This window comes from Helianthus annuus, chromosome 17 (genome assembly GCF_002127325.2).
Source record: "Helianthus annuus cultivar XRQ/B chromosome 17, HanXRQr2.0-SUNRISE, whole genome shotgun sequence".
Taxonomy (NCBI): Eukaryota; Viridiplantae; Streptophyta; class Magnoliopsida; order Asterales; family Asteraceae; genus Helianthus; species Helianthus annuus.
The window spans coordinates 149,364,863-149,436,951 of record NC_035449.2 but is presented as its reverse complement, the minus strand read 5'-3'; the positions used below and the strand labels follow the sequence as shown (position 1 = coordinate 149,436,951).

General features: G+C 36.8%; 2 protein-coding genes across 2 annotated transcripts; both read left to right on the top strand.

Moving 5' to 3' along the window:
• Nucleotides 1–33,619: 33,619 nt before the first annotated feature.
• LOC110907467 lies at nt 33,620–35,336 on the top strand. Its single transcript, XM_022152469.1, has 2 exons — nt 33,620–35,038; nt 35,142–35,336. The coding sequence occupies exons 1-2, from the start codon at nt 33,620–33,622 to the stop codon at nt 35,334–35,336; spliced, it is 1,614 nt and encodes a 537-aa protein (XP_022008161.1).
• Nucleotides 35,337–37,408: 2,072 nt separating this feature from the next.
• On the top strand, nt 37,409–37,948 carry LOC110907608. The gene has a single exon (XM_022152587.1). The coding sequence runs from the start codon at nt 37,409–37,411 to the stop codon at nt 37,946–37,948; it is 540 nt and encodes a 179-aa protein (XP_022008279.1).
• Nucleotides 37,949–72,089: the final 34,141 nt, after the last annotated feature.

The following is a 72,089-nucleotide window of genomic DNA, read 5'->3' as shown; positions in this document are numbered from 1 at the left end:
TAGTTAATTAAGTCGTACGGATACCTGGTTTAGTGAGGGTTGTCACATATTTCAATTTATCACTCTCCGAAAAGTCACAAAACGCCTTTTCAAGCCCACGTTCATTTTTCGGTTTCTCATAATCTTTCTCTAATGAACACCATGCATCAAACTTATAAGCTTGCACCCAGTTCTCAAACCGATTTTGCCATCCTTTAAAATCTTCAATGTACATCAGCTTTGGCGGTTTCTGATAAGTTCCTGTATCATTCTCATTGTACACTGTTTTGGCAGCTGTAACTGGTGCAACTGGTGTAGCAAATGCATTGTAGAACTCCTCTTCCATGATTCAGAAATAGGTCACAAAGTCAACACTGTTCAAAGACAACAAGATTCACATGAAATATGAGTTCAAAAGAAATTACTATTGGTGCGAAATAAGCAGATTCAAACGAAATCAGCTTTCAAACAAAAATACTATTTCAAGTGAAATAACCACTTTGGTGCGAAATAACTGATTTCATGTGAAATAGCACACTTTCAAACGAAATCTTTGATTTCGTGCGAAATTATAAAACGAAATGCCAATTTGGTGCAAAATTATCTAATTTCGTATGAAACTCTCAAACGAAATTACAATCTGATGCGAAATTAACTACTTCAAACGAAATTAGGTAATTTCGTTTGAAATCAAGCAGGTAATTCCATACGAAATAGTGCTGACGTCATCATATTCGAGCTGAGTTTCACGCGAAATTACGAATTTTATCAATTTTAGATCGAATTTAAGTCCAATTCTTTCAACGATTCATTAAAACACTGTTTCGCATGATATGTATGAAATTCAAGCCATTTTGACCGTGAAATTTGTTAATTTTGAGAAAGAACGTGTAGAAAACAGATTTTCAAGCTGAAATTGGTAAGTACTCTTCCTCCTGAGCTCTGATACCACTTGTAGGATCGTTGTGGGACCCAAACGAGTCTATCAGAAGAGTTCTAATCAATTCAAGAGGCAGAAACTAATGAATTGACTTGTAAAACAGCTTGATTCACTTCTAATTGTCTTGTTTTATTAATTTGACACGATTACAGATCAAACGACACGTCGGCAGCACTTCAGTACCGGAATTATGAAAGTTACAAATGATTTCGCTCCTAGGGTATATATAGGGGTTGTAATTTCGCATGGAATTACATTAGGTAATTTCGTGCGAAATTACCACATGTAATTTCGTGTGAAATTACCACATGTAATTTCGTGCGAAATTACCTAATGTAATTTCATGCGAAATTACTTCATCACACTTAAACCCTATTTTCTCGTACAACGTGCCCTGATCTAACAATTCTAATACAAGACTCGATACAAGATGAAGTCGACAGACGTATGCACCAACAAATCAACTAGTTGATAATTTAAAGTTAACTATTATAAGTTGTATCCTTTGGGTTCGATACTTGGTTCTTACATAAACTTTACTACAAACGATAGGTACGCTTGTCCAGTGGCGGACCTAGGATTTTTTTCTAATGGGGTCCAAATTTTTCGGTGATCATGGTTTTAACAACCTAGCGTTAAAATTCTCATTAGAAAACATAAAATAAAAATACGATTTCATTTGAAACGAAAAAGAAAACATTGCAAATTTTTAAAGTTCAAAATTCATAACATACAATTTTCGATCCTTGCATCATTAGCCCTAGAATTCAACTTTAAGAATCTAAGTCACAAATTCTATATTGAAATTAATAGAATCATAGCATTACAATGATACAAAGATTGACATGTTATGATAATTTCCAAACTTTATATGCATAGTAATAAATCTTTAAACAACTAGACAACTAAAAAAGTTATAAAACTAAAAAAATAGGTTTACATGTGTGTTTTGTTTGTTTAGGATGTAAGGAAAGTAGAAACCATTAATCTATTTGTTTAGGAAGGAAAGTTGGAAACAACAGTTTCAAATAAAAAAAACGAGTTGTACAAGCTTCGAACTGTGACTTCTTGTGAGAAAACAAGGATATTTGCCACTACAACAGCTTCACTCTTTATGTTATGGTGTCCACCTAATTAATTTTATGGGGTCCTTCAAAAATTTAATATATCAGATCTACTAATTTTTTATAAAACATTGGGGTCTGGGGACCCCGACCCACTCTATATGGGTCCGCCCCTGCGCTTGTCTATTGTGTGTGTCTAGTTTAAGTAATATTCATTTCTTATAAATTTAAAACTAGGTGAACGTGTCTAAAAGTTATTAAGTTAACCCACCTAATACATGTTAAGAGTTATTAAATTAACTAGACCAATACGCTATGCCACTACACATTACTTCCACCCATTACACATCCCCATGGCATTCATCATCTCTTTCAATGTGCGGTTCTTTCATTCTGCTACGCTATTTGATTGTGGAGAATAGGGAGGAGTACACTGATGTATTATGCCATGTTTTGATTATAAGTCAGCAAAAGGTACAAGATATTCACCTACTTGATCGCTTCTCACAACTTTTATCTTCTTTTAAGTTGATTCTCAACTTCGTTTTTGTGCAAGATAAATTTTTTCTGTTTTTAATAGCTAAACTTGCATACCATGGGGATTGAACCTATGACCTCCTACAATCCTATACCTTATCTAACTCACCGAAACCATTGGGCTATTCCGAATGGGTATAAATTTTTCTATTGCTTCATTTTTACTTTTAAGTAAATATATATAATAATATTTAATACAATCATCAATAAACGTGATAAAGTACTTATTTCTTCCTCGTGTGGGAACCGCGTTTAAATCACACACATCAGTATGAATTAAATCAAGGGGTTCAATTATTCTTTCAAGTGATTTACACGATGATCTTGTAATTTTAGATTTAACACATGGCTCACATTTGTAACTGGACTCAATATTGAATATTGGTATACTTATTTAATTTAATCAAACATCATTATGTATTAAAATATACATGTCCTACTCTACCATGCCAAACATTAGAATACTCAATCATGTAAGTAGAAGTAGTAGTTTCATTCATTGCATTGTTGTTCTTGAAAACCATTACATTTGTTTTAAACATACCACTAAGGGCATAACCCTTTCCAACAAATATTCCACGTGTAGATAAAACAAATTTGTCTAATGCAAATACTAGAAGAAAACCAAACTTATTGAGCATCCATCCCAAAATAAATTCTTGCGTATCTCTTGGACATAGAGAGCCCTTCTCAATGTGAGTTCCTTTCAAGAATTCATCTTTAAGATCAAAGTGTATTCATCCTTGATATTGGAGCTGCCATTGTCCCCTATGTAAAGTTTTTCTTCACCCATAAGATTCCTTGAGGGTTGAGAAAAGAGCCTTATCTCCACAAACATGGCGGGTTAAATCCGTGTCAATATACCATCCTTATGGATTTTCACTCACCACGTTGACTTCTTCAATCAAAGTCGCTTATTCGGTTATCATTGCAATTAGAGGCATGCTATCCTCGTCAACCATGTGTGCACGCTCACACTTTGGCTTCTTGTATTGGCTAGCACGGTGCCTCGTCTCATTACAGTTTTAACAAGTACCTTGGAAAGGAATAGGCTTCTTTTTCACAACCCCCTTTTTCGGTTCAAGGTTGTTAACCTCTGCTTTCCCCTTGTTATCCTTTTCCCACCTTTGCCCTTTGTTGCCTTTATAGTATTCTCCAATTTCCACCATGTTTGCTTTAGCTGAAGCTTGCAAAATGGTTCCTTTTTAGGTTAGGTTGTTGTCTTCTTCTATTCAAAGACAGACCATAAGTTCCTCAACGACCATTTCCATTCGCTTATGCTTGTGGTAGTTCTTGAATTCCACCCAAGAAGGAGGTAACTTCTCAATCATGGTTGCCACTTGAAATGTCTTGCTAAGCGCCATGGTTTTTGCGTGGTTGTCATGGAGTATAGTCTATAACTCTTGGACTTGGTTCATAAAAGCCTTGTAATCAATCATTTTGTAGTCCATGAAACGGGCCACAACAAATTTCTTTGTTCCAGCATCCTTCATTTTGTACTTTTTGTCCAAAGACTCCCGTAACTCTTTGGAAGTTTTGACAATATATTACATTTTATACAATGCATCCACAAGGACGTTTAACACATAACCTCAACATATGAAATTCGAATGCTCCTAAGCATTTACCGCGCTCAAAGCTTGAGCGTCGGTTTCCCGTTCCGCAACTTAGGGAGCAGTTTCAGTCGAACCTCGCAAGGTTCATGGTGGTCAAGTAGAAAAACATTTTCTGTTGCCACCTTTTAAAGTTCGAACCCGAGAACTTCTCGGGCTGTTCAGCATGATTGGCTACAGTGGTTTCTCCCACTGTGTTGGCAAGGGTTCCAACCACAACGTTAGTGTTGTTGTTGTTGGTGTTGACGTTGTTATTGTTTTAGTCAACGTTCTGAAAAATTAAAATTGTCCAAGTTAATAATCCGGCTGAAATTTATAATAATTCTGTTAATAAATATGCTGAGTTATTATTCTTTTTATAATATAACAGAAAATAACTTTACATTATGCGAACAAAAATAAATGCCCAAATGGTTTTGCAAACTGATTTGAAAATAAAAAACAACCCGCATGTTAGGTCTAATGCGAATAAACCAAGGCGTGCAAAAGGAAAACCAAACTGTGAGGCTTCTAAATCTAACTTTGAAGACTTGAACAATAGGTTTTTAGGATCTATGGACATCTTTAATGTAAACAGATTCTGTTTTGACAAAGTTTCTTCTTTGAATCAAAACATAAAAAAGACCGTTTTTAAAACACGAACGGGTGATAACAAAACAAATTTGAGATCACAAACAAAATGGTTTTGAAGATTACACGAACGATGTTTTAAAATTTTGCTTTAAGATTGTAGGAATCTGTTCGTGTATAAATAAATATAAACATTCTTATTAAACAATTACAATATAGAAATAAAGGAAAACAGTAAATTACAATACTTTTAGAATCGAAAAGAAGCAGAAAAGAAGAACAGAAAACTAAACATTAGAGTTCTTGGTTAAGGATCGTGTTAGACGCCGGTCCCTTAAAACAAATTTCAAGTCTCCCATGATAACTCATTTGTTTCCAGGATACAATAGGTCAAGCAGTTGCACTGCCAGAGTAGACAAAAATCCAAAGGTGTACCTTGTAGATGATGATCGAAAAAGATTTAGAGAGTGTATGTTGTAGGCTTCTGTGCATCTGCAAACTAAGCCCTCTGCATGGTTTTATTGTAGAAGGAGATGAAACACTTTTGACCGAAATAAAATATTTTCAATGCCTTTGATTCTGTCTTTGAATTCAATTTTGTAACTATTTGACTGATCAGTTACAAGTTGCAGACTTGAAACAACTCTACTACTGAAAATTGAAAGCGAGTAGTAAGGTCTACTGGTTCGCACCACCCAGTTGCGCTATGTGCCTCACTAACATGCCATGTGCGTGCCATCTAGAAACCACCAGGCAAGCAAGCCACGTCATCTATGGACATCTGAGCAGCCACTTGGTATTCACCACCTCTATACTGGATATAACAACCCTCCTAAAATTATTAGAACATCCCTACACATCCTAAAATACACCCCGCATACGAAAAACGGCCCTGAAATACCTTTATTTTAACAAAATATCAAGAAAAACAAGAAATACAGGTCGCTCACGGGGCGCGACGCCCTTGGCAATATCTGTCGCGGGGCGCGACAGCTTGGCCACCAGGCCGCCCCCTGAGCCGCCACGTGTCCGTATCGTGTCAAGCCTAGTGGTCAAGTCAGCAAAGCTAGGGCCTACCCTAGAGTCTCTCACGGGGCGCGAAGACCTTGTCTTCGTCTTTCGCGGGGCGCGAGAAAGGGTCGATCAGACCCTATAAATAGAGGGGATCGGCTTCAGTTGAGAATTCGTTCACAATCGATCTCTCTCTCTAAAATTTTGAATAGCTAATGTAATTCCTAGGTATTATACCCCTAATTAGCGAAGCTCTGCCTCGTTGTAAGTGTTATAACCCCTGGTTACGTATTAGATACGCTGCCCAATTGATCTAGTGCTCTGTAACGCCTGTCTAGGTTCTGCCTGACTCAGTCGTTGGAGTTCTGTCTCGGGGATGGAATAACTAATGTAAATTTGGGTTATTATACTAACGCTTGTTCATTGTTTAATTTATTAGATTATAATTAGGAAGTCACAGGGAAAATACCTAAAATAGCAATGTGAGTGATTCCTCTTTTCACAAAGTGTTTTTACAAAACCTCAATTGTTTTAATTTATATTTGACAGTGATTGAGTATTTGTAATTCTACAATTATCGTCGGTATGTTGGGGTTTTGTATACAAAACTTTTTACTACATTGTGAGTAGTGACATTACCACAAGTCAGGATTGGCAGTACCGTGGGTGGTAATTAAAGTAGATGTAAACAAATGTAATTGTTGGATTGCCCTCAATACTGTAAAATGATAAAACCTGTTTTGATTAAACTGGGAATCACTTGCCAGTATTTCTTGCTGATAAAATGTTTTTAAACTCGTTTCTGGTAACAACATGTGGAAGCCAAATAGAAGCCAGCTGGAGAGCACTAAAGGCTTCGAAAAGTGGCTATAAAAGTTACCTAAATAAAGAAGAAGTTTTATTTTAATAAATTAGGGTTTAACCCTATAAACATGTTTGTAATGAAAACTTGGGTTTATCCCAATTTATTTATTATTATAATATTGTGGTGTTTACTCTGATAAACTATTTCCTAACTATGGTCATGATGAAATTTCCGCTGCCAAATAAATAAACACCGATACCACCAGCTCTGAGCAGGCCGCGGCCGCCCGCCTTCCGGGGCAGGGGTCGGGGGTTGCGACAGAAGGTGGTATCAGAGCTACAACCACTGATTTCAGCCAGAGAAGTGTTCTACTGACACCAAAAATTTTATGTATTATGTTAGGAAATAATCTACGTGATTACGTTCATATTTGTACATTATTGTTTTGTGTTATTTGACAATTTGTTAGTTTGCAGTATGAGTGATCAAGGACCATCGGACGCCTATCGTCAATTGTCTAGTCCTCTTAGAGATGAAGGAACTTCTTCCCGGCCTACTCCTTCGAGGTACTCAACTGATACAGAAGTGGGGATTTTCATATTTAAGACGCAATCCGAAGAACCAATCCCTACCAAAAAGAAAGGATGGTTCAGTCAGGGGGCACACGAACGTAGGAAGAGAATGAGGAAGTTGCAGCAGCAACGGGCTTTAGCAGCAACAAATAGGGAGATAAATGCCCAGACCCAGGATATAATCAATAGGCGATTCGCCAATTTTCACATATTAGCTATCATAGCCGCAGACCCAAACTTAGAGCAAATCATTGCACCACAGCCACTACCACTGTTTCCAACTCAACCCATTGAAATAGAAACTAACCTAGGAGACCAGCTTCCCATACCCGCCTTCGACCCAAACGAAATCCCTAGAGTTCCAGCACCCAATCCCTTAGCTTACGATCCATGGACTGACAACCCCAGGGATTATCGAGAACTCTACCCACAAGAGGAACCCACACCAAACCCATTAGCACCATACCCAAACCTTGACCCTCTAGATCCATACTGGGATGCCGATCAGTATGTTCGGGAAATACTAGAAAACCATACCCATATGGAGAACCCGTACCACCATACCCTGACCCGATACCAGCACCACCACCCATGAGTACCGAAAACTTGCAGGAACTCCGCACGTTTGGTGAGGAGTTATTAGATGAAGGTGAAAGAATAAGGAAAATAGGGGAAATGCTCGTTTGGAAGTACGATGAGCGAAACATGCAATACTGGATGAACCCTTAGTAATATATATATATATATATATATATATATATATATATATATATATATATAGTGTGAGGTTCATTGGGGAACACTAAAAAATGGGGAATAGTGGGGAACCGACTCAAACGAACTCCGATTGGACTCATTTTAGCGGCGTTGGAACCGTCTCGTCGAACCCTAACTAGGATCTCTTAACCCTAAACCCTAAATCATAACCCCTAAACTCTAAATATATTAGGGTTTTGCTTTTAGGGTTTAGCTTTAGGGTTTAGCTATAGGGTTTAGCTTTAGGTTTAGCTTTTAAGGTTTAGCTTTTAGGGTTTATAGTTTAGATTTTACGGTTTAGCTTAGGTTTTAGCCTTATTTTTTTGCTTTAGGGTTTAGAGTCTAGGAGTTAGGATTTAGGGTTTAGGGTTAAGAGATCTTAGTTAGGTATCGACGAGCCAGTTCCAACGCTGCTGGAATGAGTCCAATCGGAGTTCGTTTGAGTCGGTTCCCCGTTGTTCCCCACTTTTTTAGTGTTCCCCAATGAACCTTCCCCTATATATATATATACACATATATATATATATACATATATATATATATACATATATATATATATAGGCTAATTATAATGAGAAAACTCACTCCAGTTGACTAAACCCTGAAAACTCTAACATGTGGCTAGGATTGATCCACATTTAAATTTATATTGAAAGGAGTAAGGGCATGATGGTCTTTTTCTATCTTACATTTTTGACATTATGGTGATGGTTGGTGATGTGTCTGCACACACAGACTTCTCATAGTTCCTTCTTCTTGTCATCTTTTTAATTAATGTATGTTGTACTTGTTTAGACTTCTCAAGTTAGCCTTTTCTCTCACATCTTCCTCTCACCACCACTTTAAAAAAAAAAAAAAAACCAATCAGACCTCATTCATTTCAGTTAAGACTACCTCTCACCTCATTCATCTCTCTCCTCTACCAAAAAACCCACCACCACTTTGTTCAGATCAAAGAAATTCAGAACAAACCCACCACCCATGGAGAAGCTTTTGTGCTAACATCCCCTTAACCTTCATCACCCTCACACTTCTCTACCTCATCCCACACACTTCTATCTCTCTCTTTCTCTCTCTCTCTCTCTCTAGATAATCATTTTCCAGATCTAAGATCTGAAACAAAAAAAATTCTTTTTCTTATCAAAATCCTTCATAATCAACCACCAAAAATCCAGATGCTCTGAAAAAAAAAGATGATCCGAATAAAGAAAAGATGCTCCAGATGCTCCAGTTGAAGATGCCCCAGATGCTTCGGGAAGATGCTACCAGATCCAAAAAATGCTCCAAATCCGGTTGAAGATGTTTGATGATGTTTCAGATAACGGTTCGATGTTGAAGATGATCCAAAAGATGTTTGATGTTAAACATGATGTTCCAGATCTATAAGATCCTCCAGATCCATAAGTATGTTTGTGTTTTTTGTAGATCTTCATTTTTTTGTGTTTTGTAGAACTTCACTTTTTTGTAACTTTCAGATTTGATTTTTTTTTTTTTTTTGTGTTCCAGATCTAAAAGGTCATCCAGATTTGCAATTTTCAGATTTGAAATTTTTTGTTTTTTGTAGATCTTCATTTTGTTGTGTTTTGTAGATTTGTAACTTTTTTTTTTTATTTTCTTGTTTAAGAAGATTAATATTATTAAGTTCTTGTTTTCTAGATATGTTATTTTTTCATTACTGATTTTATGGTTAAATCTAAAAAATCTAGTGTTGTTGGATGTAACAATTCTTTGCCTCTTTGTTACGAAATGTGACAATCAAAGAAAAAAATGCATGTTACGTTTTTTCGTGTTAGATAAATAATGTATGTTACTGAAAATAAAGTGCATTATTACACTTTTTTGTGTTACATAAATAATGCCAGTTACGTTTTTTTGTGTTACATAAATAATGCCCGTTACATTTTTTGTAACAATCAAAGCAAAAATGTCTGTTACATTTTTTTGTGTTATATAAAAAATGTAACAATCAAAGAGAAAATGCATGTTACATTTTTTTTGTCTTACATAAAAATGTAACAATCAAAGAAAAATGCATGTTACATTTTTTATGTTACAGAAATAATGTAAAAATTATATGTTATGTTTCTATGTAACATTTGATGATAGAAAAATTATATGTTACGTTTCTATGTAACACATGTAACAAAACCAAAAAAAATATGTTACAAAAATATATTGTCATATACACATGTAACAAAACCAAAAAAAATATACGAGCACAAACGAATATTGAAAAGTAGTTGGTATATCATATTTGGAGAAAAAAGAAGTGTAATGATGAATATTGATGTGAGGGTTTCTTACAATATGCAGACTTTTGTCTGATTGTAAGAGAAATTATGTTAATGTTCCAATATTACCCTTCAGTACATCAAATATATTAAACAATTGAGACAAAAGGACACAAAAGCATCTGATGGGAAAAAATGAATCCTAGCCATCCATCAAGTATGATTAATGGTTGTTATTGGGTTTTCAGGGTTTATTCAACTCAAGTGGGTTTTCAATTTATCCTTGCCCTATATATATATATATATATATATATATATATATGCGAGTAGTTTGAAAAAAATTATATATTTTTAGATAACATAGGTACTTACTGATGCATAACTTGTAGTATAATTTCAATTCCAGTTACAACTTGTAATACATAGATATATGAAATAGAGTAAATGTCACAATGCACGACGATTTTGATCAATATGTTTGTTTGTGTGATTGTTCACATTAAATCCTGTTCTGTGATATTGATACTTGGTAAATGTTTATAATCCAGATGGAAAACGAAGTGAATCAGGAAAACCAGAATAACAATAATAACGGGAACCAATTAGATAACAGTGCCATCCAACACATAGTGGCACAAGGGATTATAGATGCCATGCCATATATTATCAAAATGGTTAAGGAAGCGGAAAACAATAAAAGTAACAGTGGAAGTAAATGACCACCTACTGAACCCAGTCACAGCGTAAACAATGGACCACTACTTCAATTGCCTATTCCAAAAAGAAGAAGAACCATGTCTTATGGTTGTTCTTACAAAGAATTCTGGTCTTGTAAACCAATGGAATTCTCGGGCAATGAAGGAGCCATTGCAGCTCTACGTGGGATAGAAAAGACTGAGGCACTCTTAAAAATAAGCAAATGTGTATAAGAAGATAAAATCATGTTTGCTTCCAATCTTTTTAAGAATGCAGCTCTAGAATGGTGGAACACTATTCTCTAGTCTAGGGGAAGTGACAGAGTCTATAATATGGAATGGACTGAGATTAAGAATATGGTTGAAAGAAAATTCTGCCCTCTCAATGAAAAAGAACAGATAGCTAATAAGTGCTTAAACCTTAGAATGACTGGAGTTGATTGTAAGGGTTACACTACCGTATTCTTTGAATATGCTAGAATTGTTCCAACCCTAGCTTCGCCAGAACCAGTATTAATCTCCTGTTACATTTGGTGATTAATCAGTGACATTAGACATGTAGTCAGGGCAGCTAGACCACAAACCATAGAAGAAGCTGTAGAACTATCGAATACCTTGACTGATGAACTAGTATGTACGCAAGAAGAGAACCAGAGGAAGAACCTAGTCCAAAAACTTACCCAGGAATTTCGCTACGGTAATTCCGACTGTGGTAAAAACATAGGTTCTACCTCCGCCCCTTACTGTAAGGCCTGCAAGAGAAAAACATTCAGGGAAATGTTCTACATACTGCAATTTCTGCAAGATACCAGGACATAAGGAAGAAGACTGTAGAGAGAAACCCAGTAATGGAGTATGCTTCAATTGTGGAGAAAAGGGGCATATTGTAACACCCAAAATTCTCGTATGTAAAAAAAGTATGTTGTGTAGTGATGTTCTAATAAGTTAAAATGGAATATATATATATATATATATATATATATATATATATTTATATATATATATATATATATAATTATGTCAAAATAAAAGTTAGTAAAAGAAAAATGACTAAGTTAGAATGTGTATTACTGAAGTGAATATTGTCTAAAAGATGAGGGACTAGATGTGTATTTATGTTATAAAACATGATAAAAAAAGGAAACCAGACTTGGTGTCTAGTGTGCGATCGTGAGAAGGCCAGGGAACTCTTTCCCTCTCAAAACCCTAAGTCTCTAAAATTCCATCAATTGAAAGTGAAATTAGCAAGGAATCGAATGCATGAGCAAGGAATTCTGATTTACTAAGTGTTCTTAACCTCAAGTAAGTGTAATTTCTTGATTTGGTGATTTTGATTTTGTGGGTTTAGTATTATTCGTGAACGTGATGCAAAAATTGGTATGAATAGTGGTTGCTATGGTTGTCAAAACATCAAGAGATGTTAAATTTTGAATATGAGCATGGATTAGGGCAAAACCCACTTGTATGTCAAGGAATGGTTAGAAATTTTGAAGTTCTACATGTTAATTTGGTTGTTGTTGATGAAGTTGTTATGAATAATTGATTTAGAACCATATGTTCATGGTTAAAATAGTAAATTATGAAATAGGGTTATGATTTTTATTATGAAAGATTATGATTAACCATTGATGAGATAGGATGGACATGTTATAATTACTTGTACCTCATGCTTTGTAGGTAGTATGCGCACCATGTGTTTAATGAAATGTCTAAATGAATTGAGATGTGATTTTGTATGAAAACTTGCTAAATTGATGAGATGTTGTCATGGTGGGAATGTATGTGATTTATGAATGTCATATTGGGTAATAAGGAATGTGAAAATAATGGAAGCTAAGTGAATAAAGTTATGATGTACATGAACTAAGAAAGAAGAAGGGACAAGTCACTCCTAAGCGCAAGGAAAGCAGGATCACGATATGTTGGACCCAGTATGGCCTTAACAACTTCTTTTTACGTAATATGGCAAGTGATTTCAGTATATGTGAAAAAGATGTGCGGAAATGGAAATCAGACTTTCAAGACACAAGACCTACAGAATTATCAAGTTTATGTCACTTTGAAACAAATTAGTTTAACAAGGTGATTGTAAGATTATTATCTAATACAAATGAATCTTGATTTCTGTGTGTGAGAAGAGCAGTTTGGAGTTTGAGTGTTTGTATGTGAATGCTAAGCTTCAAACTCAAATATCTTCTGCCTCTCGAGCCTTCTATTTATAGACGGCTGTGGGCATGAATAAACAATTGTTTATTCATGCAATAAGTCCTGCATAAAGTAGCAATTTGACATATTCATTGAATCCATCGTTCAAGTTGCATTAGTAATCATGAAAACCAATAATGTCATGCTTCGGTCATGGGTGGCAGGATAGAGTTGTGATTTTAGACAAGTGGGTCTGTCATCAGAATTTCTGATAAGCCACTTCATCAGAAATTCTGGTGAACAAATCATCAGAAAGTTTGATGATCAGAATTTGTCAGAAACTGATGATATTTCATCAGAAATATCATCAGATCCATCAGAAATGACCTTCTCTGATAATCCAAATCAACTCTTTATCAACTTGAGATTCTTTGTAGTAGATACTTTGCTTTTCCGGTTGTCCCAACTGTTTTTCTTCATCTTGCTGTGTTCTTCAGGATTGTTATCTTCTTTAGAGATCCAGTTGATTGGGATTTTCTTCAATACTTACAAATAAAGTTTCCTAACAGTTTCCCCCTAAGTATTGTAAGAAAATGAACTATCTCTATGTCAAAATGTAAACAACTTTTAACTAATTCTTGAAAGAGAAAGATTAAGTGACTATGTCCCACAAACATAAAGCATAAAACATAAAAATTAAAGCATAGACCATCCAACCATTGTAAAAGAAACAAAAAAAACTTCTAAATATTGTTCAAAAGAAATTTCTATCTTATCAATTCATTCAATTGATCTTCACTCCACTTTTGTGTTTGTCTCCTGGTTTCAGTTTCTTCTTGTGATCAATTATCTTTTGGGTTGCCTTGTACATTGATTTATACCATTCTCTTACTTCCATCCAATCTTCAATGCAATCTTCTATTTTCTTTCTCAGCTCCTCATTGTTCTTTCCTTTCATTTTGAGTTGCTCTTGTTTCTCATTTATGCAGTTTCTTATATACTTTAAAGTTTGGTTTGAGTACCTGCAGAATTCACTGATTCTGAACAGAGCCTTCTCATTATGAGCATCTTTGAAGACTGCACATATTTCTAGTGTGTCAAAGATTGCACCAGTTCTTGCCAATTTTGAAGGGATTTCAGCTGGAATAGTTGTGTTTTGGTGGAGGTATTAACACCTTAGTGCTATACTCGAAATTTATACATAGATCAAAATCTGCTAATGCTGCTCTTTTGTATAATTTCGCTCCTGCATTTTTAACACTGTCAAGGGCTCTTCTGATCACTACTGAACCACCTTTCCATTCATCAATGATGTTCTTCATCTTGACTATGTCCATTGGATGAACTTTATCAGCCAAGTTCTGCATCAGTAGCTTTTTGAACATCTTTGTCTTTTCTGACTAGGGTGTATTTGTTTTGACTTTCAATCCCTAGTAAGCCTCCTCCAGTAATCAAAGTATCAACTCTTTCAATTGATACCTTTGGATTGGTTAATTTGTTGTGCAATATCACCCGACTGCCATTCTTTCTCTCTTCATAAATACGTTCACTCATTGGTGAGAGCGGCCTTGTTGGGTTGTCTTCTGGACCTTTCCAATAGTAGTGCTTCAGATGTTCTTCTGGATACATGATTGTGTGTAGATCACCTTCCAACACTTCTGATTCTTTGTTCTTGCCTTCTAAGTCTTCTCTCATTATTTTTCTTGGCCTTTTTTAAGAGGTCACTTCATGTTCCATTCTCCGCTTCTCTTTTGTGTCCATCCTTATACTAAATTCTGTTTCTCCAGTGATGGTTGTAGTTGATGGATGAGCTAAAGTGTATTCTTTATGTTGGAAACTTGAAGTGTCTGGCTTTGATATTTTTGGTGGAGGACCCATGGGTAACTTTTGTTTATCTGGTGGTGGACCCATGGTCTGTCTTTCTTTTTGAACTGTTACAACTTCTGTTTGTTTTACTTGTTCTTATTGGATGGTTTCTGGTTGATGTTGGGGACTTTCTGACTCTTTTGCTTGGCTTTCTTGTGGAATTGGAGTCTTTAGTTTATGAAGATCAACTTTTGCCAGTGTGGCAACATTGTATTGCAATCTTTTTACTAGCAAATGAATGTTAGTAAGAGTTTGACTGTTTGTTTCTTCTTGTTCCTTTATCTTCTGAAACTCCTGATTTTCTTTACTTCTTTGTTCACTTAATTCCAGTACCAACTTTTCAAAAGCCTCAGTTAGACTGCTGCTGTTGGCTCTGAGCAGTTGTATTTCTTCAAGAAGCCTTCCTGAATTTGAACTTTCTCCTACAATTGCAATTTCTGTCATCTTTTTCTTGATATCACGCAATTCTTTAAGAGCTTTTTCCATTTCTGAAGAAGTTCCTTTGTTTTCTGATGACTTTTGTATTTCTTTGAGAGCTGCACTATTTTCTTCAGCTTGTTTCTTCAAAGCTTTGACAGTCTCTGATAGAACTTTGACTTCTGATTTTTGATTTCTGATTTCTTCGAGTATCAGATCAAGTTTTTCGTTCATGACTGTTTTCTCAGCAGCTGCTTCATTTTCAAGTTTTTTATGAAGTTGTTTTGGAGACATAGATGGTTGTTCTTGGGAAATAGGAGAACCAACAGATGTTTCCCTTCTAACACCACCAGAAAACACATTTTCTGATGTTCTAAGGTTAAGAGGATTGGAAGTATCCAAATTCTCTGTTTCCTCACCAGACATTTGAAACACATTCAAGTCCTGGTTTTCCTCACATCCTTGAACCTTTTCAAGTTCTCCCTGAGTTTTTGAGAAACTTTTATTTTTCTCATCCAGGTTTCCTTGATCAGTGAACTGATCTCCACCTGTTGTTACCACATTTTCCTCCTCAGAGTTTGACTCAGAAAATGGGTCTTTTGTTTCACTCACATTTTGTTTTGTAAAAACAGTGCTTCTGTATAATATTTCATATCTTGGTTGAATTGATTCATTAGAATCACTTCCAGAAGTATAAAATAAATTGAGTTTAGATTTTGTAGCACCTGTTTTTCCAATATGTGAGTCTTCAGCATGATGTTCTTCTGTTGCAAGAGTCATATGCACATCTTGATCAGCAAGATGTGGATCAGATTCATCCTGCTGCTCTATTCTTGGTGCCGTTGATTCTTCAGCATCATGCTCCATGGGTGATACCTTTTCAAATCCTTGTTTTGTCTCTGCTTGCCTGCTTAACATTCTCATGTATTCTGCTCTATATGATGAATTTTCTGGTATAAGATCCATCATATTTTCTGGTAGAACAGGTACATCAAAGTCTGACTTCCAAGACCCTGCAGCACTCCAAGGTTTCATAATTTCTGATCTCCACATATATTTTGATTTTGGAGTTTGCAAATTTCTTTCAGAAAAAGCATCAGAAATTATGATGGATAAAAATCTGGGAAATGGTAGATGTGAATCTATTTTTCCAGTTTTGGTCAGAATTGATCTTTTGATCAGATTAAATATTTCTGTTCCAAAATCAATATTCAACCCAGTTATAAGGCTGGACATGATTGTTAGAATATTCGTATTTATCTGATCCGTACCTCCGATCTTGGATGATAAACATTTATTCAATATTTCCATCAACACTTGCCAGAAGGCAGGCAGCTTGTTCCTCTTGAACTCATTGATTTTTGAAATCTTCACCTTGTATCCCATTACAGCATCAAGTTGTTCAAACATGTCTTCTTTTGGAGGTGCATCTTCATACTCTTGATTTAAGGGTAGTTCCAAACATTCCCTTATTTTCTCTGTTGTGATTCTGATGAAGATATCTTCCCATACATGTGCTATGAGCTCCATATCTGTTTTATGAGCTTCGAGAGTGTGTACAACCTGTTGTATCAATCTTTCTGGTACCTCTCTGATCTTTGTAAGAGCATGAGCTATTGGGCTTCTGATTAGAAACTCAATGAGAATTTGACACTTCACATCATATTGTTCGATATTGGTGTTCATTGCTTCATTGTTGTTCTTCAAAGGAAGATATTCAGCTCCTGTGATTAGGGGAACAGAGTGTTCAGCTGGAGATGGACTGTTGTTTGAGGCAGCCATTAAGGATTTGGTTTTGCTTTTGAAAAGGGTTTTTAGGGTTTTGAGAATTGAGGTTTAAGATGGATGTCTCTGTTGTTGGAGGGGATATTTATAGTGAGCTGAGACAGAGATTTTTTAGTGTTTTTCGAGGGTTGTTTGTATTCAAGGTGTTTTATGACACCTTAATGATGTTTTAATCTTTTAAAGACGCAACCGTTTTTGAAAAACCCCTGGGTTATCTCTAATTTAATGTATACATCTTTTAAGATAATTAGAGATTCCAACGAAAATTTTTTTAAAAGATAAACACTAGTATCCAACTTGCACCTTTTTAGGTGGGACCCTTTTTGATTTCAGAATAGGTCCAATCAAAAAGCATTTTCTTCAATTGAGTGCTTTCTCATGTTGTTCTTTTGATGATATATATTTTGAACGATCTATATGTTTCTTAATGAGTTGAATTTTCCCATATATATCATCAGAAGATATTTTGATTCATTTATAGGAGTTTGAATTTTTTTTTAAGATGAGAGGGAATGAGTGGAGTTTGATAAAATTTCTTACCTTAATCTAGTGAACTCCGCATCTTTGTTCTGATGTTATCAGAAAGTCTTTTCATATGGCTTGTTCCAGTCCTCAGAAAAAAAAAATGAAAGAAACATATCTAAAAATAATTTAGTTTGTTTCTTTGTATCAGATTTCTGATGTTTTAATGAAATTTCTGAGAAACTTTATCAGTTTCTGATGATTTATCATTTCTTATCAGATTTCATTTGATTCTTACCAGATTTTCCTTGTTATCATCTGACAAGATTTCTTAGTTCCCCCTGGACCTATTGACATATTTAACTAATGATTTATTTAAGAAAACCTGAATATATTACTGAATAAAAGTGGGTTAGAACAACAAAAAAAACTTAACAAGCTAAAACAAACACATATAGACCTAACTACTCATCATCTTCATCCAACACGTTATACATGCACTTCATGTATACCAGAGACTGGTTATTCTCCCTGTATGAAAGGTTGATGGAACCAGGGAAGCAACTCTTAAGTTTTCTTGAAGTGCCAGTTCAGCTCTTGTATAACAACTTCTCACACCACCAAAGTCAAGGTGACTTGTGATTACTTTGGTTACGAAACGAGGGTAGATCAGAAAAGGATTACGGTCATGGACGTTTCCTTCTAAGTCTCTCATGAGAAACTTAGCATAATTGTAAGGTTTTTCTTGTATAATAGCATGCGCCACGTCCATCATCCTGTAAGACAGCTCATTAAAGTGTCCTATCTTTTTTGAAAAAAAGACACTTAGCTGTGTTACCAAATATTGAAAAGGTGGTATGAACCCAGATTTGCAAATTGCCCTTGACACATTTCTTGAGTTATAGCCCATTTCAGTCAAGGTTTTCTGCACCTCTGCCTTTTCCAATACGTTGATCCTTTGATAATCACCCAATTTGAGGACATCACGGAGTGTCTCTTCTTTTAGGGTGATTTCTACCCCCATAACCTCACTTCTTATCCACATAGAAGTGCCACTCATAACGATTTGAGCATTCCACCAGAACTCCTGAAGAAGTTCTGGATATATGGTGACATGTGTAGACATGGCAAAGCCCAAAGGACTTCTCATGATCATATTGTACACAAACCAGCAGTCCTCCCATGCAGGTCCTTCTAGGTTGGATCTTAATCTAAGATTATGATGTTCGTAAAGTTTGAGAGGAAATTGGTTAGATTCCATTGATCTTGGGTGATTCATTTTTTTTCTTTTTTTTTAAACTAAGAAGTTTTTCTGATGGTAGGCTTTTGAAGAGAAGATTTTGTTGTGAAGAATGTCTTTTTCAGATTGTTAATATTTATAGGTGAAAGTGATAGTTTCATATTAACAATAAAAAATTTCTTCTCTTCATTTAAGACGATATCTATTGCCGTGACTAAGACAGTCTACTAAGCCTTTTGTGTGAGTAAGCATTCGAATAGGTGGGCGGCTACCTACATAGCCCCTAATGATATCAGTGCTTACGTGTTTCTGTTAAACTTCTTATGACCGAATGACGATGCATGGAAAAAAAAATCCCCTTTTTTAAAAAAAACAACAAGCAAAAGTTTAAACAAAAAAATTGTACAAATGGAATATGTATGAAGATATGTACTTTTGATGATTACTGATTATTATGCACAATTTAAACAAAAATTTCTGATGTAAATCAAAATTTCTAGTAAATCATCACATTTTATTGATGATTTATTAAATTTTCTGATTTTCATCAGATAGATGAATTTCTGTATCAGAATTTTGTTTAATTGTTCTTTCATTCTCAGTAACTTTATGATTATCAACTTGGTTTTCATTTTGTTTTGTCTTTATTTCTGAAACATTTTCATCTCTTATGTTGACCATGCCAAGTTGCTGATTAAAAATTATGTCTCCTTTCATCAAGAGGTTTTGTGAATATATCGGCAATTTGGTTTTCAGTTGGAACAAAATACATTTCAATGTTACCTTTCTCCACATGATCTTTTATGAAGTGATATCTGACATCTATTTGTTTGGTTCTTGAGTGATGGACTGGATTTTCTGTTATTGCAATTGCACTTTTTGAATCACACAAAATTGGTATTTTTGTCAGATTTACTCCAAGTCCTTCAGTTGAGTTTGCATCCACAGCACTTGTGAATAACAGCTTGCTGCTGCTACATATTCTGATTCTGCTGTTGATGTGGCAACACAGTTTTGCTTCTTGCTTCCCCAACATACCAATTTTTCCCCCAAGATTTGACAAGCACCGGATGTGCTTTTTCTGTCAATCTTACACCCTGCATAATCTGCATTTGTGTATGCAGTTAATTCAAGGTTTGTATCCTTTAGATACCAGAGACTAAGTTCTGATGTGCCTTTTAGATAGTTGAAAACCCTTTTTACAGCCTTTAAATGAGATTCCTTAGGGTCACATTGATATCTGGCCAGAAAACATGTAGCAAACATGATGTCTGGTCTACTTGCAGTTAAGTATAACAATGATCCTATCATCCCTCTATAGGTTTTAATATCTACACTTATTCCATCTTTATCAGAATCCAATTTGTTCCCTGTTACCATGGGAGTTTTTGAAACTGAGCAATTTTCAAGTGAATATTTTTGTAGAATTGTTTTGACATATTTTGATTGACTCATAAATATTCCATCAATTCTTTGTTTGACTTGTAACCCTAAGAAAAAGGTTAATTCACCCATCATGCTCATTTCAAAATGGCTGGTCATTAACTTTTGAAACTTTTTGCAAAATCTTTCATTTGTTGATCCAAATATAATGTCATCAACATATATCTGAACCAACAAGGTATGGTTTTTGTGTGTTTTGAGAAACAGTGTGGTGTCAATAGTACCTTTGGTAAATCCGGAATTGAGTAAGAAGTTTGATAATGTTTTATACCAGGCTCTTGGAGCTTGCTTCAATCTATACAAGGCTTTGTTTAATCTATAAACATGATTTTGAAATTTTGGATCAACAAAGCCTTCAGGTTGTTGCACATAAAATTCTTCTTCAATTTTACCATTTAGGAAAGCTGATTTTACATCCATTTGATAAACTTTGAAATCCTTGGATGCAACATAAGCAAGAAAAATTCTTACAGCTTCTAATCTAGCTACAGGTGCAAAGGTTTCATCATAATGAATACCTTCTTGTTGACCGTAACCTTTGACTACTAACCTTGCTTTGTTCCTTGTGATTATGCCATTTTCATCAGATTTATTCCTGTATACCCATTTTGAGCCTATGACAGATTTGTCTTTGGGCTTGGGCACCAGATCCCACACCTTGCTCTTTTCGAATTGATCCAGCTCTTCTTGCATAGCTTGTATCCAATTTGGATCATTCAGAGCTTCTTTAGCAGATCTGGGTTCTATTGTGCTTAAGAACCCAGCATATGCACATTCATGTGCAGTTGCAGATCTTGTTCTCACACCATCAGCTGCATTGCCAATGATGTCAGAATGAACATGTCCTTTGATCCATCTTAACCTAGTTTGAACACCTGTTGATTCTGATGGATTTGAAGTTTCCCCCTGTTCAGTTACTTCTGTTTCATGTAAAGCACCAGAATTTTGATTTTCTGTTGTGCTATTTACTTGTTCTTCAGGGCTAGTACATGATATTTCTGATGATTTAAATGTACAGGCTTTATCATGTTCTAAAAGATCTTCTGATATTGTTTCAAAGAGATGTTCATAATTTTCTTGTTTGTCAGAAAAGTTTATTTCTTTCATCTATTCATCAGACACTTCAGTCTCTGATGAATCATCAAATGAGACATATAAACTTTCTTTGATTGTCCTTGTATTAAGAATGAAAATTCTATAAGCTTTAGAGGACAATGAATATCCAAGAAAAATACCTTTTTCTGCTTTTCTATCAAATTTTTCAAGGCTTTCAAAATCATTGAAAACAAAACATCTACAACCAAATGTATGTAAAAATTTTACACTTGGAATTCTATTATTTATTATGTTGTAGGGTGTTTTGCTTAGCCTTTTGTTGATGAGAGTTCTGTTTTGAGTAAAACATGCATTTGCAATTGCTTCTGCCCAAAAGTGAGAGGGCATTTTGGCATATGCAAGCATTGTTCTGGCAGCTTCAACCAAGGTTCTATTTTTTCTTTCAACAACCCCATTTTGTTGAGGGGTTCTGGGAGCAGAAAAATCATGAGAGATTCCTTTGTTTACAAGAAAGCTTTCAATTTTAGAATTTTTGAATTCTGTCCCATTGTCTGATCTGGTCCTTCTTACTGTTAGTTTTAACAGATTTTCAATTTTCTTTATAAAATTAATGATCAGATCAGGTGTTTCACTTTTCTTTCTTAAAAATTCAACCCATGTATATATGGAAAAATCATCAACTATTACTAGTATATATTTCTTTCCAGAAAAACTCTCTGTACCTATGGGGTCCACACAGATCCATGTGTAAAAGTTCCAAGTTTTGTGTAATGGAAGATTCAGAGATTGACTTGTGAGAGCTTCTTTTTGACTTTCCCATCTCACAAGCATCACAAATTTTATCCTTTTTAGAGGATATGAAAGGTAATCCTTTTACTAGGCCTTTACTTGCTAATTTGTTTAGGTTTTTGAAATTCAAGTGAGCCAATCTTTTATGCCACAACCAACTACTTCCTTTGTTAATCTTTGAAAATAAACATAGTTTAGGATGTTCATTTTCTTCTTTGAAGTCAAAGTAATAAATTGATTGTCTTATCCTTTTCCCACTTAAATATACTTTATTATCATCCATACCTATTAGCAAGCATTTTTCTGGTAAAAAGGTTACCTGAAAACCTTTGTCACAGAATTGACCGCAGCTCAGCAAATTATATTTTAAGCCTTCAACATAAGCTACTCTTTCAATGGTCAAATATCCATACCTGATACATCCGTATCTCATTATCCTTCCTTTCACTCCATTTCCAAAGTTCACCATCTTACCCAGCTTTGAGACAAAGTTGCTGAGTAAGCTCCTATCTCCAGTCATGTGCTTGGAGCTTCCTGAGTCGCAGTACCAGATCTGCTGCACATGATGGTCCTGAAATGAAATGATTAGAGGGTTTTAGGTACCCATGCATGCTTGGGTAAACTTTCTGATGATATTCTGGTTCTATTAATTCTTCTAGATGACCTTTCACCAGAATTTCTGTTGGATGCTGAGCCATTAACAGAATTTTTGTTTTTCTTTTATAGATGGTGTTGAAAAAGCTTCAGTATTTCAACACACATACAGGAATCATCAGAAATTTCTGATTTTCCTTCTTGTGATAGAATGTAGGAATAGTTTTGAAAAGATGAGTGAACTGTTTCTGGAGTTTTTTCAAACACTTGACTGCATTCACTTCTTTTTGGTTCAAAATTTGGCTTATTAAAGGTGTTAGTGCACCTACGTCTGCTGACTACGTCTTCCATCGAGTCTTGAAACTGAACAGATCAGAAATGACACGGAAACCTAGAAATAGTGGTTTTGTATAGGATCGCTTATGTGTACACTTCTAGGTCCGCTTTTGTGTCATGTTTTAGTCAGGATCGCTCATAGGTCATGTACTTGGATCGCTCTTGTGTCATGTTGTTGGATCGCTCATACGTACATGTACGTATGAGCGGACCAGTTTGTCTATATATAGGGCATTTGAGCGAGTCCAAAACACATAGTTAAGGGTGTAATCTTCCGGTTGAGCCACGAAGTGCTGCCGAAGTGCTGTCAAACCTTGTAACCGAGTTGAAGATCAATAAAACAGCAATATTAAAGTGAATACAACTTCAATAGCACCGAATTATTAATTTCCGTCTCTTAATTCGGATACGAACTTCTCTGAACGACTCAAACAGGTCGGAGAACGATCCTACAAGTGGTATCAGAGCTCAGGAGGAGGAGTTCTTGCCATTTTAGCTGCATTTCTTCTGATTTTCTACTCTTTCTTCATTTTTTTCAAAATTTTTCACGGTAAAACCGGCTCAAAATCACACAGTGCACTCGGAATCATGACTTAACAAACCCTTGAAATATTCAGAACTAAAATCGGTCTAGAAAGTTGATTTTTAGGGGGTTCGCTTATTTGGATTCGCGCAAAAAGTGACGTCATCACTCAGGACCGCTCCAAATTACTTGTCTGGACCGCTCCAAGGATCAAGTTTTGATTTGGGTTCGCTCGAAAACTCAGTTTGGATCGCTCATTTGACAGTTTCTGGACCGCTCATCGGGATTAGATCGGACCGCTCATTAGACACTTGTCCGGTTCGCTCCAAAATACTTGTCTGGTCCGCTTATTCAACCAATTCATCGGTTCGCTCGAAAGACAGTCCGCCCGAACGGACATTGTTTGGTTCGCTCGATTGATCAACGTGCTGGTCCGCTCGAACGATCCGCTCTTTAGTCAATCAGTTGGGCCGCTCATTAAGACAGTGTATTCAGTTCGCTTATTTGGACTATTGAAGATTCATTCTTGTGTCAGCTTCGTTTTTGTGAACAGATTGCTAAAATTTGAAAATTGTTGTGAATTTGTGAACAATTTGAACAATGGATACTGAATTTTATAATGCCTTTGCTACCCCTGTCTCGATTACTCAGAATGCTTTGATTGAAAACGAAACCGGAACGTCTCAGAAACCACCAAAACTCATGGATATTGACGATTATAACGTGTGGTCGGAACGTTTTGGAAATTGGGTCGAAGCTTATCATTTAGATGCGTGGGAACATACTGAAGAGCCATATGTTAGACCAGTTAAAGATGGTGTACAGCAAACACTACGAGAAATGAGTTCAGATGATAAAAAGAAATATCGTGATGAGAAGCTTATGGTGAGTCTACTTCAGCAAGCAATAAAAGAAGATATTCTGATCTTGCTTCAACATGATGGAACTGCATATTCAATTTGGACAGAGTTGGAAGCAAAGTTTATTGGAAGTGATGATATGCTTAAGAATAAAAAATCTCTCATGAAGAAAGAATTCGATTTGTTTCGTGGTTTAAAATCTGAAAACACCAAGCAGATTATTGATAGATATTGTAACTTGGTGAGAAATATGACAAAACTTGGTATTAAGAAAGAAACTGATGAATTAATTGAAAAACTTGCAGATGCCCTTCCACACGAAACATGGGGAACATTTCTGTTGATGCTAAGATCTAACAGAAAAGATTTCAAAGCTATGACCTTGGGAGATTTTATCAAGCATTTGGAAGCTCAAGAGATGGAGCAGAGAAAGATCGCTAGGATGAAGAACTACGATGGAGAACAGGATATCAGTCTGTACTACAAGCATGGTGCTACTGATTCAACAAAGTTTTCTCCTAAGATCGAAACTGCTTACAGTGTTAAAGATTCTCCTGAAAAGAAGACATCTCAAGGATCAAGCAAAAGCACAAGATTCTCATCTTTCGATCCTAACATCTCTGTAACAAAGAATGGTAGAAAACTTCAGTGTAACATTGTGTTAAGCCTTGAAAATGATCAAGACTACACTGAAGATATTGCAAAAAAATAAATGTCTTTGTTAGGGATGATTTTAGAATCTTATAGTTGTTTTGTTGCAGGAAATATCGGTAATCCAATGCTCACAAAAGAAGATTACGATCAAATTGATGCTGAGGAAATGGAATTGATGGATATAAAATGGTGTATGGCGAGTGTGATGAGACGTGCTGAAAAGTTTAAGCAAATTACTGGCCGTGGTGATTTTCGTGATGCAAATGTTTCAGCTTTAGGTTTTGATAAATCTAAAGTTACGTGTTTTCGTTGCAGGGAGAAGGGGCATTTCAAGAGGGAATGCAAAAACCGTGAAGCTACCGGTGCCCAGAACCCTTTTGGAAATAACGATTATCACAAGAAGGCCATCTATCATCAAATCACACAACCAGCACAGCATCAGGCACAAACAGCTCATGGGAGAGATGTGGTTGATAAAAAGGCATGTGTTGTTAGCCAGGGAAAATATGATAATTTTACCTGGGAAAAGTATCTTCCAAAAGAAAGCAAAGTGTGTTTAGCTGAACAAGATGATGAGAAGTTGGCTGAAGGATTTACTTGGGATGATTTCTGTCTATATAAAGACTTTATGGCCAAAAATACTTCTCATGCTTTCTATGCTAATGCTTATGATTTGAAATGTGCAGAAAGATGCAGAAAAGTCATGGAAGCTGTTGAAGAGAGACGAAGAAAGATCAGAGAGGAGGCTGAAGAGGAAGAAAGATTGAAGGAAGAAGCAAAAGCTGAGAAATTGAGAAGAGCTCAATTTTTAAATTCAAGCAGGACAGTCAAAGAGGTTCCTGAATTCGAGATTAAAGTGGATGCTGAACCGGTCATGGTCCAAGAAAAATGCATGAACTGTGATTCGTTGATTAAGCAGAATAATGAGCTGTTGCACAACATTCACAAGTTAAAAGAATCGTATGATACTATGAACAGAGAAATCAACAAATATACTGATTCTGATGGTGAACAAGCTGAAGCTATGAATACTTTGAAGATAGCTTATCTAAGACAGCTTGATACGGCAAACTTTAACATAAAGAAATGTGCAGATCTCGAGCTTGAGTTGGCAACACAAAAGATAGAAACTGAGAAAGTTAAGAAATTATTAGACAGTTACTCATGTTCTACTTTTGTTGTTGACAGGATTTATCCAGTTGTGAAAGATTTGAAGACATTTGAAGAAGTGAAGATATTTGAAGAAGAAAAATCCGTGACAAAAGATGAAGAAAAATTGAAGAATTCTGGTAAGAAATCAAGTGTGGTCTATAACAGATGTCCGCCCCCAGTAGAAAATGGATATTCACCTCGAAATCCAAATTCCGAAAGAGTCAATAAAGCAATCAATTTGAAATGGGAGTCTGGGCCGTCGGATAACGTACCAGAAAGTATTGATGTTACGTATACATCATCCGACACTGATCATGAGTCAAAGTTGATAAAAAGTGTGGTTAATCAGGTGTTAGATAAAGATGACAGTGAGGAGTTAAATCCGGAGTCCAAACTAGAGCCAAAGTCTGGGTCTAGTGCGTCAAAGCCAACGATCAAAAAGGACAAACGGGTTTATGATAAAGAGTTTTTACTTTCGAAATCTAATTTGAATGATGAATCAGTCAAAGTGGCATATACTTTGAAAGGTTCGGACAAATTATATTCTGACGAGAGTTTTCCAATAAGAAGTGTCAGACTTGAAATGATTCAAAAGGTTTTCAAAATAACAAAAAATAATATTTCTGAAATAAAAGATTTAAATCTTAATGGAAAACCCAAACAGTACACTTCAAGAGATCAACAAAGAATCAACAAGAAAATGGGTTACAATTGTGGTTACAGTTTCCAACAGAAACCAAACCATAATCGTAATTTCAAAAAGAAAGGTCTTGGTTTTATTCCACCGAAAAACTATAAAAATGAGAAAATGTATAAACCAAAAACTATGTTTGTTTCAGGGAAAACGTCAGAGGCTGAAAAAGAAAAATCATTCAGAAATCAGACGAATCAAGAATTCCTTGCTAAGAAGCATGAGGATATGAAGAAGAAGGAAGTTCCGAAGAAGACTGAAAAGAGATCTTGTTTTCAGTGTAAAGCTGTGGGTCATGTTGCGAAAGATTGTCCAAAGACATTTTGACCAAAACAAGAAGTCTCAAGAAAAATGAAAGAAAAAATTGTTGAGAAGACTGAACTGTCAACCCGGAAGTTCACAGGTTTTGAGAATTCAACTTATGAAAAAGGAGAATCTTCAAAGAGTGCTTCCAAAAGAATAGACAATGCTACAAATCAGAAATGGGTTGTAAAAGATTCAGGTAATAAGTATGGTAATGAATCTGATTCCATAAAATCAGAGGAGCCACGTGTTGAGAAAAAGGTTGAAAAGAAAGTTCCGATAGTGGACGATGTGAATTTTCCTCCACTAAATGCGAAAAATTACAAATCTAAAATCGGAAAAGTTGAAATTTCAAATCAATTCTTTCCTAAACAGAAAGAATTGGATGTTGAAAAAGCGTTTAATCCTGCTGTTAAGAATATTTTTGGGAAAATGATTCAGGGGAAGGCTAAAGGGGTAAAAGAATTTTACCAGGTTAAAAGAAAGACTGAAACCCCAGTTGAAACTGAAAATGTTACACCCAAGGAAGGTCAGGCTTGGGTGGACATATTTTTCATCGAATAAGCATCTGACTTACCGGAGATCCCAAGATGGTATCGTGGATCATGAATCGGCATCTTTCTAAATCTGTGTTTGAGAAGTTGCAGGATTTGCCGGAACTCCCAGGTGTGTAAGCGAGGAGTAGGAATCGGCACCTTGAAAATTCAACCAACAGATGGTAATTGGTTGAAAAACAGGTTTGAAGGGCTTAAATGCTAAACTTACAAGTGATTGTATGTTTGTGGTTGTTGTAAGTGGTTCAGAATAAGAACCAGTTGATCTTACAAGTGGTTAAACCAAGGTCATTAAATTGAACTTGAGTTAACTATCATTCATGAAATTGGTAAACAATGTGATGACTTTGCCCCATTTTTACTAAAGATAAAAGCAACTAAACTTATTTTCCGGAAAAACCATTCTGATTAAAACAAACTTAAGTGTTTTGAAATCATTATGGGAAAATAGTTTGTTGTGAGGGGGAGTTCTGATTGTTTAAGCCAAACGGATGGAGAATTGAAGTATTTCGATATCAGTTGTCATGTTTTGTACAGTTTATTTTCAATTTTTATTAGATGTATTTGAATTATAGGGGGAGTAGGATATTTTAGAAAATCCAAAAACATCAGAAAATTTGAAAAAGCCAAAAACATGATAAAATTGAAAAATGAGTTTTTGTTGCATAAAAGAGGAAATGATAGTACATCAGTAAACTATCACAGCACGCTAAAGAAATGTAATGTCAAATGTGATAAACGGTCTCGCTGATGATGTGACGATAGGTTTTCATATATATAGTAGATTTATTCGGGATATAAATCTAAAATTTCAAACTTGTGAAATTTGTGGGGAACACTACTTGGATATATAGGTAACCCCTGAAATCTCGTTTGAAAGATTTCGTATTCTGATATACTAGGAGTTAATACTTTATGATGTCTGGGGTATTATTCCGGGACTTTTGCTGAACGGTGGTTCTGACCTAGTCCCTGGCTAATACTTTATCCTAAATGCTTGAAATATAGCATAAGCCCTCAGTTGATTAGACAATAAAATTGATAATCATCTGTTGTAGCTGAAAAGATCCTCTAAAGGGGACACACTGCTAAGTCAAAGCTGATATCTCTCTGCTGAACGAAAGTTCTGACCTGAGATCCCTCAGTTTTCGCATTTAACCCCTAATTTATGTACAGATATCATTGTAGTATTCATACCTGTAAGACTGAATATTGAGATTCTGGATACGGGAGTATATTCAAGAGGTGGGACACATGAATTGAACTAAGTTCATAAAACACCTAAATAGTATCCTGAATAGATTGAAAATTATATGAAAATTTAAGAGGACAAATATATCGTCAATCTACGCGAATCGTTTAGAACTTAAAACGATTAGAAGCTTAACGGTGTTAGTGATATGTTTCATAACTGATATGATCCTCTTGCACAAACTCACAAAAATATTGTCTGTAAATATTTCATTTTCTGCATTTACTTTCATTCAGAAAATCCAAAAAGATTTTTGGTATGTTTAGCATAAAATTTTGAAAAATCAAAAAGATTTTCGACAACTGGTGTTGAGATGCTGATTTTCGAAAATCAAAGTGCTAAACTTAAAGAACTGGTTTGGAGAGTGTTTGTGTGTAGATGGTAAAGTTGTTTTGATAAGAACCAGTAATAAATTCTTGAATGCAAAATCATTATTGTTTTGGTTCAACATAGTTTCTAAATTGTCGAAAAGTTTTAATTTTTGTAGAAACTCATGGTTAGGTAGAGATTGTGCAGGTGTTAAAGCGCCAGGTTACGATCTTGAATCTGATGAAGCTGTGAATTCCAGACTACGATCCCAGCTATGTGAGAGGGGGAGTCTGAAGACACCGAGTCAACATTCAAGAGAGAAGAGTTTGTTGATGATGAAGATAGAGAACGAGGATTCTTGGAACGACAGATATTTCAGAGGTAGATTGTCGACTGATGAAGATTGTAAATAGACATGTGCGAAGACTCTATGAAGTCTCCGTCAACATCCGAGGGGGAGTCTGTTAGTGCACCTACGTCTGCTGACTACGTCTTCCATCGAGTCTTGAAGCTGAACAGATCGGAAATGACACGGAAACCTAGAAATAGTGGTTTTGTATAGGATCGCTTATGTGTACACTTCTAGGTCCGCTTTTGTGTCATGTTTTAGTCAGGATCGCTCATAGGTCATGTACTTGGATCGCTCTATATATAGGGCATTTGAGCGAGTCCAAAACACATAGTTAAGGGTGTAATCTTCCGGTTGAGCCACGAAGTGCTGCCGAAGTGCTGTCAAACCTTGTAACCGAGTTGAAGATCAATAAAACAGCAATATTAAAGTGAATACAGCTTCAATAGCACCGAATTATTAGTTTCCGCCTCTTAATTCGGATACGAACTTCTCTGAACGACTCAAACAGGTCGGAGAACGATCCTACAAATGGAGTATTCAGAACATGTTGATTTGCAAGTTTCAGAATCAGATTCTGACAAGTATTTATCAGAAATCTGTTGAGTTGCTTTCACAAAGACAGTGGGTTTGTTATTAGTTGTTCTTACATAACCCAACCCTTCTCCTTTGTTCTTTGGAGTGGACTCTATGAAACTTATGAATTCTTTTGCTTCTTGAAAACCTCTTACATTAATTTCTTTATCATTGATTTTCTTGTAAAGATCTCTTCTTTCATTTTCATAGAACTCAATTTTAGCTCTTTGATCTAAACTTTGTCCTATTAGTAATTGGTTTTCAAGAATGATTTTATTCAAGGTCCTCTGCAACTCATCAGATTTCTTACCATCTGATTGATGTTTAACTTGCAAGTTTAAAAAAATCTGACATGAGCTCATTTAGCTTGTGTTCAAGATCAAGATTGTCTAAACTTACCTGTTATCCTGAAGTCTCTTGTATGTCATCAGAAAGTGCCATGAGACAGAAGTTGGCCATTTCTTCTTCTTCTTCTTCATCAGAAGAGTCATCAGATAGCCATGTATCTGTTCCAGCAATTAAGCTGACTTGCTGTTGTTGCTTCTTAGCTTCATCAAGCTTCTTTTCATAGTAAGCAACATCTTTCAGCTTCTTGGTCTTACACTCAGATGCATAATGACCTTTTTGCTTGCACTTGTAACACACCACCTCAGCCTTTCCTTTATCCTTAGATCTAACATCATCTTTAGATCTATCATCCATCCTCCTTCTATCACTCCTCTGGTACCTCTGGCCTCCTCCCCTCAACCTTTGCTCAAATATTTTGGTGAGCAATGCTATTGCATCCGCAAAGGTTAAAAACTCTGATGATGAATCAGAAGTTTCAATGGCCTGGCTGTGTCATGGTTGTGGATCATTGGAAGTTGTTTGTCTTTGTGAGTTAGAGATAAGAGCTAAAGATCCCCCTCTTTGAATGGTTTCTTTAAATATTTCTTCCTCTCTGGGGATCAAGATGCTGTATAAGTCGTGAAGACTCATGTTTCCTAGTTCTAAGGTTGAGGACAAAGTCATTGTGAGACTTCTCCATTCTCTAGGCAAAGCATCAAGAAATTTGATGTTTCTTTCATCATTTGATTTAGTTATTCCAAATTTCTTTAGCTCGTTTAAAATTTTTGTGAACCTTTGATATGTATCATTTAACTTTTCATTAGGTAAACTTTTAAACCTTTCATAGGATGAGACATTGTTTGTTCTCTTGTTTCTCTTCATCCTTTCTCCTCCTTCACAAAGATTTTCCAACTGATCTCATATTTCTTTAGCTGATGCACAAGCATCAACTTGTGAAAATATGTCATTAGGGTTGGCCATTATTAAGAGTGATTTTGCTCTTTCATCCTTAACCACCAGATCCTTATCTTCCGGGCTCCAGTTTATTTCACTTTTTGGAGCACGAGAGGTAGGGATTCATGGTGTTTGGTCAGTTGCTGGAATTGCTGGTATTTCAGTCATTGGTATATGTGGACCCCTTTCAATGGATCGAAACAGAGCTCAAGTTGCATTAGTAATCATGAAAACCAATAATTTCATGCTTCGGTCATGGGTGGCAGGATAGAGTTGTGATTTTAGACAAGTGGGTCTGTCATCAGAATTTCTGATAAGCCACTTCATCAGAAATTCTGGTGAACAAATCATCAGAAAGTTTGATGATCAGAATTTGTCAGAAACTGATTATATTTCATCAGAAATATCATTAGATCCATCAGAAATGACCTTCTCTGATAATCTAAATCAACTTTTCATCAACTTGAGATTCTTTGTAGTAGATACTTTGCTTTTCTGGTTGTCCCAACTGTTTTCTTCATCTTGCTGTGTTCTTCAGGACTGTTATCTTCTTCAGAGATCCAGTTGATTGGGATTTTCTTCAATACTTACAAATAAAGTTTCATAACACGGTAAGTTCATATGAACTTAACTCGTTTTTTATGATCTCATACGGATGATAGTTAGTAATGAAGTCTTAGTGTCGAGTCGTATGTATGTTCATGATAAACTATTGCTATGTCGTATGTTAGAAAATGGATAAGTACCATAAAAGAATCAGATGTATATGAACCACTCAAGTGGGATAAAATTGTATGGAAAGTGGGAATGTGAAATGGTTATGTAACGACTTGTTGTAACGGGTCAAAAGGATAAGTTTGTATCATGTGTGTATCACAAGAATTACCATTGTAAATGGGTTAATTAGGACAACTATAACGATTAATGTTGATGTTTGAATATGGGCTCATTACTAATGGGTCGAATGAGATGTATGTATGAATGTATTGAGATGTTGGAATGAAAGAAAGTTAATGGCAAGAATGTTAAATGAAAAGAATGTTTCAAAGAAGATTTGTAAATAAATGGTAAATTACTAAAGGGTTGATTAATAGTATGAAATGAATGTTACGGATTTTGTTTGAGTATTATGAACTATCTAATGTTTGATGTTGTGTATAATAGGTAAATCTCATGTTTGAAGTTGACGAGCTCGGACGAACACACTAAATTGCCCTTTATGCGCTTCCGGGCCATGTTATCTTTTGCTAATGTGTCAAAATCATTTTTGTATTGTAAAATATTAACCTTATGACTAGAATAGTAGTAAGTGTTTTAAGAATGTTTGAATCTTTTGGATTGATTTTGAATTATATTGTAAAAACAGGGAAACGTCAATGTTTTGAATGGGTCATGCCCAATTTTTGTTAAAATTTAAATGATTTGACCGTTAAGTAAAGCTGGGCGCCACAAGTTGGTATCAGGGATGAGGTTTGAGGGATTCAAGTATTCGAGTTAAATGCTTGAACTCAAACTAAAAGCTCGCATGATGGTGTGTTCGTTCCGAAGCGCTACGCAAGTAAGTAAACTGTTAAGTTGATTTTGTTGTAGTTGGAAATAGAATGGGATTTATAGGTTATTTGCCTTTAAACTGAGTTTTAACGCAAACATAATGCTAAACGGGTCCACAATTAAATTACGGACACGTAGGAAAAAGAATCGAGTAAAACGGACTAGTAGAACATGAGATATGAGGTTTTTAAGATTTGAGTTTGGAAAATTATGGAGCTGGGCATCTGCAGTAACAAAAGAATGAACCTACTGTCAAAAATGGGGGGTCGCGTCGCACTACACCCACACCATTTGTTATTCGCGTTACGCGACGCTGGTAGCGCCCCGCGACATGAGAGCGGGTAGGCCCTCGCATCCCGCGAGCACCCCCTACGTTTCCAATTTTTTTTATGTTTTGTTTATTTCGAATACGGGACTCGTTCCAATCGATTTTAAAGGCCTTATAAACAATGTTTAAGGCAAACTTGATATTCAAAAATGATGGGGGAAAGGTACATGTGAATGATGAGAAGGAATTTCATTATCACAGAATTTGGTCGATACGATAAGGCATGAAGTATGAATTATAAATGGAATGTATTATGATAAAATAATGTTAAAGCATGACTAAGGGAAGTATGAAATGAAACCTAATGAATGTAATGAATGTTTTATGTAGATGGCTGATGTGGTGAACGTAAATGATGACGATGAAGCATGTCGAAATGAAATGAGAACAATGATTGTGGAAGAAGTAGAGAAAGCGATCGAAGCTAGTCTTCCCCGACTAGTTCAAGAAGTGGAAGGTAAAGTATTGGGGGTAGTCGATACTCTAGTAACATCTAAGGTGGAAGAATTGAAGGAAATGATTAATGAACTGCAAACGAAGAAAAGTACTCGGAGGGGCACGTACAAGGAATTCATGGCATGTAACCCCTTTCCATACAAAGGGGAACTTAACCCGATAGCTTGTACTGAGGTCGTGTTTATAAGAAGTAGATGTGAAGTGGAGGATCAAGTGATGTTTGCTACGGGCCTCCTACAACTCCAAGCAAAGGATTGGTGGGACGCATATTCGAAGGAGTTGGGGGATGATAAAGTACAAACCTTAACATGGCAAGAGTTCAAGGAGCCATTTCTGAAATATCATAGCCCACAATCCGCAATTGATAAGATTCAAGAAGACTTCTTATGTGTTCGACAAAAGGATGAAACGATTGACGAAATAATGAACAACTTCCTTGACAAGGTGAAGTTTTGTGGGGAGATAGCGGGGACTGAGAGGTTGAGAATTTTACGCTATCATGCTATGTTAAAGGCTGAATATCGGGAGTTCGTAAATCCCTCCAAGTGTGCAATGTTGAATGATTTAATCTACTGGGCAAGAGATAGGGATATCGAGTTAAGAAGGCAGGTTGAACGGGGAGAGAAAAGGGTGGCGGAGAAGCCTACCAACACAAACCCATCGAAAAAGGCAAGATATCAAGATCAAAACAGGAAAGGGAATACAAGTAGTGGAATTCCGACTTGCAAGACATGTGGGAAACATCATTCGGGTGAATGTTTTTTGGGAAGGAAAGGATGCTACAAATGTGGGCAAGAGACACATCCATATTATAGGTGCCCCGAAAATTCAAAAGCGCGTTACGATTGTAATCAAACAGGGCACATTAAAGCAGAATGTCCGAAACTCCAACAAGGGGCAAAGAAAGATGGAAAGAAGGATGAGTCTTCCAAGGCTCGTGTGAGGATGTTCCAGTTAACCTCTGATGAAGCTAAGACTAGCCCGGATGTGGTTTCAGGTATATTCTTAGTTAATTCTATGCCTAAGTGTGTTTTATTTGATTTCGGGGCTAGTAGATCATTCATTTCTAATGAATTGTTAGTTCATCCATCGTTTAAGCTTGAAAAGATGTTAATACCCTTAGAAGTGGAAGTTGCTGATAGTAAAAGCTATTTGTTACATGATATTTGTAGAAACTGTAAGATCTTAATAGAAGATGAGGAATTTAGTATAGATCTTCTTCCGATGTACATGGGGGAATTTAAAGTGGTTGTAGGATTGGATTGGATTCAATGCGAAAAGAAAGTTATTCATGTAGTAACCTCGGGGGGGGGGGGAGAAACGGGTAAGTGTTCAAGGAGATAGGGTCATCAAGCCAAAACTGTGTTCTATGATCAAAGCCATCAAACATGTGAAGAACGGAGGTAAGGCGTATCTATCTTATGTGATTGACACCAATCGAGGTGTTCCAAAGCTTGAAGAAGTGAAAGTATTGAACGAATATCCGGATGTGTTCCCGAAAGATTTACCGGGGCTTCCGCCCAAGCGGGAAGAAGAATTCAAGATAGAGCTCAACCCGGACGCTAAGCCGGTAGCCAAAGCTCGTTATTGATTGGCCCCAACCGAAATGAAAGAATTGATGACGCAACTCCAAGAGTTTCTCGATAAAGGTTTTATTAAACCGAGTGTTTCACCATGGGAAGCGCCCGTATTATTCGTGAAGAAGAAAGATGGTTCAATGCGAATGAGGATCGACTATCGAGAGTTGAACAAGTTAACGGTGAAGAATCGTTACCCGCTGCCCAGAATTGATGACCTGATTGATCAGCTTCAGGGAGCATGTTGGTTTTTGAAGACCGACCTGAGGTCGGGTTATCACCAACTGCGTGTATTAGAAGAAGATGTGCCAAAGACTGCGTTTCGAACGCGGTATGGACATTACGAGTTTTTAGTAATGTCCTTTGGGCAAACGAATGCACCAGCTGCGTTTATGGATTTAATGAATCGGGTGTGCCGACCTATGCTTGATAAGTATGTAATCATTTTTATTGATGATATACTAATATACTCCCGAAGTGAAGCAGAGCATGCTTCCCACTTACGTTATGTATTGGAAACACTTCGTCAGGAAAAGTTATATGCAAAGTTCTCAAAGTGTGCCTTTTGGCTTAGAGAGGTACAATTTTTGGGTCATGTAATCGACGCGGATGGTGTCCATGTGGACCCGTCCAAAGTAGATGCGGTAATGAATTGGGTACCCCGGAAGAATCCAAGCGAAATAAAAAGTTTTCTAGGTTTGGCTGGGTATTACAGAAGATTTATCCAGGATTTCTCCAAGATAGCCTCGCCCATGATGAAATTAACGAAGAAGAGTGAAAAGTTTTTATGGGGCGAAGAACAAGAGAAGGCGTTTCAGAATTTGAAGGAAAAGCTCTCAAATTCTCCGGTGTTGACATTACCGGATGGAACGGATGATTTAGTAGTATATACTAACGCCTCCCACCAAGGTTTAGGTTGCGTGTTAATGCAAAAGGGTAAAGTCGTTGCTTATGCTTCAAGACAACTCAAGCAGCATGAAAACAATTACCAAACCCATGATCTAGAATTGGCGGCGGTCGTATTTGCCTTGAAGATATGGAGGCACTACCTATATTGGGTGAAATGTATTATTTACTCGGATCATAAAAGCCTCAAATATTTTTTCGAGCAGAAGGATCTCAATATGAGGCGACGGAGGTGGTTGGAGCTCATTAAGGATTACGATTGTGATATTCATTATCACCCCGGGAAGGCTAATGTAGTGGCAGATGCTCTAAGCCGAAAAGAGTATCCGCCTTCGATTCAGGTGAAATCGATGAGGATGGTAATTACTTCTAAACTCCTTGAAGAAATACGGGAAGCTCAACTAAAATCTTTAAATGCCGATGACTCAAAGAAGGAAAGAACGAAAGGATTTATGCATGACTTGAAAGAAAATGTGAATGGTATGAAAACAAGGTATGATCGAATCAGGATACCTCGGGAATGTAATGTGAAGGAATTACTTTCGAATAAGACTCACAAGTCTCGATACTCCGTTCATTCGGGAGCTACAAAGATGTATCTAGACTTGAGGATGAATTATTGGTGGCCGGTAATGAAAAGAGACATTGTCAAGTACGTTGCTAAATGTATGACGTGTTCTCAAGTAAAAGTCGAACACCAAAGGCCGTATGGAAAGTTGCAACCATTGGAGATACCGGTGTGGAAGTGGGAGCATGTAACGATGGATTTGGTGACTAAACTTCCTATAACAAGGAAGGGCACGATGCTATATGGGTAGTGGTTGACCGACTAACCAAAAGTGCACATTTCTTACCCATCCGGGAAACCTATAATTCGGAAAAGATGGCGGAAGTTTATACGAATGAGATTATATCTCGACATGGAGTTCCGGTATCCATTGTGTCCGACCAGGATACCCGGTTCACATCTCGTTATTGGAGAAAATTTCACGAAGAATTGGGAACCCAGTTACATTTAAGCACCATCTACCATCCACAAACTGATGGTCAGTCGGAATGAACTATCCAGACATTGGTTGGTATGCTAAGGGCGTGTGTTATGGATTTCAGAGGAAGTTGGGATGATCATCTACCTTTGGTAGAGTTTTAATATAATAATAGTTATCATAACAGCATAAAAATGGCCCCTTACAAAATGCTCTATGGAAGGAAATGTAGAACCCCGGTTTGTTGGCGGGAAGTGGGTCAACGCGTACTCGCCTCAAAGGATGTCATAGCCGAAATGAATGAGAAGATTGATATGGTTAGGTCAAGGATAAAAGCAGCCCAAGATAGACAAAAGTCTTATGCAGATCGGCGAAGGCGACCAATTGAGTTCCAAGTGGGAGATTATGTCTTACTAAAAGTCGCTCCATCGAAAGGGATAATCCGTTTTCGTAAACGTGGGAAGCTAGGTCCTCGAAATATCGGACCATTTAAAAAACTCGCTCGAGTCGGGGCGGTGGCGTACCAGTTAGAATTACCACCCGCGTTGGATGGAAGTCATAATACTTTTCATGTATCGCAACTGCGGAAGTGCTTAGCGGATGAGACGGCATACGTGCCTATGGATGATATTGAAGTGGATGTGAAGTTAAATGATGTTGAAAAGCCCGTCGCGATAAAAGATTTTAAAGTGAATGAACTCCGCAACAGATACGTTCGACAAGTGTTGGTTTAATGGCAACATCGAAAAGGATCGGAGCTTACATGAGAAGCAGAGGATGAAATACTAAAATACTACCCAGAATTATTTGGTACGTATTCAGGTTTCAGGACGAAACCTTCTTTAAGGAGGGTAGATTTGTAACACCCCAAATTCTCGTATGTCAAAAAGGTATAATGTGTTGTGATGTTCTAATAAGTTAAAATGGAAAATATATATAACTGTGTCAAAATAAAAAGTTAGTAAAAGAAAAATGACTAAGTTAGAATGTGTATTACTGAAGTAAATATTGTCTAAAAGATGGGGGGACTATACATGTATTTATGTTATAAAACATGATAAAAAAGGGGAAACCAGACTTGGTGTCTGGTTTGTGATCGTGAGAAGGCCAGGGAACTTTTTCCCTCTCAAAACCCTAAGTCTCTAAAATTCCATCAATTGAAAGTGAAATTAGCAAGGAATCGAATGCATGAGCTAGGAATTCTGATTTACTAAGTGTTCTTAAGTGTTCTTAACCGCAAGTAAGTGTAATTTCTTGATTTGGTGATGTTTGATTTTGTGGGTTTAGTATAATTCGTGAATGTGATGTAAACATTGGTATAGCCGAAATCAATGAGCATGGTTAATATGGTTGTCAAAACATCAAGAGATGTTAAATTATGAATATGAGCATGGATTAGGGCAAAACCCACTTGTATGTCAAGGAATGGTTAGAAATTTTGAAGTTCTACATGTTAATTTGGTTGTTGTTGATGAAATTGTTATGAATAATTGATTTAGAACCATATGTTCATGGTTAAAATAGTAAATTATGAAATAGGGTTATGATATTTATTATGAAAGATTATGATTAACCATTGGTGAGATAGGATGGACATGTTATAACTACTTGTACCTCATGCTTTGTAGGTAGTATGCGCACCATGTGTTTGATGAAATATCTAAATGAATTGAGATGTGATTTTGTATGAAAACTTGCTAAATTGATGAGATGTGGTCATGGTGGGAATGTATGTGATTTATGAATGCCATATTGGATAATAAGGAATGTGAAAATAATGGAAGCTAAGTGAATAAAGTTATGATGTACAGGAACTAAGAAAGAAGAAGGGACAAGTTACTCCAAAGCGCAAGGAAAGCAGGATCACGGTAAGTTCATATGAACTTAACTCTTTTTTTATGATGTCATACGGATGATAGTTAGTAATGAAGTCTTAGTGTCGAGTCGTATGTATGTTCATGATAAACTGTTGCTATGTCGTATGTTAGAAAATGGATAAGTACCATAAAAGAATCAGATGTATATGAACCACTCAAGTGGGATAAAATTGTATGGAAAGTGGGAATATGAAATGGTTATGTAACGACTTGTTGTAATGGGTCAAAAGGATAAGTTTGTGTCATGTGTGTATCACAAGAATTACCCATTGTAAATGGGTTAATTAGGACAAGTATAACGATTAATGTTGATGTTTGAATATGGGCTCATTACTAATGGGTCGAATGAGATGTATGTATGAGTGTATTGAGATGTTGAAATGAAAGAAAGTTAATGGCCAGAATGTTAATTGAAAGTGAATTTTAGAGACTTAAGTGTTCTTAACCTCAAGTAAGTGTAATTTCTTGATTTGGTGATGTTTGATTTTGTGGGTTTAGTATAATTCGTGAATGTGATGCAAACATTGGTATGAATAATGGTTAATATGGTTGTCAAAACATCAAGAGATGTTAAATTATGAATATGAGCATGGATTAGGGCAAAACCCACTTGTATGTCAAGGAATGGTTAGAAATTTTGAAGTTCTACATGTTAATTTGGTTGTTGTTGATGAAATTGTTATGAATAATTGATTTAGAACCATATGTTCATGGTTAAAATAGTAAATTATGAAATAGGGTTATGATATTTATTATGAAAGATTATGATTAACCATTGGTGAGATAGGATGGACATGTTATAACTACTTGTACCTCATGCTTTGTAGGTAGTATGCGCACCATGTGTTTGATGAAATATCTAACTGAATTGAGATGTGATTTTGTATGAAAACTTGCTAAATTGATGAGATGTGGTCATGGTGGGAATGTATGTGATTTATGAATGCCATATTGGATAATAAGGAATGTGAAAATAATGGAAGCTAAGTGAATAAAGTTATGATGTACAGGAACTAAGAAAGAAGAAGGGACAAGTCACTCCAAAGCACAAGGAAAGCAGGATCACAGTAAGTTCATATGAACTTAACTCTTTTTTTATGATGTCATACGGATGATAGTTAGTAATGAAGTCATAGTGTCGAGTCGTATGTATGTTCATGATAAACTGTTGCTATGTCGTATGTTAGAAAATGGATAAGTACCATAAAAGAATCAGATGTATATGAACCACTCAAGTGGGATAAAATTGTATGGAAAGTGGGAATATGAAATGGTTATGTAACGACTTGTTGTAATGGGTCAAAAGGATAAGTTTGTGTCATGTGTGTATCACAAGAATTACCCATTGTAAATGGGTTAATTAGGACAAGTATAACGATTAATGTTGATGTTTGAATATGGGCTCATTACTAATGGGTCGAATGAGATGTATGTATGAGTGTATTGAGATGTTGAAATGAAAGAAAGTTAATGGCCAGAATGTTAAATGAAAAGAATGTTTCAAAGAAAATTTGTAAATAAATGGTAAATTACCAATGGGTTGATTAATAGTATGAAATGAATGTTACGTATTTTGTTTGAGTATTATGAATTATCTAATGTTTGATGTTGTGTATAATAGGTAAATCTCATGTTTGAAGTTGACGAGCTCGGACGAACACACTAAATTGCCCTTTATGCGCTTCCGGACCATGTTATCTTTTGCTGATGGGTCAAAATCATTTTTGTATTGTAAAATATTAACCTTATGACTAGAATAGTAGTACGTGTTTCAAGAATGTTTGAATATTTTGGATTGATTTTGAATTATATTGTAAAAACAGGGAAATGTCAATGTTTCGAATGGGCCATGCCCAATTTTTGTTAAAATTTAAATTATTTGACCGTTAAGTAAAATTGGGCGCCACACATATCAAGCAAAATTATCTGAAACTAGCTCCAGCCGTGAACAACAAGACTACTAAGAATACTAGAGAATTTTTTCTGGCTGCAGAAGAAGCAAAGATGATTCCGGACGTAATTGCCGGTACGTTTTTAATTAATGATGTTTTTGCTAAAGTGTTATTTGACTCTTGTGCGAACCAAAGTTTTATTAATACTTCATTTTGCAAACTTCTGAATCAACCATTAACTAAGCCCAAACAAGAATGCCTAGTAGAAACGGCAAATGGAGAATCCAATAAGATTACTGAAATCTTGCAGGGTGCAAGAATAGAAATTTTAAACCATAATTTCATTACTAATCTTTACTTAATGAATCTGGCTGGATTTGATATTGTATTAGGAGTTGATTGGTTAGTAGCCAATAAAGCCAGTATTATATGTGATCAAAAGTCAATACAAGTAAACTCACCAAAAGGTGAAAAGATCACAATTAAAGGAGATAAGCCATCTCGATCTACAAAATTCATCTCTATAATGAAGACGACAAGTTATGCAAGAAAAGGATCCCTAGTGTATATGATTTCTATAATCATTAACACTAAAGAACAGGAATTGAAAGATATTCCCGTAGTATCTCAATTCTCAGATGTGTTTCCAGAAGAGCTACTGGGACTTCTGCTAGACAGGGAAGTCGAATTCAGAATTCACCTACTACCAGGGACAACACCGATTGCCAAGGCACCTTACTGTTTGGCACCCACCGAGATGCAACAACTGAAGAAATAGTTAGATGAACTTTTGGAAAAAGGATTCATACAACGTAGTTCATCACCGTGGGGATCACCAATCTTGTTTGTCAAGAAAAAGGACGGATCAATGCGTGAGCATTGATTACCAAGAACTCAATAAAGTCACGATTAAAAATTGGTACCCATTACCGAGAATCGATGATCTGTTTGATTAAATGCAAGGAGCTCGATTCTTTTCCAAGATCAAATTACGCTCAGGATATCATCAATTGAAGGTACAGGAAGAGGACATTCCTAAAACTTCCTTTAGAACAAGGTATCGCCATTATGAATTTACCATCATACCATTTGGTTTAACCAATGCCCCAGCCGCATTTATGGACATGATGAACATAATATGTAAACCATATATGGATAAATTGAAAATTGTCTTTATAGATGATATTCTCATTTACTCTAAGAGCAAAGAGTAACATGCAGCTCATCTGCATGCGCTCCTTACATTATTAAGAAAGGAAAAGCTTTATGCAAAATGTTTGAAATGTGAGTTTTGTTTAGAAGAAGTGCAATTCCTTGGACATTTAGTAAATCATGAAGGAATTCATGTAGATCCCACAATGATCGAGGCAATTATTAAATGGAAGTCCCTGAATCACCAACGGAGGTGAGAAGTTTTCTAGGACTAGCAGGGTATTATAGACAATTTATCCGAGATTTTTCTAGAATAGCTAGTCCTTTAACAAAACTGACCTGAAATTTGTTAAGTTTGAATGGGGACCAAAACAGGAAGAAGCCTTTAGAATCCTTAAGCAAAGATTAACCAACGCACCCATACTAGCATTACCAGAAGGAATTGAAGACTGTGTAGTCTATTGTGACGCATCTAAGTTAGGTTATGGATGTGTGTTGATGCAACATCAAAAGGTTATAGCCTATGCCTCTAGACAACTTAAGAATCATGAAGAGAATTATACAACCCATGATCTAGAGTTAGGAGCCATAATTTTTGCCCTTTAAATTTGGAGACATTACCTTTATGGTAGTAAGTTTACCATTTTCACCGATCATAAGAGTCTAAGATATGTTTTTGGGCAAAAGGAATTAAATATGAGACAAAGACGCTGGATGAAAATTCTTAGTGATTATGATTGTAGTATCCAGTATCACGCAGGAAAGGCTAATGTAGTAGTTGATGCTTTAAGTCGAAAATATCATGAAAAGCCAAAAAGAGTACGTTCTATTAAATTAAAGCTGCAGATAGATTTAAACAATCAGATTAGAGAAGTATAGGATTCAGTAATCAAGGATGATACTAAAAAATTGAAAGGAATGATTAAGGAATTAGAACAAGGAACAAATGGAATTTAGAGATTCCATAAGAAAAGAATTTGAATACCCAAACCAGGAAACCTATGCCACCAAGAAGCCCATAAGTCTAAGTATACGATACATCCTAGAAGTAATAAGATGTATCAAGACTTAAGAAATAATTTCTGTTGGATAGGAATGAAAAAGGATGTAGCAGCTTATGTTGCCAAGTGTTTAACCTGTTCCAAAGTTAAAGCTGAACACCAGAAACCTTCAGTTTTATTGCAACAATTAGAAATGCCGATATGGAAATGGGAATTGATAACAATGGATTTTGTTACCAAATCTGGATGATTGTAGATAGATTGACCAAGTCTGCTCATTTCTTACCAATGAAGGAAACTTTAAGTATGGAACAGTTAGCTAAACTATATGTAAATGAAATAGTTTCATTACATGGAATTCCATTATCTATTGTTTCTGATAGAGATAGCCGTTTTACTTCTCATTTTTGGAATAGTTTCCAAAAAGCAATGGGAACCAAGTTAAATATAAGTGCAACTTTTCATCCTCAAACGGACGGTCAAAGCGAAACGACAATTCAGACAATGGAAGACATGCTTAGAGCTTGTGTAATTGATTTCGGAGGAAACTGGGACGATCACCTACCATTAGTAGAATCTTCTTACAATAACAACTATCATACCAGTATCAATGCTGCACCATTTGAAGCACTTTATGGACGAAAGTGTCGAACCCCAGTCTGTTGGGCAGAAATTGGAGAAAAGCAACTGTCTGGACCAGAGATAGTACAAGAAACAAGAGACAAGATTATTCAAGTCAAGAATAGACTAAAAGCAGCACGCGATCGACAAAAGAGTTACGCCGATAACAAGTGAAAGCCATTGGAATTTCAAGTAGGAGATAAAGTATTATTAAAAGTTTCTTCTTGGAAAGGAATAGTTAGATTCGTCAAGAGGGGAAAGCTAAGCCTCAGGTATATTGGACCTTTTGAGATTATTAAAAGAATAAGACCAGTAGCTTACCAGCTATAACTGCCAGCGGAAATGGCAGGAATACATGATGTATTTCATGTATGTAATCTCAAGAAATGCTTAGCAGATGAATCATTAGTGGTACCTTTTAAGGATATAGAGGTAAATGAAAAGCTTAAGTTCATAGAGAAGCCCCTACAAATTGAAGATAGAAAGATCAAAAACCTCAAATACAAGAGATTGGTTCTAGTTAAAGTGAAATGGGATTCCAAGAGAGAGCCAGAGTACACTGGGGAGCTAGGATCAGAGACGCAGAGAAATATCCACACCTATTACAGTAGACCTCAAGGACGAGTTCTAAAATAAGGTGGAGAGGATATAACAACCCTCCTAAAATTATTAGAACATCCCTACACATCCTAAAATACACCCCGTATACGAAAAATGTCCTCGAAATACCTTTATTTTAATAAAAATCAAGAAAAACAAGAAATAGAGGTCGCTCGCGGGGCGCGACGTCCTTGGCAATGTCTGTCGCGGGGCGCGACAGCTAGGCCACCAGGCCGCCCCCTGAGTCGCCACGTGTCCGTATCGTACCAAGCCTAGTGGTCAAGTCAGCAAAGCTAGGGCCTACCCTAGAGTCTCTCGCGTGGCGCGAAGACCTAGTCTTCTTCTTTAGCGGGGTGCGAGAAAGGGTCGATCATGACCTATAAATAGTGGGGATCGGCTTCAGTTGAGAATTCGTTCACAATCGATCTCTCTCTCTAAAACTCCCGGGTATTATACCCCTAATTAGCGAAGCTCTGCCTCGTTGTAAGTATTATAACCCCCGGTTACGTATTAGATACGCTGCCCAATTGATCTAGTGCTCCGAAACGCATGTCAAGGCTCTGCCTAACTCAGTCGTTGGAGTTTCGTCTCGGGGAGGGTATAAATAATGTAAATTTGGGTTATTAAACTAACGCGTGTGCATCTTTTAATTCATTAGATTATAACCAGGAAGTGACAAGTAAAATACCTAAAATAGCAATGTGAGTGATTCCTCTTTTCACAAAACCTCAATTGTTTTAATTTGTATTTAACAGTGATTGAGTATTTGTAATTCTGCAATTATCGTCGGTATGTTGGGGTTTTGTATACAAAATTTTTTACTACACTGTGAGTAGTGACATTACCACAAGTCAGGATTGGCAGTACCGTGGGTGGTAATTAAAGTAGATGTAAACAAATGTAATTGTTGGATTACACTCAATGCTGTAAAATGATAAAACCTGTTTTGATTAAACTGGGATTCACTTGCCAGTTTGCTGATAAAAAGTTTTTAAACGCGTTTCAGGTAACAAAATGTGAAAGTCAAATAGAAGCCAGCTAGAGAGCACTAAAGGCTTGGAAAAGTGGCCATAAAAGTTACCTAAATAAAGAAGAAGTTTTATTTCAATAAATTAGGGTTTTAACCCTATAAACATGTTTGTAATGGAAACTTGGGTTTATCCCAATTTATTTATTATTATAATATTGTGGTGTTTACTCTGATAAACTATTTCCTAACTACGGTCCTAATGAAATTTTCGCTGCCAAATAAATAAACACCGATACCACCAACTCTGAGCATGCCGCGGCCGCCCGCCTCTCGGGGCTGGGGTCGGGAGTTGCGACACTGGACCCCGTGCATGTAGTAAAAAATACAAAGGTGGCTCTCAAGCGGCTCCTTGCATTGCGTCCATCGCCATGCGCACGCGCGTGTGCGAGTTAGGGTGCGCAAATCCACTAGTGTGAGGTTGTGCTTAGGGAACAAGAAGGTTTCCATAAATAAGCCACTCTACTTTTCTTCATTCCACCCATGTGGAACAAGTTCCACTTTTCCCACTCCTCCCTTCACCTTTTTCTTGGCTTTCATTAGTTCAAGTCCCAAACTTTGAACATCGATACTCATTCATCCTAGCTTTGATTTGAATGTGATTTGGCTCGTTGTAAAGCTCTTACAACGTAGATAACAAATCCACAAAATAGTACCTATATTTACCAGAGTAAAATATAAATATATTTGTCCAAAGTTTGAAAAAAATACACATTTATACGTAATAAAAAATAACAATTTTCCATTCATTTTTCCAACATTCGTTAATTAAAAAGTGTTAAAGATTGAATTTATATCTTAGTATATTAGAGTTTTGTAAATATTCTAGCCTCATGGTGTAATATGCTTGAACTATATTTAACTCATTAGAATAGTTGAAGATAATATACAAACAAGTTTTTACATTTCCAAAATGTTCATGCCTGATAACAGTACAAGACCTGAACATATAAACATCTATATCCAAACTTCTTGAAACACAAAACTTCACTCACGAAGTTGTTTTTTATCATGCACTTTCACTTTGCAACTTTTTTCAAATAATAATAATAATAATAATAATAATAATATAAAAAAGGTTTATTTATTTATAAAAATGGTTTATACCTTAACATTAAAACACACACAACAAAGGACAAGTGTATCCGTCATATATGCAGCAAAGTATTGGTAAGAGTCAGATATCGATCCACGGAACACGGGCGTTATAATGTACTAAATCTTTGTCAGTATTTTACCAGATAAAAGGATAAGTGAATGGTTGTTTAACTAAGTTATCTAAATTAAAACTAAAACATAACTATACTCTTATCTTGTTTCACAAACAACCTAAACATGTTATCTATCAGATATGTCACAAAAGCACTTAACCAATTTCCCAATTTCGAGACAGTTAGTCATCCGCTAGGAGTTTCCTAACATCATGATTCTTCGGAAAGTTAACGCGATAAACACAAACCACCTAAAATCATTCTTTAGCGAGCTATTGATATTCATTCATGTAAATCTTTAAAGATAGATTAGTCATCCGCTAGAAGTTTTCTAACCTCACTTATCAAAGAAAGCAATACCGATGGTCACAATACAGCCACGAGGATAAGCATTTAAGTAGATCATATAACAACATATTTCACCTTTACAAGTCTTGAACATAAATCTACCATGTCAGCAATTTCAGACCAAAACTACTAAACAAGGATCATAAACTGCATGCAAGAACATGTAATCAACACCATATAATTCCTAATCAAAGTAAGATATATCTTAGATAAAACCAATACCCCTCTCGAGTCTCATGGTGTAAACAAGTTTACAAACAAGTGATTAATCAAGAAATAGTTACTATCCCACTAACCACAGATTCATTATCCAAGATAATCAAACATAATCAGAAACTCAACATCAATGAAATGTTCATTATATATCATGAAGATTCAAACATGAAAAAGTACTAAAGTTTTATACAAATAAGATTACAACATAAAGTTTATTCAAGAAACAAGTTTATAACTACTATTACATAACTAACATCAGCTCAATACTTGAATAATGATCAGAATACATGTTTACGAACAAGGAATCGAACCATAAACAAGCAAGGAATTGATGGGTTGGATCGGTTATGCTTCCACTCGATCTTTAAGCTTGAAATAGGCCTGATCAGGACTGCTTCGGAAGCCAAAAATCGCACAGAAACATGGAGAAAAACCCAACATTCGAACCAGTAGCGAATGCTGCTATTTATAGGTGATTTCCAGATTGGCACGATCGTGCGTCAGATGTTGTCGGGTGACATCAGTTTCTTCGATCCCGAGTCAGCCAAGTGGACTAGTAGACAAGTTGCCTGAGTCATCAGATCGGCATGGTAGTGCCGCTGGTGGCACGGTAGTGCCATTCATCAAATATGTTGGTCAGAAACCTTGGTTAAGCTGTGGCACGGTCATGCCTCGGGTGGCACGGTAGTGCGGCCCGAGAAACAGTCGGCACTCCTGGTTGCACTGGCAGTGCTTTCGAGATCGTAGCAGCGGCACGGTAGTGCCGCCGGTGGCACGGTCGTGCCACACCTGGCAGTTCATCAGATTTTTGCCATTTTAATCAGAAATGCATCAGATTTTGTCCATTTTCATCAGATTTTTCCATTATGCTCTGTTTAAGACCTGAAAGTATAAAAAGTACCGGATTTGGTACCTAAACGTTGCGTTCTCGGTAAAAAATGCTTAAAACGGATGTGTTTTGGGGTATAAAAACATGTATAATTTAACGTATATCACATAGGGTTTGTTGGCCAAATTAATGGCAAAAAGATTTGGTATAGCAATGCTTGGGCAACTACGTGATTTGTCGAATGAAAATAGATTTTTGAAGCCAATATATGGCAAAAAGTTTAATATTGCAATACATTGTTTTGATAATGAAACTTGTGACAAAAATGTTTTGTAAATGGAAATATGATTAATACCGAGTAATTCTTGTGTTATTGAAATGTGTACTTTGTTCTTTGTTTCTCTTGTACTTTGCCTCGTTATAACATAGAATCATCAAGTGATTTTGGATAACGTTACGAAAGGATTTGACATGTGTTTCTAGTTTTGTCTCATAAATTAAATACACAAAAAAATTTAGTAAACACTAATGCCATACATATTATTTGAGAAAACGGATAACACATATGAATCACCCCAAAACATTTGAAAATGGAAAAAGTGGGGAACTATGTACTCACAGTTTTGCTTAGATGTCTTGCGTAACCGTGTCTAGCGAAACTTAAGTGATTCAAGTGTTACCTTATAATTCGGATAATTATTAGGTTAGTGTGTATTATGGCTTAAACGGAAGAACGGATAGAATGGGGTTTATTAACCAAACGAGGGAAGGATCTCATGTAATATGGTTCATAATACCTTACATTCGATTAGAAGGTGTCTAAAGGTGTTTTGACCCATTACGACTTGTTAAAGTGGTTTACGCCACTTTAACGGGTCGTATGCGTAACTATGAGTCCGGATGGTCGAATGAGTCCTATGACGAGTCCAATATGTCAGAACATTTGTAATAATGTTGTATGATCAGTTTATTAGTAAAAAAACAAGGTTCATATATGTTTAAAACTATTTTATGCAAAAAAGGGTGTTTTAGACATTTTAAAAGTATCTAAAGTTGACTCGTCATTTGACTAACCAAACGACATGACAATAAGGTATAACCTGAGAGGGTTATTTCCTATATTACTATGGTCATATAAATGGGCTTGGTTGGATCCTAAAATTAACGAAACGGGTCAGATTCGAAAGTTAATGCAGAAGTCAAACCGCTCGACTTTCGACTAAGGAGTAAACGCTAAACTAGAAATGACGAGTTAGACATGTTAGAACATGTTTAATAATGTTATAAATATGATTTTGTGTTCAAACCTTAGGTTTTAATACCCGAAAACTCTTTCGTGGTAAAATGCATTTTTATGCATTTTTTACTTTTATTTCGTAAAAGTTCGACTCGTCATTTCACCTATTATACGTGATGATCAGAGGGTGTAATCACGAGGGATTAACACCTTCATTATTACGATCACGTAGCAAAGTGCAATTTGAACTTTGACTTGTCAAGAAAGGTCCTAACCGAAAGTCAAAGCAAGAGTCAATTTGCTTGACTTTTGGCTATTGACTAGCTAAGAAAATGAAATAGTTTAGGAGAAACACCTACTAGTGTTTGAAGAGAAGATTGAACTCAGAAAAGGAGGCTCCAAATGGCTAGAGTAAGCTCCAAGAGAGATTTAAGAAGTAAAGAGAAACTAAAATTATGACCCGCCGCAATGCGGCGGGGGATTTTTTAGTTATAACTAAGTCGATTTAAGACGCGCATGTTATGTTGAAACTGTCAAACGGGAAAAAATAGACGATGTAAAAATGTTCACCCATACACGCACGTTGCGTCGTGTTAACTCGTAAAATTTAGAACGAAACGTAAAAACGTTAAACCAAAGACGCACGTTCCTATGTGTTAAGTCACAAAATTTAGAACGAAGTATAAAGCGAAAAATTTTCGGAAAAAAAAAACTATAAAGGACCAAAGCTAAAAATAAAAAAAAGTTGTGAGGATAGATTGCAAAAGATAAAAAGTTTTGTGTTACAAATAATAAAACAAAAACAAATAGTTTTGGGTTAAAAGTAATTTATGAAATACTTTTGGGTGAAAAGGTAAAAAATAATTTCTTTTTTAAAAACCCTAAAAGCCAAGGTTTTAACAACCATATGCATAACCATTTTTTGTTTAAAAAACCCCAAAGCCAAGATTACCACACATAAGTAAAAAAAATCAAAGTGGTTAAATTGCAAAAGATGAAAACTTTTGAATTAGAAGTGAAAAATCAAAGTAATCAAAGTGGTTAAATCGTATGAGATAGAAACTTTTGAATTAGAAGTGAAAAATCAAATTAATCAAACGGGTTAAATTAACAAAGGTTAAAACTTTAAACTTAAATTGTCAAATATTAAAACTTTAGGGTTAAAATGAAACAAAGATTAAACTTTAAACATAAATTCTTAAAGGGAAAAACTTTAGTGTTTAAAAGGAAAATTGTTGTTTTTTTTTTTAAACTCCCTAAGCACATGTTACAACACATGTATGCATATTCAACTTGCTTATTTATATCTTAATAATGGTGTGAATGAAAATGAAGAAAAAATGACGTATTTATACAAATCTTGGATTCATGGGAGCTTGACAAGTGTGTTATGATGATGCTTAGTATCCTAACATGTGTCAAGACCAGGTTAGAAGTGACAAAGAAGGTGTTAGGTGTCAAAGATTGAGGAGAGGTGGCAATACTTGGTGATGAAGCAAACATTTCGCATCTGGGCACCTCTTACTGACCGTAAGGCTTTAGGTCTTACGGTCCGTAAGGCCTTCTGATAAAATAGTTCCATTTTTGACAGTTTTGGTCCCTGGACTTATATTTTCACTTTTTTTGCCATTTCTTACCCTTCTAACCTAATATTTAAGCTATATGAAGGGTATTTAAGGTATGTGTAACTTATATTTTTGTCTCGGAATGTACATTATATTAAATTGATTATGTTTAAATATCGGTTAACGAAATACTTCTGAAAGAAAAAAAAAATTTAAAGCTCGAAATTTTCGCGAGGGTTAAAACATGCTTCTTAGAAGCCTATGACATGTCACTTGTAACATGTGTAACCATTCATTTTTAGATTAGCGCTCTTCTATTTTGGTACTATAACTTGCATTTGAATAACCATTTTATAAACAATGTAAATTTAAGGTAATACTAACCATAATTCATGATTATTTTCAATTAAATCTAACGTTAAGCAATAACAGGTGTTGTGCCTGTGAAGATATATAACAAGGATCAAGCAGGTTTTGATTACACAAGTTGTAATATCATATCGTTTTGTCAAATAGATTTTACTAGGTTCTTTAAGAGTAATCACCGAAGAATAATTTTCTCAACTGAACCTCTCGAGTACCTTTTCAACATAGTATGTGTAATCACAATCCCCCATATCCTTCTTAAAGAAGTTGGATGAAAAAACTTCTTTTATTTATCAACTTTATATTGACTTATACCAAATATCACATTGTTATATAAATGATTAATCATGTACTAGACTTGTTAAACTTTTGACGCAATTCTTTGGGCGCTTGGTTTAGCCCATGTGGTGTCTTAAAAAAAATTGAGATCTTATGCTTACGCCTAAGCATACAAAATCCTTATGGTTGTTTAATATAAACATGATAATAAAAATGATTGTTTAATAATATTGATTCAACATTCACATGGTGAAGTACTAGATTATGTATTATGGGTAAGTGACAAGCTCTTGTGTTTGATGTTTTTTCCCTTCGAGGAATCCATCAGTTTATCAATTTTTTATTCCCAACGCTTCAACATTGATATTTGTTTGAAGTCCGTTCGAGGTAGTTGTAATCTTTCTTCATAACTTGGATCATGTTGATGACACTAATATTATGACCTTATACATGCATCGGTTTACAAGAACTCAACTTTCGGATAATCCAAGAAAACTCTCTAGATTTAGCAATATTAAAATTTGTGTAAATCACATATATTATATAGATGTTGTATTTGAATTTTGATTGTGATTGTAAAAGTTAGGTACCTTTTTGTTTCCTGTGGGAATAATCAGTGTGGCCATACAAATTACTTAACGCATAATTTATTTTGAAGTTTTATCATTATTTACCAATAAACATGTGACGGTCATCTTTTAACCTGCAACGTCTAAATACTAATCATATGTTCTAATCATCAGCTTGATAGATTAGCCTTTGTTCATGAATGTTGGGTGGTAATCCTTTGTGAAGTTTTTTTATTTTTTATTTTTTTTAAATGACGAACGTATCTTACAAATAAGTTAGTTGCAAAATTCACAACATCGGGATACATTTCCCTTCAAATCGGGAAAAAATCTCACCTAGGGCCGAAGACTGTGAGCACCAAGTCTCTTCCTTACTACTCCACCAGCTCATCCTTTGTGAAGTGAACGATGGAAGATAAACTTCTTTTATTTTCAACGTAACCAATTCGAAAGTTGACTTACTTAGCACAAAGCACAGACAAACACGTTAATTAGCCGAGCCAATCCAGCTAATTTTCATAGTTCTACGTAACCAATCCAAAAGTTGGCTTAATTAATTAAAAGCACATAGCGGACAAACACGTTAATTACCCACGCCAATCCAGCTAACTTTCACCAAAGCTAACTAAGTGTTTAGACCACACGGAGTGGTAGGCGTTATCGTGACGCAGAAGCCCCTCCACGTCGGGAACACCGCCTTATGGTGTGGCGTGGAGGCAGGAGCTTGAGGATCTTCACTGGCGTGGGGTGTAATGTGTGGGTGAGGTGGCGACGTTTCTTTGATGTGTGTATTTTGGGTTGGTTTTGATCGGTTCTTGTTTATTTATTTTTTAATAAAAACCTCATTTTCACGCCACTTCCACCCCATGCTTTTTTACCATACCCCCTCTTTATACCTTCTGCTCGGTATAGTCTTACATTGATTAAGTTCGAATGAGTTAGGCTAATTTACAATTCATCCTTTACCATAATTTGAGGTTTTAGTTTTAGGGTTATTGGATTCTATGATCCCCAATTACTGAGTATTGGCCGTTGCCACACCCAACTATCACTTTGACTCCCACCACTCCTAACTTAATACTTTGTGTGTTGTTTCACTCTGCATGTGAATATTTCTTAGTGTTTAACTTGTATTATTGGTGATATTAGGCTAACACTTTATAATTTACTAATGATTGCAGGTGAATCTGCTCCTAAAAGATAAAAGGGGAGACAAAAACCACTCAACCGGAGTGACACAACACACAAAGTGTTATGTTGAGATTGATGGGTGTTAAAGTGATAGTTGGAAGTGACACTAGACAATACCCAATAGTAGAAAGTGATAAAATCCAATAACCCTTGTTTTACTAAGTATAATTTAAAACTTCATCTTTAAACCTTCGATTTGCGACATTCACCGGGGCTCGTAATTTGAAATTAATTAATACGAGTTTTGGTTAAAAGCCGAAGCAATGACATAGATAACTATCTCGAAGGAAGAAAATTAATATATCATTCAATACTAAAATCATTACATAATGTAGGGTGAGTCTAAATATGTCTTGTCTCACAAAAATGGAAAACATATGTTGGTGCACTACATCTGTTGACTTCATCTTGAATCAAGTCTTAGTCTTAAGAGTGTTAGATCAGGGCATGTTATACGAGAAAATAGGAGATTATATAAGTGCTAGTCATAGGTTCCGCTTGTATGGTCTTAGAAAGGTTTCGCTTGTATGTCTTTGATGGTTTCGCTTCAATGACAGTTGAAGGTTTCGCTTGGATGTTATGTTCCTTCAAGCGAAATCTCAACTACTATATATAGCCGTTTCAAGCGAATCATTTGTAACGATTTTGAAATCTGTACCGAAGTGCTGCCGGTCTAGGATTTGCATGTAAACTGTCAAAAATCAATGCAAAAGGAAGTTTAAAGTGATTTGCTACCTGTTCCTACATCAAATACTTATTTTCCGCATCTGTATTTGATAGAATTTCCTCTGAACGACTTATTTGGGTCGCTACACGATCCTACAACGTAAAATACTAGCTTATCAAGAAAATGATTTGTTAGGCTATGCGGTATGGTTGAGGAATATCCTTGGAGAATGACACGTCACGTAAACGTCATGTACGATGGGTGTAAGGATGGGACAAAGGGGATGAAACTAAGGAAGTAGAGGATGAGTCTAAAATATATACATATGAGTTGTATGTATATGTGTGCGTGAGTATGGTTTTGTCTTGTAGTGGAGCGTCTTCAATGTCGGAGTGTAGACGTTTGGGACGACGCCGGTATGGGGAGAATTGAGGGGCGGGGCGGAGATGAACCTGGACGGGCTGGGGACGACCCCCACACCCTCCAAGCTTAGATGCACTCGGAAATTATTCAAATCAAACATTTACGAGTCTTACGTGTAAAAAGGAAAAAAAAGATAAAGACTGCTAATGCGATGTGTAGTGGGAGAGAAAGATAATGCCTCACCCTTGGGTGTTTTACGTCATGTGGCAGTCCAGTAAAGTAAAGATGAGGGCATTATGAGGCATTATCTTAAAATGGGTCTAGTAGTATAATGTCCCAACCAATCATTACACAATTTTTTTTTCAAATTAAAACTGATAATATTTTATTAATTAAATAAAAATTACATAAATAATAAAACACAAAGACATAATACTACTCGTTTTAATTTTCGTCCTTGCTTTCGCCATTCTCGTTATCTTCGTCTTTGTCGTCATCCACTTCTTCATCACCCACGTTTTGGATATACCAAACCGACCATGCTTGTTGAACCAAATCAACCATTAATGAAGTATGTGCTGCTACAGACCGCATTTCAAGTGCATTCTTTACTCTGTCTTCCATTGTTGCTTGAGGATATTACTGAACAGCTTCCGGTACAGAGTTTTGACATATTGCTTTTCCTTCGTCTTCCAATATCATATTATGCATGATGATAATACATAATGTTTTGGTCAAAAATCAAGCAAAGATAATGCAACCAAATCTTTTGTTGTGAGGTGTGATGCTTGAATCAATGAACAATGCTAAAGATAACAATCAAATCTAATAAAGAAATGATACAAGGATTTATACGAGGAAAAAAACCTTGATCAAGAGTTGATCTCCGGTATAAAAAACCTCGGGTGATGGAAACTACCGATCACCAACTTAGATTAAACAGAAAGTGTGTTACAACTTTGGATGATAGCGAGCTTGTTACAAGGATCACTAGAGTGTAATGTGCAAAAAAGTGTGTAATCGCCGAGCAAACTCTCGTGAGCTGATTAGAGTAGTTACGAGTGTGTGTGTTTAGCCAAAAATAGCCAAGTGTTCTAATCAAGCTCGCTATCCCCTTATAAATTTGGAAAATATCTAAGCTAACTAACTATCCGCATTTCGTGCAAGTCTTCCATGACCTCCATAACGTCCATATTAGTCAAGCACGTGCGGAATAAAAAGAGAATATGCTCCAGGAATATCGCCAAGACCAAGTCCAAGCACGTACTCCTGCAAAACAACTTCATATTCAAAGCAGACAATCGTTAGTGTGAGGATCACTATGATGATCCTGGATCCTGATCCTACAATACTCTCTGAGGATCACAAACTCAAACATAATTGAGGATCCCTAAGCCCGACAGTAATTGAGGATCACTGATCATTGGAAAATCCTCCCCTAACAATTGCCCCTAAAATATAAGGAGTAAAGTGTAAATAAACGAGTTATTTTTTCTCGTTCTTATCCGTTACAAACCAACGGATATATAGCCATTACATTCTGACTAGCCGTTGCCAATCTGACGTCATTGAAGTGACTACCCTGCAAAATCATGATTATAAATTGAAGTTAGAGATAAGGGTTAGGAAACATTTAAATTCGTGCATTTCATCCTTTAAATCCTCATTCGAAGATCTGATCAGGTACTTCTCTTTCCTTTCTCTCTTCATATTCTCATTCTGTTTCTTCTTCTTCACCATCATCATGACCAAGATGATGCTAAGATCTTCACCGGCTAAGGATCACAAAAAGGACAGTCCTTTGAAGATCCAAGGGATCATGGAAGACTCTGCGAAGGAACAATGCTGCTTTACTGATCCGCAGATAGACACAATTCGCCATTGTTTTCCAGCGAACACCATTTTTAAAGCTTTTGACCCCACCGTCCTAAGCGATTTTGTTTCTGAAACCTGGGTAGCTTTTCCGGTCACCCCATTTACGATAGGATACTCGTATCCTTTTCCTGATTTCACCCAATCTTTCTTCTCTTTCACCGGCATCTCCTACATCCAAACGATGCCAATGATGTGGAGGGTCTTGAATACCCTTGAAAGAATCATTGAGCATGAAGGTATTGATCTGGGAATGTCGGAGTTAGCAGAAATGTACAACCTTGTGAGCCACGGATCTCATCGATATCTATTCAAACACAAACCCGGCGAAGAACACCCCATCCTCAAAACCACTAAGAATGACACCAACTGGAAAAAGGAGATTCTTCTTTGTCAGAAGGGATTCCATCCCTGATGGGAAGGATCTGCCAAGAAAGTGGGCCATCCACAGTAGGATAGAGGACCCTTAGAAGGATCACAGGATAACCTTGTTTCTGATGAGGATCAGTAACATCCTTTTGTTTCTTTTGTGCAACTGTCTCTGTTTCGCATATTATTCCATCGCCTGCCACCAAGGAGAGGCTCGCTGCTTTCCGAAAACTTGGTCCTGCAATAAGATCATTTCAAGAAAATACCCAAGATTTTCAAGAAGTATCCTCAGGCTCTGTTACGATGTCAAGTGAGTATCCCATTTTGTGCATAACTAAATGTTTAAATGAAATAAGGATACTTATCTGTTTTGGGTGTGTAGGTGCTGGAAAATCATTGAAGTCCGCTGCTCGTTTCAGTGTCACTGACCTTGATGATGTCCGATCCGCAAAGAAGAAGCCTGCTGCTAGTCCAACCGTCACGGTCCCCAAGGCAACCACTTCTAAGGGAAAGGGCGGAAAGAAAAGGAAGACTGCTGATACCCTTGAAGGTCTGCCTCTGATCCAGCATCAGTTCGAGGAATATGTTGCTGAGGTGAGAATAACTGATCCTTAAATGTGATTCTTGTACATGATCCTTCCATACTAAGGGTAAGGGATCCTGAATTGTATCCTTTCTTTTGCAGAAATTTGCTGAAATCCAAGATTACGTAGGGAGTCTTGAAGAGGTTGAGCTAAAGTGCTTGGACCTCCAAAAGATCATGCTGGTCAAGGATCAGAAGATTGCCTCCCTCGAAAACGATGTCAATCTGCTGAAGAGGGAACTTTTCCTGGCTCATATCACTGCTGATCAGCAGAAGTCTGAAATCACAAATGATGCTAAAGTCTTCGCTGCCATTGCTATGTACAAAACCAAGTTGCGATGGCCCAAGAAGCTCAGGATCCTAAGTTTGACAACAGCAATTGGGACATAGAGGGCTGGAAGGATAGGTTGGCTGATCTGGAAGACGAAGAAGAGGCTGGGAGGTTTTAGCAATCGAGGCTGGCAGCAGTGGGGTTAAGGATCATGTGGGTGGTGCCGGAGCTGGAGGAGCTGGCGAAGGTGATGGTGATGCAGCAAAGGTGTAATCTGCAGGAATGGGCGATGACGGACATTTCTAGACGCGGCCAGAGCCCATTTTTTAAAGTTTGGTAGTCTTTTTTGGTTATGATGTTTTGAAACGACATCGGGTTGTACTTGAATAATAGTTATTAGGTTTATGGATCATGGATCCTTGGACAATAGGTAGGATAATAGGTGGTCGAGGGATCCTTTGTTTGGGGGATGAAGCCACTTGTTATCCTGTCGTCTTTTATTTCCTGCACTCTTATGACCTGTTAAACAATGGACACCCTTTGCCAACCCAAGTGGACGTGCCACGTATTGCTGGTAGAAGCTTGGGTTGGCTATTTTTGACAACCTTTAAGGGTTGAATATTTTGTGAATAAATAAAACTTTAACTTTTTGGCTATTTCCCGTGTTGTTATCTTTGTGAATTCTTTACTTTCCAACTGTTGTTATATATTTTGTTTGAATTTATTAAGTAAAGAAGAAAAATAGAACAAATTATATTTTAAAAGTTTTAGGATATGATCAAGGATCAAATATCCTATAGTCGATAAATTTAGAAAAATTATGCAACTTAAGGATCATTAGTTTTGTTGTTAAAAGATAAGGGTCACTTATATAGATAAAATCAGAATAAATAAGGATCATACCTGGGAATCCAAGTTAGGATCCTAACTCCTTAACGATTATAATCAGGATAATCAAAAGACAAACCTTAGTAGATGGTAAGGATCAAGGATCCTTGCTTGTTTAGCTTCAAAAACCTGAAATAGAATATAACTTGGGACTAAGCCAATATAAGAGAAAAGTTAGTAACTGGGGACAAGCCCAACAATTCTGGGGACAAGTCCAATTTACTGGGGACAAGCCCAAAGGATAACTGAGGACAAGCCCAAAGGATAACTAGGGACAAGCCCAAAGGATCTTGTGTAAACTGGAGTATGGTCCTCACTGGCGACTATCCAAACTTAGTGACATGAAAATGCCAAAACCTTAGCTAACGTGAAAACGTTAGAAACCTTAGGAACGGATGTATGGTACGTCTACATTATACTTAGGATCTCGGATACAGCCAGTACAATGAAATTGTCAGCCCCTAAAATGAGTACTGGTCCCATTTCCATGAACTGTACCAAGATCATCATGCGCTGCTGGCGATACTAGGGACAGGCCCAAACTGGGGACTAGCCCAAAGAACTGGGGTCAAGCCCAAATAACTGGGGTCAAGCCCAAATAACTGGCTACTTCTATAGAGACTTATCCTCTGCTAAGGATAACTAAACCTTCTACAAAACTTAGAAATAAGTGAAAGGAGGATAAAGGATCCAGGATCCTTATCCTTGCATATAGGATAATTAAAGAATGAAATAGTTTGAGATTAGATTATTAGCAAAATGAGGATCTTTCATCCTACAAGGATCCTTCAAGGATCATTGTCGGCTAAGGATCATGGATCCTTATCACATGAAGTATTTTTTTCAAGTGGACAGCATTCCAAGCTCTTGGCAGCAAATCACCTTCCATTGTTAGCAACCGATATGCCCCCTTTCCCGCTTCAGCTTCAATCAATTAAGGGCCTTCCCACTTTGGTGCCAATTTCCATCAGCAGGATTGGTGGTATTCTGAAATGCTTTCCTTAGTACCATATCACCAACTTGGAATTTCCTGATCCTGACATTCTTGTTGTAAGCTCCAGCCATTTTTTGTTGATAACTGGCCATCCTTATCCTTGCCAAATCCCTGAGTTCTTCTATAGTATCCAGGTCTTGAACCAAGTTTTCAGCATTTCCTTCAGGATCACGGATACCTGTTCTTGCAGTAGGAACCACCATTTCTGTAGGGATCACTGATTCTGCTCCAAATACCAAAGAGAATGGAGTTCGACCAGTAGCATTCTTGGGAGTTGTTCTGTCAGCCCATAATACATAAGGTAGCTCTTCTGCCCATTTTCCTTTCTTGGATCCAAGTTTCTTTTTAAAGTTGTTGATGATGATCTTGTTGGATGATTCTACTTAGCCATTAGCTTGTGGGTGGACTGGTGTTGATGTTATCATCTTAATCCCCCAGTTGTCACAAAAGTTAGCCTCTATCCACTTTGAGAAATAGTAATAATATTTCTAGTAATAATATTTCTTTTGATAAAGGATATCACTTCTTTTTCTATGACTTGAGCAAAGGCTTCATCCTCTATCCACTTTGAGAAATAGTCAGTCATAGCAAGCACGAATACTTTCCCACCAGGTGCCTTGGGAAGTTTACCAACTATATCCATTCCCCATCTCATAAATGGCCAGGAAGAGGATATAGGATGCAAGAGCTCTACTGGTTGAGGAAGGATATTACTATGTCTTTGACAAGGATCACATCTTTTAGCATAATCCACAGCACCCTTCTTCATAGTAGGCTAATAGTACCCTGTTCTCAGGATCCTTGAGAATAATGCCCTGCCCTAGTGTGATTTCCACAATCTCCTTCATGGAGATCCTTTAAAACTTCTTGAATTTCAGGATCCTCAATACATCTCAGATATGGTCCTGCAAGAGATCATTTATATAGCATGTTATTCAATATTGTAAACTGAGATACCTTAATTTTGAAAGCCCTGGGGTTTTCTCCTGTATGGATCTCTCCATGTTGGATATATCTCATGATTGGAAGGATCCAGGATCCTGAATTTGATTATGTATCATCGGTAGGGATAATTGCAGAATCTTCTCCTATCTCCATATCTGCATGATTCTCAATAGCAGGGGTTATGATATGGATAATAGGGATTTTGATATCCTCCGGGATCTTCAAGGATGATCCTAAGTTGGCCAATGCATCAGCTTCTGCATTCTCTTCCTTTGGTACCTGTGTCAAGCTAAAAGATACAAAAGAGAGTGCCAATTCTTTGGGTATCTCTAGATATTTGATTAGCTTTTCACCTTTAACAGCATAGGATCCATTAAAGTGATTAGTGATTAATAATGAATCTACATGTACCTCAAGATACCTGATTCTCATATGCTTTTAGCAATTTGCAAACCAGCTATCAAGGCTTCATATTCAGCCTCATTGTTAGTAGTTTGGAACTCACAAGCTATAGAGTGGGGTATTATGTCCCCCTGTGGCGATTTTAGTAGTATTCCAAGCCAAGTTCCTTTGACATTGGAGGCTCCATCAGTGAAGAGTATCCAAGGATCCTTAGTTTCCTCTAGCTGTTGGACTTCCAATTATGCTTCCCTTTGCATGTCACTACTGAAATCTGCCACAAAGTCAGCTAAGGCTTGGGATTTAATGGCGGTTCTAGGCTCATATCTTATATCATAAGCACTAAGCTTCACTGCCCACTTAGCCATCCTTCTTGACATTTCATGTTTCCTGAGAACATTCTTAATTGGAAAATTAGTCTTAACGATAATGGCATGTGTTTCAAAATAATGTCTTAATTTAGTAGATGCCATAATTAAGGCAAGGATAAGTTTTTCAATAGGTGAATACCTGGATTCAGCATCAAGCAAACTCTTACTTACATAATAAATAGGATGTTGTGTACCTTCATAATCCTTAACAAGGACGACACTTACTGCTTTAGAGGATACTGCGAGGTATAAGGATAACACATCTCCTTTTTCTGGTTTCATTAAGGCAGGAGCCGAGGATAGGTAATCCTTAAGAGCTTTGAGAGAATTTTCGTGCTTTTCAGTCCAATTAAATTTTTTGTTCTTCCTCAAAATGTCGTAGAATTCCTTTCATTTTTCTGAGGATTTGGATGTGAACCTGTTCAAGGCTGCGATCCTGCCTGTTAATCTTTGCACATCCTTAGCGTTGGCAGGAGATTAGATGTTCACAATAGCTTTAATTTGCTCTGGATAAGAATGTAGCCCTTCAATATAGATTGGGAGTTTGATGTCCCCCAGAGTATTCTTGGTCTCCCCACTGAATCCCACAAGTACTGAGGATCTTTGTCACACCCCGACCACGTAGGACAACAAACCGTGGCGGAAACGACGAGGAGTGTTGCAACAGAAGCTATTGTTTCATAACCATGGATACAAAATAGTTTTGTTTTATTGATTAAATTAATCATTACATTGTCTTAACACATAGAACAAACAAGTTTTATGTCGTCTATCATGGTTATTATGTCACTAAGGCCTTATCCAGATCCTACGTGACGCATGCATCCTAGAAATCAGTCAAGCATCAACACCTGAAACATATGTAAAAACTTAGTCAGCAAAGATATGCTGGCGAGTACATAGGTTTTATAAGAGTATCGGAATCATGGCTCGTTTATATGGTGCAGTACTTTATTAGACTACAGGAGTCAAAATACAAACCATGTTTTGAAAAGTGTATTGCAACATAATTAACCAACTCAAATCAAGTGGGTTATAGTTTGTAAAATCCCATAGCCATGCTTCTTAACCAAAAAACATTTGTTTTAGAAAACCAACTTGTAAAATATCTTGTAAAAACTTGTTAAAAACTCGTATGGTTTATATCTTTTAGAAAACATCGTTGTGTGACTTCGTTTCCAAATCGTTTACCCAAGTAAGCTAGATAACGCCACGGTATGTAATATGTTGAAAACACTTATATATAGGAAGTACCAGCGGCGTATTGACCATGCTTTCATCACATTACACCCGTCCCGTTATCTAAACACTAACCAGAAACCAATCGTTTACCCAAATCGTTTAACTTGTTAAAATCGCTAACTCGTTTAAAATCGTTTAAAATCGTTTAAATCGTCCTCGTTTTAATTTGTGAAAAACCATTCATGGTTGTCTCGCTAACAACATTCAAACCTTCGTGACTCGATCACCTCGCTTCTCGCTTCTCGAATTAACAAACCACCAAAGGGTAAGTTAACAAACATCAGATCCTATGTTACCATAACCTAATACTGGTCGGTTGGGCCAAAATTAATGAATGTCATTTGCTATGTAACTATAACCATCAAGTTTTGTTCACATTATTGAAATCGTTATTAGTTTAGTAAAAATCGTTTTAATCGTTTTTGAAATCATCGTTTAAACCTTGAAAACATTTCGTACATATGAATCACCCCAAAACATTTAAAAACAGTAAAATAGGGGAACTATGTACTCACATGGAGTGCAAAGTATCTTCAATCAGTAGAACTCAAGCAAACTCAAGCAAACCAGAGCAATCAAACAGCACCTAGTAATCGAATCACTAGTCAAACAATAGATGCCTAAATCGGACGATCGGATAGAATGAGGTCTTGTAAACCAAATGAGTGTTGGAACTCATGTGATATGGTTTAACAAAGCCTACATCCTAAATTGAAACCTAACCTAAGTGATTTCGACCCATTGCGACCCCTTAAGGAAGCTTACGCTACTTTAACTTGTCGTGCGCGCAAATGCGCGTTCGCGACGTCTAACTAGTCCTATGACAAGTATTATATGACTCTTTATGTTTAAATATGTTACATAACCAGTTACGTGACCAAAGTTTAGGTTACATATGCTTAATTACCAATTATGTATGAAAAGGGTATTTTGTAAATTTACCAAGGCATATAAACTCCTTATCATACAACTACTTAAACTAGGTGACCATAAGGTATAACCTCGGAAGGTTATTTCGTATGCTATTATGGTCACTAAACATGTTTGGTCGGATACTAATGATCGACCACACGGGTCGTGTTCGAAAGTCTTAGCGGGTGTTTAATCCGTTTGACTTACGACTCTACACAAGCACTAATCTAAAAAGTGTCGAGCTAAACATGCTAGAACATGTTTAGTTAAGTTAGAAAACAGGTTTTGATATCAAAACAAACGGTTTTGATATCCTAGAGTAGTTTGGTTACAAAATACGCGAGAAAACGCATTTTGGCCGAAACTACGACTCGTCATTGAGCCTAGATAACGTGGTAATTAGTAGGTATAGTTACTAGGGACTATAACCATCGTGATTACGCTCGCGTTATGAAGTTCAACCTAACTTTGCGTTGACCATAAACTGGTCAAAGCAGAAAGTCAAACGCAGTTTGACTTTAACGATAGAAACGAATGAAAAGAACGAAAGAATACTTACAGAAGGTCCCCGCAAGCTTTGATTTCCCAAGTATTCTCAGGTATGAAGTGGCTAGCACTTCAACTTAGAGAAATCTCAGAAAATCAAGTGTGGGTTTTGAGCAAAGGGGTGGGGGTATTTATAGGATTTCTAGAACCGTTAGGATCGTTTATCGGGAAACGAGCTTCGATCTAGACCCTCCACTTGGACCCATTGTTTTGTAATACTAGGGGTACTAGAAAACCATCAAAGTTTACCGATAGAATGCTCAAAAACCAGGTGCAAGTATGAGGAACAACTGGATCAAGCTGTTTGCAACATTCTGTTGAATTGGGCCTCTAACGCGCCCCTCGTAAGGAAACCATAAGGTCTCACGCGGCCCGCCTGGCCCTACTATTCATAAATGACCGAAATGGTCCCTGAACTTGAAAACATGCATGTCGGCTTATTTTTGGCATGTTTAAGCCCCGTTAACCTCATTTCAAGGCTCTAAAATGAATTTAAAGTATAGGGAAATCAAAACATGCCCAAAAATATTTTGGATGTCGGTTCGTTTGGTCGTACGGTTGCGTTATTCGCTTATTTACAACGGGAGTCGTAACGAACGCAAAAACGATCCAAATTAAGCGACGAATGGAATCTTATCATGCCAAACACTAAAATAAAATATTTTAATGCTTACATAAACTTTTGGATGTCCGGATATATTCAGAACTTAAGATATGTGCGAAAATGCAAACATGTGCACTTTTTAACGCTTTTAGTCCCTATTGATCAATAAAGTTTGTTTTAGCATACCGAACCAATCAAAGCCTATTTCTTAGCTATGTAAAGGTTATTTAGGGTATGTTTAACTTATGATCAAGTTCCGGAATGTTTGTTACCATACAAATCGATATAGTTTCGCAGTTTGACACAAATAGTCCCTGCGATCGAACAAACTTGATTTCAACACACCAAACCATCCAAAACTTATTTCTAAGTTATGTGAAGGTTATTTAAGGTATGTTAAGCTTATTTCACTATTCCGGAGTGTTTGTTGCGTTAAAATGGTTATATTTACGCATTAATGCGCGTATAACCCTCTAGAAAGCGATTTAGAGCTTGAACTCGGATTTGAATTAAATCGAAACATCACCAAACACAAATACACACATAATAACATAAAAACACAAATAGTAACACCAAAGCACATTGTTTTATTGATAACCAACATTGCTTTATATTGAACCACGACTACCGAACACAGTTGTCACAGTCTCCCCTACTTCAGGAAATTTCGTCCCGAAATTTTTAACTAGAGGAAGCTTGTGAAAACAAATGAGGATATTTCACCTTCATCTGGTCCTCACATTCCCAAGTAAACTCTGGGCCACTTTTGGATTCCCTGTGAATTTTTACCAATCGAATCTGTTTGTTCTTTAACTGTTTGAAAGTACGGTCCATGATCTCCACGGGTTTCTCGACAAAGTGCATTGTTTCATTTATTCGGATCTCGTAGAGAGGAATGTGAAGATCAACGTCGGCTAAACACTTTCGCAAATTGGACACGTGAAAAGTCGGGTGAATATCCCAAGCTCTGGAGGTAGCTCTAATCATATCCTCCAAAGTTTGAATCATTCGCTTAGATTGACTATCTGTTTGGGGATGATAAGCAGTGCGTAGATTCGGTTGGGTTCCCAAAGTAGATTGCATGGTCTTCCAGAAATGAGATGATAATCGAGCATCGTGACCTTTAGATGTACGCGGTAACTTAGTGATGAGATCCATCGCAAGGCTCTCCCACTTCCAAACCAGTATCTCTGGTTGTACAAGCAAACCAGAAGGTCGTTGATGTTCAGCCTTGACTTTAAGAGAAGTTAGGCATTTTGATACATACAAGGCAACATCCTTTTTCATACCAGGCCACTAGCACTGAGTACGAAGATCCTTGCACACTTTATCAGCACCAGGATGGATAGAATATCGAGACTTGCGAGATTCGTCCATTACCAAGGTGCAAAGGTCGTCTTGTTTTGGAATCCACAAACGATCCTTGAAATAGAGCAACCCATCGTCCTTCGTTTCTAGTTTAAGCTCAAGCTGATGTGGTAATTCCGTACCCATCAAATTTTGTGAAACACAAAATTGCTGAGCTTGAAGAACACGATTTTGAAGATTAAATAGCGTTTGGAGCGCTTCTTCTTGTTTGGGTCCCCACTCAAAAGGCTTATTCTTTTGAGTCAAAGCAGTGAGTGGAACCGCGATTTTTTAGAAGTTTGAAATGATTCGACGATAATATCCAGCAAGACCAAGAGAAGGTCGAATCACTGTTGGTGTTGTTGGTGTATTCTAGTCTTTAATAGCAACAATCTTGGATGGATCCACATGAATACTCTGCTCATTGACTATATGACCCAAGAATTGAACTTCTTTAAGCCAGAATTCACACTTGGAGAATTTAGCAAAAAGTTGTTTCTTCTTCAGGAGTTCCAATGTTAAGCGAAGGTGTTGCTCGTGCTCGGCTCGAGACTTCGAATAGACAAGAATATCGTCGATGAACACAATGATGAACTTGTCTAAATAAGGTTTATAGACCCTATTGATTAAGTCCATAAAGATGGCTAGAGCATTTATCAAACCAAAGGGCATGACAGAGAACTCATAATGCCCATACCATGTGCAGAAAGCAGTTTTGGGAATATCTTCTTCGAGAACACGAAGTTGATGATACCCAGAATGCAGGTCGATTTTTGAAAAGCATGAAGCACGTTGCAGCTGATCAAAGAGATCATCCATTTGAGGTAGGGGATATCGATTCTTGATGGTAAGCTTATCAAGCCCACGATAAGCGATACACATTCGAAAAGACTCATCTTTCTTTTTCGCGAAGAGGACAGGAGTTCCCCAGGGTGAAAAGTTCGGACGAATGAATCCTTTATCAGATAACTCTTGAAGCTGTTTTGATAACTCTTGCATCTCTGACGGTGCAAGATGATAAGGCGCTTTTGCAATTGGGTTGGCATTTGGTACAAGGTTAAAATGAAACTCGATTTTGACGAACTGGAGGCAAACCAGGAAGTTCATCAGGAAACACCTTTGGATAATCCCGAACAATCGGAATATCCTGAATGCGCTTGCTCTTGTATTTCTCCTTGGTGATAGGTGCTAGGAAAGCACATATCCTTTTCTCAAATAACTTTGGGCTTTTGTTTCTTAAAAGAAACGAGCGTATAAGGTTCAAGGGGGGATCATAAGTGATCATAAAAATGACAGAACCACACGAGTGGTTTGTCTTTGTATTGACATCATAAGGTTGCATCAAACGTTCATACAATTGCATTGGTTCACAAAAAATAAAAACCATAAATTTTTATTTATATAACAACCGCATTGTCTTTAAATGTTTAAAGATAACAACCAGAGGAAATACAAAATACTAGTTGTTCACTGCTGCATCATTGATTGCCTCATTGATGTTATACACTCGTCCACGTGCTGGATTCACGTTGACGTTTGCATTCGGGTTTGCATTAGCATTCGCGTTTGCATTAACCAGTCTGGGACAGTTGTTGCGGAAGTGACCAAACTCTCCCCAATTGAAACAGGAACCCGGTGGGAATCTTGCAGCATTCCCCTAAACCGGAGCTTGAACCTGAGCAGCCTGATTTTGTCCCAGACGACAAATATTGGCCAAATGCCCAAGTTTTCCACACGTTGTGCATTTCTTACAAGCTTGCTGTGCAACATGATGACCATTGCAGCGGGCACAATGAGGTGCGGTACCTGCATACGCCTTCTTCGCAGGAGGCTGAGCCGGTGGGTTCTGATTAGTTTGTGCCGTTACAGCGAAATTCTGAGCATCCTTCCGCTTCCTCGACTTCTTTATCGTCTCACCTTCCTTACCCTTACCCTTACCCTTGTTCTTGTCTTTCCTAGAATCAGCCGCCTTCTTTTTATCACCCTTGCGGGTGAGTTTACCCTTCCTGACTTGAGACTCAGTCAATGTAGCAGACACCTCGATCGCTTGACGAAGGGTAGTAGGGTTAACACAGGTCACAATATCCAGAATAGAATCGGGTAAACCATCGATACATCTCTTGATTGCCTTCTCAAGAGGGGAAACCATGGTGGGACACAACAAACTGAGTTCCTCAAAACGATCCGTGTACGCACGGTGTTCAGCCCCATCTTGCTTTAGATCATCAAACTCTCGCTCCAAAGCCCGAATTTCGTGACGGGGACAAAACTCTTTCATCATGAGAGCCCGAAGCTCATCCCATGTTTGTGCCAACGCCACTTCGGCACCCCTATCGCGCATAATACCATTCCACCAGGTAAGCGCTCGCTTCTCAAACATGCTCGAAGCAAATTCAACCTTACGCGCATTCGAACACTGCACATGCCTGAATGTGCTCTCGATACTCTCAAACCACTGTAGGAGCGCAGTTGCTCCTTGTGACCCAGAAAACTTTAGAGGCTTAGCAGAATTGAAGCTCTTGAAGTTACACGTCGCATTGTTGTTATTATTGTTGAATATCTCGTGGACTTAGGTCACAACGCTTGGAAGCACAGCAGCCACTTGTTGAGAAACCAAGGCTGCGATTTCTTCAATAGTGAAAGATTGTGCTGCACGTCGAGGAGACATTGTCTAATAAGGAAACAAGAGAAACGAGTGAGGTTGAAAAGAAAAAGAGGTATTGAAAATACCGTCAAAACACCAGAAAGGCGATCATTTGTTCGTTACCTCGAACAAATAAACGATACGCAGAGACTAATCAAAGTAAATGGATCAAAAATAATGCATCGCCGAAGACATGCTTGCCTATAAGTGGACACTCACCCCAAGAGTTCCCAGGTAAGAGTGACTGGTCCGATACTGCGGATTTGTACGAACACTCTAGCCTTAGACAGAAAACTCAGAGTACAGGCACCCACTCTTCCAGTTTGCACGTGTTCACAATATTTAGACCCAAACTCTGACGAGATTTTGAAAACTTAAAGGGTTCAAAACCTTATAACAAAGGGTTCAAAACCTAGTAATCAATCATCCTAGAACGGATGATTAGTTTTCAAACCGGATTCGAACTTAGCGTTCCCATTGTGGTTATCACCTAAGGATAGGTGACGGTATTGTTTTAAAATCTAAATGCAAGAAACTTGCGTTAGGGTCCTAAAAGTTATAGTCTAGGTCAAAGCATTACTAATAACCTAATTCCCTATAACCATTGGCTCTGATACCAACTTCTTCTGTCACACCCCGACCACGTAGGACAACAAACCGTGGCGGAAACGTCGAGGAGTGTTGCAACAGAGGCTATTGTTTCATAACCATGGATACAAAATAGTTTTGTTTTATTGATTAAATTAATCATTACATTGTCTTAACACATAGAAAAAACAAGTTTTATGTCGTCTATCATGGTTATTATGTCACTAAGGCCTTGTCCAGATCCTACGTGACGCATGCATCCTAGAAATCAGTCAAGCATCAACACCTGAAACATATGTAAAAACTTAGTCAGCAAAGATATGCTGGCGAGTACATAGGTTTTATAAGAGTATCGGAATCATGGCTTGTTTATATGATGCAGTACTTTATTAGACTACAGGAGTCAAAATACAAACCTTGTTTTGAAAAGTGTATTGCAACATAATTAACCAACTCAAATCAAGTGGGTTATAGTTTGTAAAATCCCATAGCCATGCTTCTTAACCCAAAAACATTTGTTTTAGAAAACTAACTTGTAAAATATCTTGTAAAAACTTGTTAAAAACTCGTATGGTTTATATCTATTAGAAAACATCGTTGTGTGACATCGTTTCAAAATCGTTTACCCAAGTGAACTAGATAACGCCACGGTATGTAATATGTTGAAAACACTTATATATAGGAAGTACCAACGGCGTATTCACCATGCTTTCATCACAATACACCCGTCCCGTTATCTAAACACAAACCAGAAACCAATCTTTTACCCAAATCGTTTAACTTGTTAAAATCGTTTTAAAATCGTTAAGTCGTTTAAAATCGTTTAAATCGTCCTCGTTTTAATTTGTGAAAAACTATTTATGGTTGTCTCGTTAACAACATTCAAACCTTCGTGACTCGATCACCTCGCTTCTCGCTTCTCGAATTAACAAACCACCAAAGGGTAAGTTAAGAAACATCAGATTCAGTCGCTACCCACAACCCCCACACATAACCATGGGTGTAGTAAAGTAACGGGATTTGTCAGATCCTATGGTACCATAACCTAATACTGGTCGGTTGGGCCAAAAATAATGAATTTCATTTGTTATGTAAGTACAACCATCAAGTTTTGTTTACATTATTGAAATCGTTATTAGTTTAGTAAAAATCATTTTAATCGTTTTTGAAATCACCGTTTAAACCTTGAAAACATTTTGTACATATGAATCACTTCAAAACATTTAAAAACAGTAAAATAGGGGAACTATGTACTCACATGGAGTGCAAAGTATCTTCAATCAATAGAACTCAAGCAAACTCAAGCAAACCAGAGCAATCAAACAGCACCTAGTAATCGAATCACTAGTCAAACAATAGACGCCTAAATCGGATGATCGGATAGAATGAGGTCTTGTAAACCAAATGAGTGTTGGAACTCATGTGATATGGTTTAACAAAGCCTACATCCTAAATTGAAACCTAACCTAAGTGCTTTCAACCCATTGCGACCCCTTAAGGTAGCTTACGCTACTTTAACGCGTCATGCGCGCAAATGCGCCTTCGAGACGTCTAACTAGTCCTATGACAAGTGTTATATGCCTCTTTATGTTTAAATATGTTACATAATCAGTTACGTGACCAAAGTATAGGTTACATATGCTTAATTACCAATTATATATGAAAAGGGTATTTTGGTAATTTACTAAGGCATATAAACTACTTATCATACAACTACTTAAACTAGGTGACCATAAGGTATAACCTCGGAAGGTTATTCCCTATGCTATTATGGTCACTAAACATGTTTGGTCGGATCCTAATGATCGACCAAACGGGTTGTGTTTGAAAGTCTTAGCGGGTGTTTAATCCGCTTGACTTACGACTCTACACAAGCACTAATCTAAAAAGTGACGAGCTAAACATGCTAGAACATGTTTAGTTAAGTTAGAAAACAGGTTTTGATATCAAAACAAACGGTTTTGATATCCTAGAGTAGTTTGGTTACAAAATGCGTGAGAAAACGCATTTTGTCCGAAACTACGACTCGTCACTGAGCCTAGATAACGTGGTAATCAGCAGGTATAGTTACTAGGGACTATAACCATCATGATTACGCTCGCGTTATGAAGTTCAAACTAACTTTGCGTTGACCATAAACTGGTCAAAGCAGAAAGTCAAACGCAGTTTGACTTTAACGATAGAAACGAATGAAAAGAACGAAAGAATACTTACAGAAGGTCCCTGCAAGCTTTGATTTCCCAAGTATTCTCAGGTATGAAGTTGCTAGCACTTCAACTTAGAGAAATCTCAGAAAATCAAGTGTGGGTTTTGAGCAAAGTGGTGGGGGTATTTATAGGATTTCTAGAACCGTTAGGATCGTTTATCGGGAAACGAGCTTCGATCTAGACCCTCCACTTGGACCCATTGTTTTGTAATACTAGGGGTACTAGAAAACCATCAAAGTTTGCCCTTAGAATGCTAAAAAACCAGGTGCAAGTATGAGGAACAGGTGGATCAAGCTCTTTGAAACATTCTACTGAACTGGGCCTCTCACGCGCCCCGCGTAAGGAAACCATAAGGTCTCACGCGGCCCGCCTGGCCCTACTATTCAGAAATGACAGAAATTGTCCCTGAACTTGAAAACATGCATGTCGGCTTATTTTTGGCATGTTTAAGCCCCGTTAACCTCATTTCAAGGCTCTAAAATGAAGTTAAAGTATAAGGAACTCAAAACATGCTCAAAATCATTTTGGATGTCGGTTCGTTTGGTCGTACGGTTGCGTTATTCGCTTATTTACGACGGGAGTCGTAACGAACGCAAAACTGATCCAAATTAAGCGACGAATGGAATCTTATCATGCCAAACACTAAAATAAAATATTTTAATGCTTACATAAATTTTTGGATGTCCGGATATATTCAGAACGTAAGATATGCGCGGAAATGCAAACTTGTGCACTTTTTGACGCTTTTAGTCCCTATTGATCAATAAAGTTTGTTTTAGCATACCGAACCCCTCAAAGCCTATTTATAATCTATGTAAAGGTTATTTAGGGTATGTTTAACTTATGATCAAGTTCCGGAATGTTTGTTACCATACAAATCGGTATAGTTTCACAGCTTGACACAAATAGTCCCTGCGGTCGAACAAACTTGATTTCAACACACCAAACCATCCAAAGCTTATTTCTAGGTTATGTGGAGGTTATTTAAGGTATGTTAAGCCTATTTCACTATTCTGGAGTGTTTGTTGTGTTAAACTGGTTATATTTACGCATTAATGCGCGTATAACCCTCTAGAAAGCGA

Coding starts and splice junctions, on each gene's coding strand:
- LOC110907467 (XM_022152469.1), top strand. CDS start 33,620: ATGGCTGATGTGGTGAACGTAAATGATGACGATGAAGCATGTCGAAAT. Junction 35,039..35,141: donor GCGAAAAGAAAGTTATTCAT/GTAGTAACCTCG, acceptor AAACATGTGAAG/AACGGAGGTAAGGCGTATCT.
- LOC110907608 (XM_022152587.1), top strand. CDS start 37,409: ATGGCCCCTTACAAAATGCTCTATGGAAGGAAATGTAGAACCCCGGTT.